The 72089-nt window shown below is 40.4% G+C and overlaps 2 protein-coding genes across 4 annotated transcripts; both read right to left on the reverse strand.

Moving 5' to 3' along the window:
* Window positions 1–920: 920 nt before the first annotated feature.
* lum (lumican) lies at window positions 921–4742 on the reverse strand. Its single transcript, XM_010887384.5, has 3 exons — window positions 4467–4742; window positions 2628–3526; window positions 921–2391 (listed from the first exon to the last, which is right to left on the reverse strand). The coding sequence occupies exons 2-3, from the start codon at window positions 3499–3501 to the stop codon at window positions 2237–2239; spliced, it is 1029 nt and encodes a 342-aa protein (XP_010885686.2). The 5' UTR covers window positions 3502–3526; window positions 4467–4742; the 3' UTR covers window positions 921–2236.
* A 13665-nt stretch (window positions 4743–18407) lies between these two features.
* Window positions 18408–55469, reverse strand: dcn (decorin). 3 transcript variants are annotated; one of them, XM_020042710.3, is made up of 9 exons: window positions 40611–40995; window positions 32791–32932; window positions 32332–32567; window positions 26414–26526; window positions 24134–24347; window positions 22923–23036; window positions 22262–22355; window positions 20382–20520; window positions 18408–20144 (listed from the first exon to the last, which is right to left on the reverse strand). In XM_020042710.3, exons 3-9 carry the CDS (start codon window positions 32546–32548, stop codon window positions 19944–19946), a joined length of 1092 nt encoding a protein of 363 aa, XP_019898269.1. In that variant the 5' UTR covers window positions 32549–32567; window positions 32791–32932; window positions 40611–40995; the 3' UTR covers window positions 18408–19943. The 3 variants fall into 3 exon arrangements, with proteins under 3 accessions (XP_019898269.1, XP_034146124.1, XP_010885685.1); XM_034290233.1 differs by lacking the exons at window positions 32791–32932; window positions 40611–40995 and adding an exon at window positions 55445–55469; XM_010887383.5 differs by lacking the exon at window positions 32791–32932 and having other exon boundaries at window positions 40611–40994.
* Between the last annotated feature and the right edge of the window lie 16620 nt (window positions 55470–72089).

Raw genomic sequence — 72089 nt, forward strand, 5'->3', positions numbered from 1 at the left:
GGACTGCATCTTTAACTAGGGATGACGTGTAGCAGATGTTTGTCGGCTGGATTCAAACGCAGGAGGTGTGTTTTTCTTAAGATTCTTTCATGTATTGTAGTCGAGGATTGCTGACCTCTCCAAACACGGAAACAGAGCATTGGGATTGTAGTTCACATGGTGCCCACATATTTACTAAGTCTGAGTATCATTTATCCCCACATCCCTTTGCTACGCCCACCAGACCATTCCAGGACACCATGCAACAGATCACAATCCTCCCCTTGATGTTAATGTGCAGAGAGACACAGCGTGACACTGGGAGAAGTCCAACTTCCTTCAGGAAAACTGTTGCCAGCCATTGTGTTACAGGCCCAAACAAAACATAAACCCTAAGAACAAGATTCTCTCAGGAAAGCTCCAGCAACAAAATCAACATGTACGAGTGAATGGTTGAGCTTGTGTGGTAAACCTCTCATTCTTCTTCCTCTTTGTCACTTCTCCCTTTCTTTTCTGAGTCAGCGGTTCAAACCCAGGTCTCAGACCTGACATAGAAGGAAGGAGATGGATCTAATTATGGCTATCATGGCCAAGCCAGAGACTAGTATGCTTCTTCTTCCAGTCTTGATTAATCCCACCCTGAACCTCCATGTCTTCCTCCATATCCAGACTCATCAAGCCCAAGCAATAAATTGTGATGAGATTGTAGAGATGAGACTCTAGGTGGTGTTGACATTTAGATAGATTTGTGTCACGTTACACTGGCTTTCTGAGCAGTCCTCCATATTATAAGAGTTTTCGAATTTTAGGCATTTTTCATTAAAGGACAGCATATGTTTCAGATTAAATTTTTTAATAACTTGAACAAATTTAAATGAATGTATCTCAGTTGTGTTTTGATAAATATTATACACTTAAATCAAACACTGACCATTCAAACATTGTAGTTTGGAAATTTTCCTTTATTCAAATGTTTTGTATGTCCTCACAGTAAATTCACCAGCGATTACTGAGTCAAAAGCCATATTAACACAAAATCAGGGTATAGGCTTACTCAGTTCAATTGCACTGCAGCCCACCAACATTGCCACAATATTAGAGCAAGATAAATTTAGCCTCACAACCAATTGTTGTCGATCTAATCAGGCTTTACGGGCATACATCAACATGGCAAACAATGCAACCATGAACGGACAACGACTTCGAATGCTAGCATTTACTATCATACAGAGTTACCATGAGATGCATGCAATTAATGCAAACTTTGAATAAAAAAACAAAAAACGTTGATCTGCAGCTGCATAATAAATCATTGTGACGCTCAATTTATTCAGCAGAGCTATTCAGCGTCCAGCTGTTTAATCATGTCAGTAAGGATTACACAAAAATACCTTTTTGCATGACATACAAGCTTTAATTTGGTTCCCAAAGTGTTCCACTGTTCAGTATTCTCCCAGTAGACATGATATAGAGTACACAACAGACCTTTCTTAGATTCTCGTTTTCCTTACCTGCAGGTCTTTTGCACAGCAATATGATTCTGGGAGTGTACTTACTAAATACAAGAAGCCTATAGAAATGTCATAACATACAAGACAAACATAAAATAGAGGAATGGGCAATGCATCTATATGCAAATCGTTTATTCCCATACTCCTCAATGTACTAAACCTCAAAACAACAACATGTGCCACTGCTTTGGAATGTTTGAAGTGTGTGAGCTGCTTTTATATCAAAGGCACCTTAATCAGACATCAACACCTACATTGTCTCTTTTGCACACAAAAATACATCAGTTGTTTTAAAAAAAAAAAGTACAGACATTTAGGGACAAGTACACACTTCAAGTGCTTTTAATGAGACCCTGTTATATAGTGTTGCTGATTATTTAATTTGCAGCAAATTTAGGTAAAACTATTGGTACAGGGTCAGCCATTTGCTATGGCCAAAACACCCTATGGCTGTCATTAGAAGAACATGATGCACTGCAATAAAATATCTCCAGGGTTCCTTACCTTGGTCAGTCTATTATTTAATTGTGTGTATTTACAGGAAGGACTAGCTGTGGTCTGATGGGTTTTTACACTGTGCTTGGGATTCACTATCCACACTACAACAACACTCAGAATGATTACAGTAGTTGGCTAGTGTAAATATCGAAACACAGCAGCATTGCGAGTAACGTGGTTGTGAGCAAAAAAGGTGGGACGCAAAGAGAGGGTTGTGCAGGAGAGCTTTGAGTTGAGGGGAGGGGTCCTTATTCAAAGACTATATCGGTGGCTTGGCGCAAGCAGTTGGCGCTGTCGCTTGGTAGGTCGGCATGTGTGATGTTGTTCCCATCCAGACGCAGGTGCTTCAGGCGAGAGTAGTTGAGGGGTCCAGAGAATTTGCAGATGCTACCCAAGTCAAACTCTGGAATGGGGGGGCATTGGGATGGGGTGGTTGGTCAGCTGACTCATACATGATTCAACATTTTCTACTGCTCTACTGTCTAACAGTGGCATAGGCAACACAGACCAGAGGATAATAGGAAATGTGTTCTTAAATATAAATAGTGCAGTAATAACAATAATAATTATTGCATGTCTGATTTAATCGAGAAAGGCTAGAGATAAAAGGCAAAGGGAAATACAAAGGAAATGACTCACTGTTGATCTGGTTGACCTGCAGATAGAGATGCTCCAGCTGTTCGTTGATTTCGGGGATGGACTTCAGCTTATTGTATGACAGATCCAGCTCCACCAGGTTGGTCACGTTGAACACGCCTGCTGAAATCCCAGCATCTGTCAGCTTGTTGTAGGCCAACCTCAAGTAAGCCAGTTTGGGCAGCTCTTTGAGGTCCCCGGCACTGATGCTGCTGATGTCGTTGTGATCGGCGTAGAAGGTCTCCAGCGAACTGGGCATGCCCGAAGGCAGCTTCTTCAGCTTGTTGTTGGTCACTTCTATAAACAACACCGAGTTGAGGCCCTTGAACACACCGTTAAGAGACTCAGAAGTCAACTTGTTGTGCTGGAGGTGAACGGAAGTCAAGTTCTTCATCCCGGACAGGCTCGCTTTATGGAACTTGGACAGTTGGTTGTTCGTCATCTTCAGCTCATCCAAGGACTTGGAAGGAGGGATTATGGCTTCGGTCAGGTTGTTGTGGCTAAAGAAGAACTTCTGGAGACCAGTGAGTTTGTCGATGGAGCCCTTGGCCACCTTGTCGCTGGTGATCTGGTTCTGGTCAAGTACCAGCCAACGGAGATCCTCCGTGACATTGTCAAATACGCCGGCCTTGATCTCCGTTATCAGGTTGTTTTGCAGATACAGGTACTTGATGCCCGATGGCACGATGGGCACAAACTTGAGCTTGCGGGAGTCACAGTACATGGCGGTGGGGAAGTTGATGGGACATTCACACTCCTGGGCGCAGTTTGGGCTGGATGCGCTCTGCTGGGCATATGGCTGGTAGTCATAGTCGTAGTACTGACCTACAGTCAGGCTGACCAGCAAGGCCAAGATTGGGACACGGAGGGGAAACATAGCTCTACTCAGGAGGGGAAGCCGACTGATGGAGGAAGGGAGAGGAGGATGGAGAGAAGGACAAAGCAAAATGAGACAGCAGTAGAAAAGGAGTAAACTTTCCATACGTTCTGTAAATAAATAGCCTTACATAGTATTAACCTGATTTGATATTTTGGTGTCAAAATGCAGAGAGCTAACTGTTTTAAGCCTTTCTCTTTTTAAACAGTTGAATGCTTGGCATTTTGATTGCTTAAATAACACAAAATGTTTAACAAAGTGTGAATCTCTCGCTCTGGAACTGGAATCGCTCATCTGAGGCTAATAGGATACACTTACAGAGACTAAAATATGTTGACAATGCTTCCTTGACCCAAACTATTTGTGATTCAGCCTGAATCACACATTTTGTAAAGTGAACTGCATTGTCTGTCTTGAATCAGACCCAGATCCATAAATTCTCAGAAATGACCACATGTTAATAGTTAATAAACCGTAAAGCACTGAATATTTACAGACAAAAATGTGTTTTGTTAACAATAATGACAAACAGTATGGCCATAACATATTGACTCATTCAACGCGTAATCAACAGAATGTATTATCATTTGTGTAATCGAAGGATAATACCACACTGAAAATGCAATCACAAAATAGCATTAGTTGCACACACTAATACTTTAGATGACAGTATTTCCACAGTACTGTGCATTAATTGTATAAACGTAGCCATGCACTGGTGCCATGTAGTAAATCCACATTGTCCAATACAATATGAATAGCATCAGATAACTTCAAAGTACCAACATTTTTACTGTCCTTTCCCTCGCTCAAGTTGCAAGTATTTCACTCTGTATCCAACGGACTTCGCCAGAACCCTAGCCTGGACTGGGTTAAGTTCATTAATCCCTGCAGGGAAAGTCCAAAGAACTAAGGAAAATTGAACAGGAACATCACAGGAAACAACAAGCGTTTAGTTCTCTTACCTTTCTCTCCTCTCTCTCTCTCTCCCTCTGTGTGTGGGAAGGTCAGCAGGTAAGAAGACTGTGGTACTGAAAAGCCAGATGTCTCTGGAGAGAGGGAGGAGAACAAGGGAGGGGAAGAGAGGGAGAGAAAAAGAGAGCAGGAGAAAATGGGAGGGGAAGCTGGTGTTTTTTTTTCAGACGTCTGTAGTCCCAGATTGAAAATAGGGAGCTACCCAAGTATGAGTCAGACAGGGAAATAAAATGAGTGTGTCACTAGTAGGTGTTTAGAATGGTGTAGAATGGAAGAATTATTTCCTTTGATCGACCAAGGCGCAGATGAAGCTTCAGAGTCCTGTGAGAGATTGATGGTAAGGCATTACAAAGGACTCACAGGACCATATATAGACTACCTGTAGTTCGTCCTCCCTCTCACTCCACCAAACAACCGCCTCCCTCATTTTCCTACTTTACCCTGCAAACAGACAATCTATTGTAAATCAACACAAACTGTACATAGTAATAGTTGCCAGTACACTATTTGCCTGTAAAAAGCTAGAACAACAGCTTTCTGGAGTGGTAAATACAATGTGGAAAAAAACCTATAGGAAAAAATATATCTGGCTTTAGCAAGAGCCAGCTGCAGACTATTATGTAGTAGCACTCAAGAAGTAAATAGAAACTTGGAAAAAATGACAATAGGTCTTGATTCTGTCTTGAAAGGAATGATGTGACAGCCTATGTATGTTGAATCCTTAATTGCCCCCTACCCCCTTAACCCTAGCCTAAATACACCTGAATTGTATAGATATAATGTAAAAGATAGTTTGATCTTCTCTGTAGAAAAGTTTCCATATTACTTCCACCTATCAGATTCTCTTACTACAGAACCCACACTTAATTGGTTTGACCAAAGTTTGAAATGCAAAATGTTACACAACATCAGAATGTAAAAAAAGTATGTTTTGGGAAAGGCTGGGCTTGAGAATAGAGGCTAAGGATTGGATAGTTACCAGGGTGGTGTACTGTAAACCAGTGTGAATTACTTGGCCAGATACATTGCTTAAATACATAATTTCCTTCAAAGATATCCTTGAAATCGTCTCAGTCTATTTCACTGAACCAAAAGCTGTTGCTCTCCAAATGAACTAGAAAGTCTGTAGCCACACATCAAATGGTGCATGTCCTGGTGAAGTCCTGGGGACGGAGACACAACCTCCTGACATCCAGGGCTACCAGGTTGGTAGACATCTGGTACTGTCAACAGAGGAAGAGGAGGTGAAGCTGACCAATGCGTCCCATATGGTCCTACTGTAAATCCCACAGCTGCCGTCAGACCTCCTCCCTCCTTTCAACTTCACACACTTCAAAGTGTGCTTCATCTCCTTTCGTATCTAACTCTTTGTCTGCCCACTGCATAGTGGCTACACATTTTGAGATAAAGGCCATTCTCAGAATTATAGCTTAAGCTACTGACGTAGACTGACCTAAGTAGTCTCTGTGATGGTTTCCCAAGGTGTCATTGTTAATGTTAAATTGTATTGTTGCTTCAGAGATGTCTGGATTTAATTGGACACAGTCCCATCTGTGCCTTCAATTGCATACCTTTCTGGCGGCCATCTTGGGTTGCAAAACCTTCATTTGATGGCTTGATTTGTGGTGGACCATTTGTGCACTTTTCCAAATGTTTACATGAGAATGTTGTGTAGTCTATTGCTACAAAAACCCTTGATTCATCTGAAAATGATCATTGTTTTTACTCTTGAAAACAACCATTGTGGCTTACTTTGAAGTTTATGGTAAAAAATAAAAGCCAAGTCATTTCAAAATGAGCATTCTTGCTAGTTACATCTAACTCCAGATTTGGCAAATGTTAGTAGCCTCTAATGTTTACACACTACACATCACTTAAGACATAAATCCATGTCCACTGGACAATCTCCTTCACCTCTCTGTCTCCTAGACAGTCTGCCTCTACCACCTCCTTTCTGTCTCCTGACCTAGACAGTCCCCTCCACCACCTCCTCTCTGTTTTGCTACTGTTCTTTTTGTAACCGGAGAGAGAGACCCCCAAAGAGTTGATTCTGTTAATGCTATTACCATGACTAATTATGGGTCAAGAATGTATCGCCTCTTAAGGCTTAGTAAACATTCATTAGATGAGCGTTGGTTTTCAGTGGTTAAATCTGTTACTCGTTTTCTTGCCCACTTTGATATTTTGGCGTCACACAGGCCAATTACCTTTAAAAAAGTTTTTTTTATCATATTTTGTTTGGCAAAACATTTAAAAAAGGATGGACAATATTCTGTCAAGAATCTTCAGACATCCGAGGAACTGAAATGATGATGTGTTGAATGGAGTCCTTGTGGGCTGATTCATCAAATCATCAACCCTTCTAATGTGTTGGTCTTGAAGATAACATAAACATTTTATTTCAATGCTGTAATTGCTGCGCTTTCCATGGAAAGACTCAGACACTTAAACTATTATTTGGTTTGTCTCTATAGGATAAACACATTGGATGCTAGACCCTTTTCAGAGAATTCTACCTTGTATACTTTTCAAGTATTTCTACCTAGAACCATAATCTTTTTTGAAAAAAGCTTTGCATAATAAAGTTTATAGGTAGAATCCTATCATGGTGCAAAGAACCCTTTTGGAATCATTTTTTTCCTAAGTTTAGAATTTGGAAAACAGATGTTCTGCCCGGTCACCTTATTTCCTCTGTTAGCTTTGATGACATCAACCACTGTGGTCTAACATCCCCTCATCCCACGTTTCTGAACAGAACCAATGATTTAAAAATGTTGGGTCTCTAAATGTTATTTTTCCCCCCATGTATTACCGTAACTTGTTTTTCACGGTCTGAGTGCCTAACGGATACCACTGGGAGGTTATGTCATCTATGGTCAAATGTGTTTCGGTACAAGAGTACAACCTTTATTTGCAGTTCCATTTTCTTTCCAAAACAGTAATTCTCAGTTCTTCCCAGTGAATTAAATGGAAGAATATGTCAAGCAATTGTGGTTAAATGAATGTAAACAATGGAAATATCCCTTATAAATATTTTATTTCTCAATAAAATCTATTTATATGCGTTGCGAGGCTGTTTCTAGACTGTGAAGTATGTTTTTTATACTGTTTGGTATTAAAACAGCTAATTGAGCTAATAAGCTAAATCACTCAATTAAAATCAATTAAGTATTTCTGTAGGTTTATTGATATCTAGCTGTGAGGAAGAGCACATGATTTCAATTAACCCTGAACAGGTACTGTATAATGTTACCTCAGTGCAACAATTATACGGTCAGAACCAAAATAACAAAGGTCCACAGAAATGTTCCAAATGTTGATTTTGCAATACAGATATACTTTAAAATAAATGTCTCAGCAGTGAATGATTCCTTACACTTTGTAGTGGTTCTTTTCTTAAACAATTACAGAAAGATTTGTGAACTCTCAGAGTTCACTTTAGAAACCAGAAAATAACAGACTTTGATTGCCTCATTCTGCTGCTGTTCATTCTGCTGCTCAACCGTGGTCAAAAGGTGCAGCAGCGCATTTACTTTTTGAGGAGGCCAAAGAAAGCCCACCTGTTCTCCAAGATCCTTATGAACAGGGCGCGCGGGATCATCAGGGACCCTTCTGTAAATTTCTTTTAATTTGAATAAATAACAATGAAATATGTGCCGACAAATTTCATAATATTAAATATAAAATTCATGATTCAACCAGGTCAAATAAGATTAAAATGAACATCCAAGTTGTAGTAGTAATGCATCTTATTAGTTTGTCATGTTAAAAGTATCCTAGTACTTTGAGATACAGCTCTTCCTGTCGAAGGAAGAAAAGAGAGTGCATGAGATGAACGCAATAAGGAAGACATTAGCCAGACTGAGCCAGTTAGCGAAACCAAATTATCAAACAAAACAGTGTTTTAAGCATTCTGTCTGCATAGGTAGACTGTGGGTTATTTTGCTGTTATTTAATAATTTGACCGAAAGTTAAAAGTGTGAATGTTTGAAGCCATGTGATATCACTTTAAACCGACAACTTATTTTCCTTTATTTTTTCCCACGTCACACCACATGGAATTATTATGGACTGCACAAAGTGGTCGCTAGCAAGACTTTGCACTTGTTGAAAATAAACTGATTATGGTTTACTGTATGTTGAATATAATTCACCATAGCTTTTCATTCTGTTGAACTGTGAATGTTGTATTTGATTTGGCCTTTTTTGTTTTATTTTCCATTTAGCCTATGGTGTGCCGAACTAGCAAATGGGTTTGATATTGCAAAAGCTTAGCTTCAGTTGCTCACTGGCGTAGCATGTTAACAGGAAAATGACAAAGATCTTAACTAGCCAAACTAAGTTGAAATAAGGATTTATGACTAACTGAGATTAAAATTAGAACTTAAACTGAGTTAACTCTAGATACTAGACACTAAATTACAAATTAAAGAGAACTTTTGAAACTATTGAAAACTATTCCTGAAACCAAATAGGTTGAATCAAACTGAAAATAAGGAAAATAGTACTTGTTTTTCTTAGTTTTTTGTTATCTCCATTCCAAAAGAAAGGTTGAAACTTGGATAGATTGCATTTAAATATAAAGATTGTCTATGTTATGTGAATTCTGTATGTGAACTGTGTTGAGGTACCATTTACTATTTTTTATTTTGCTTTTAAATCCTTCTATTCTTTTATATAAACAAGCTGGCGTTTAAACTTACTTTTTATCTATTATTTAGCAACAAACTGCTCCTCTGAACCTAGAGCCTGGTCCTAACTTATCTACAACCCATAGTAAGTGCTACACTTCACATCCATGACACAAACTATTTGCCCTCCTCCCATCAGGCAGGCGGTACAGGTCTCTTCGTTCTTGCACCAGCAGGCTCAGGAACAGATTCATTCCATCTACTGTAACTCTGCTGAACTCTGTGACCCAGAGAACTCTGTGAACTTTGTGACCCATCACTAACCGTACCCCCGCCTCCTAGAGACCTTGTTGCACTACACCCTTTGTACTACTCTGACACTGCAATTGCAAAGTCTGATAATGGAAGTTTTCAGTTGTTACAGGTACTTGTCTACATCAGGAACCTCACTGCTGCTATCCCTGCATTTCAGTTGCACATGCATCTTGCACATTCAATTTGCCTCGATTCCACATCTAGAATGCCATTTAGAATTGCCATTTGTACCCACACAACTATTATCCTACTTATAACATAAACTATAATTAATATTTGTACATTTTCTGCCCTACTCTATTTGCCTTAATTGAATATTTAGTATTGCAATTTGTTCTGCATTTGCCTTCATTGCACATCTATACATTCCACAGGAAATATACTCCAAGACAACCACTGCCTATTTACAAAAATATGAAGGGTGTACCCACTTTTGTGAGATACTGTGTATGTGTAATTATATATATATATATATATATATATATATATATATATTGTTCTGTCTCTTAGCATTTACCTCTGTGTTCTTAGCATACTTACCTTGTAAAATTACAGTAAAAGAAATGTGATCTCCTCCTCAAGCAAATTAGATTAGATTCAACATTATTGTCATTGAACAAGAACAAGTAAAGTACTACCAGGCAGTGGACATTTTCACTTAGGGGTGTACTCACTTTTGTTGCCAGCGGTTTAGACATTAATGGCTGTGTGTTGTGTTATTTTGAGGGGACAGCAAATGTACACTGTTATACAAGCTGTACACTCACTACAAAATGTAGCAAAGTTTCATTTCTTCAGTGTTTTCACATGAAAAGATATACTCAAATATTTACTTTTGTGAGATGCTGTGTGTTTTACATTCAGGGTTCAAGGATTAGACCCAACAACCTTTCATTTACTGCCCAACACTTTTGACCACTAGGCTACTCTGCCTAACAGTGGTGGTGAGAGGGAGGGTGCATAGTTCATACGTGTGTGTGTGTGTGTGTATGGGATGCTGCCCGATGCTTCCCCCAACAACATTACAATGTAAAGATCTCTTGCATTACGTTGTACATTCATACTTGAAAACACTACAGGCTCCGATGCCCTCCTCCTGGGCCCCTGCATGGTGTTACATGTACACCATGAACCAACATTAAAGGTTCAAAAAGGAAATCCACTTAATGTAAGACGGACCAAACTGGATGAGGCAACACGTAAGTGAGATCAAGATTAAGTTCACATGGTTGTCAATCAAGACAAAATTTGACCTTTGCTTTTCATGTTTTAAATTTCAGGGGTGAGATGAGCAGCCACAGTGGGCACCTGGGTAGGAATTAAGATGAACTATCCTTCTCGGGGATAGAGCACATTTTGTTTTTCTTACCAGCCTGGGATTTTAAATATACACACTTGCTGCCCTGTGTGCACACGCATGCATGCACACCTTCACATATTTTGTCAGTATATCCTTAGGCCTGGCATTCTTGGTTTTGAATAGATAAGCTCATTGTTCTGGGAACTATATTATACATACACAGATGTAGATGCCAGTGAGTTTAGGGCAGTTGACATGTTTTCAATCTCAATGAAGTCCCGTTTCCCCAAAGAAATGTACATGCATTCTTCTAATATGGAGATATAATTGTCCATTTAGACATAAAGTTTAAATATAAAGTTTAGCCTGATGTATGAATCCCAAAAACAACGGAACTATTTCTAGCTAACAATTGAAATGGTGCTTTACTGCTATTATACATAGAAATGTGTTGTTAAACACAAATGTACCTTTGCAAAACAGCAACATCTGGTTCTCAGTGTACTTTTACAATAATGGCACTCAGCTCACCCTTATAGAAGCTTGTTGGCATTATACAGCAAAAGAAATACATCCTTCAAGAATCAATTGATGTGTAAAATTGGACATAACAACTGCAAAACACAATTGATGACTGTCTCATTGCATATGGCGCCTGTGTTACCACAACCCACGAGGACATTATCAATCCCTTTGGTAACCACCTGTGCTTTGATATAATCCTGTGCCTACAAGATCAGCAGAAAATCTTCACACATCTACCCTCCTCACACCTCCATTAACTCTCAATCTTGGATGCCCAGTGTAAGTATGGCCAAGCAGTTCCATGTTGAACTGCCCTATATGGCAGTAAAATGCTGATAAATGCTGCCAGCGTTGACATCTGTGAAAGCCCTCGTGAATGTGTGTTTCAGTTTTTCCCCCAATAATTATTAGAGCCCAACAAATCGCAACCAGGTAGGAACATAGAAAACACTAAAACAGCAATCCCTTGCCAGATTGAGTTACGGACTGACTGCTGGTGCTTATCTGATGTCAAAATAGTCGAGCAGAGCAAGCTACTGGAGCCAGGGAGAAAGGGGCCTCAAGAGGTGAAAGGCCAGCTAGCAAGCCTCAATCCAATCCAGCTGTAGCTTGTTGCTGTAATGAAGGAAAACATGACCTAAAAATTTCAGGAATGTTGGGGGGGGGGGGGGAGAGATTCAGGAACGAGGGTGAGGAAAAAGCCATTGGAACAACCTGCCTGTGCGTGTAATGTTGGTCTACTGAAGTGTTATTCCTCCTCCTTGCTGTTTAATGAAACAACCAGCTTTGATTACTGCAAATGGTAACATCCCCTAATCCACTCATCTAAGTAATTTTGATCATGTGTTGGTGGAAACCTTTAAAGAAGATATCTAATTATGTAATTATAAAGGTATGTAGTATAGGAAAGCTATTGCAAATACTTGTCTGGAGAAACTTGCCTTGTAAAATGGAATTGAGTAAAGTCACAACAAATTTAAAAAGTATTGTGCAAAGATATAGCCTCACAATTCAGATTTGTTTTATTATGGAATGACAATATATTAGGCTATTTAGGCATCTGTAGCTCTTTGCAAAAAAAAGTTAGCTACACTTTCCAGCTCCTCTGTAAGTGAAGCTGGAATATGAACCAAAAGATTTAACAAATCTTGACAACATGATGTGCTAGCCTTGCTGTGAGGAACTTCTTACTCTAACAAAGATTGGAGAAGTACCAATAACACAAAATAGATACGTCGGAATGTCTATCTGAAGTAAGGGACAGATCAACCTTTGTAGTGAATGACTTGTTGGTAAAATTTCGGACGTTGTTGTTTGGTTGCTGGACAAAGGGGTGAAATGCGTGACTGTCACTCACAGTCTGGGACACGTGTTCACTCTAGTTTAGGATACCGAGTTACGTAATGGACACACACGGCCGGTTTCTCACGCAGCCACACGCATGTCCTAGGCTTCCCCTCACACGCTCATGATCGTACCTTGATATATTGGCACATCCCTCTCTCCCTCCCACATTTTTTTTTTTTTATCCTTGTGAGGACCAAACCAATTAACCACTATTGTAATCCTAAATTTAACCTCCATCACGTAACCTTGATGCCTATAGATTTAACCTAGCTCTAACAATAACTGGTAATGCCTAAATCTAAAATGAACCCCAAATTCCAATGTTCAAGTGTACATTTTCCCCTAAACCCAGAGGCACATTTATCATAAGGCAGAAGAGGCATTCTGGCCTCAATTATCAGCGGCCTTGTGAACTTGGAATAAATAATCAACATCAACAAAATCTTTATTTTATTCTCCAGTCAAGAACTGCGAATTCCTTGGCGTGAGCCTTTTACTGACCTAATCAACCTGCGACATTTTGGTTTTATTTTAACTGGTTTTCCTTTTAAACTGTAATTTATGCCACTATATAACATTCACTGAAAGTATTTAAATGTATTGTGTCCAATAAAAATATTTGATACACATATCAAACCTCCCTGTTTAACTGTTATACCAAATATTTTTGCGAGATTATGTAAATATTGTCCAACGATATTAATTGGCTTTCGCTGGACTGTTGTGTGAACGTCGAGTTCAAGCAAGTAGATCAAAAGACAAAATTAAAATGTTCACATTTAAGTACAAAATTGGTGCAAACGAAGTAAATAAATAAGCTAGGTAGAGAAAGGGAGCCGGAGGCAGCAAAAATGCCAAAATTAGACGTTGTTTCCAAAGCGTGGAAGAATTGAAGTCAATTAAATGAGTAAGTAAGCTACTTTGTTTTATGGTCGCCGCACCATTTCAAGGAAACTGATCAGTTATATGCGCTTGTGCTAGACCTGAGGTTCAACAATAGAAAAATGGATGTGCCATGAACACAGTATTCTATGCTGGTGTTAGTCTACTGTCATAAGACCTGCTGAGACATCCTGGTTACGTTAGAAAACTTTCAGATTTTAGCTTTTCTGTTGCTATTGTTGTGCCAGCTAAATTTCGCTCAATTGTGCTTTGCACCGTTAACACATACTGTTCAAGCTCCATGTGAGCGGCTGCTGTGTTTCTGCTTGGTGGTCCTGATTTTATGAAGGTTTTTATGGGTTTAACAATGTCCCGACCGCTTGCCATGCTGCTCAATATCATCAGTGTTCACTCAGAATGTCTGCTACTATAATGCTTGGTGCTTTTTTTTTTCTAATTATAATTTTTTTTTACCAACAAAGTAGCTTACGTTTCAGTTACATAAATGTTGTTGGATGGGATATGAGGTAGGCCTATCTGGTGTGGAAAATGGGTTAGGAGACAGTGGGAGCAGTGTTACAGTGTGGTCTATGTTCACTGGAGGCAACAGCTTATACTGCAGGGCCAATACAGGCCACAATGTTCACCATTTGTATAGGGGTATTTTAATGAAGGGAAGATCTTGACATTCTTATGATTTTAAATACTGATGTGAGTCATAGTCAAGGCCGGTTATTTAAATAATAGGACACTAGGAGTTGTGGTATATCGCCAATAGACCGTGATTAAGAGCTGTTTCTAACAGTGGATATAAAAAGTCTACACACCCCTGTGAAAATGCCAGGTTTTTGTGATGTAAAAGAGTGAGACAAAGATAAATCATGTCAGAACATTTTACACTTTTAATGTGACCTACAATGTGAACAGTTCAATTGAAAAACAAACTGAAATCTTTGAGGGGGAAAAATGAAAAATAAAAACCTTACAATAACTTGGTTGCATAAGTGTGCACACCCTCTTATAACTTGGGATGTGGCTGTGTTCAGAATTAACCAATCACATTCAAACTCATGTTAAATAGAAGTCATTACACACCTGCCATCATTTAAAGTGACTCTGATTAATCACAAATAAAGTTCAGCTGTTCTAGTAGGATTTTCCTATATTTGCTTATAGTTGCATCTCAGAGCAAAAACCATGGTCCGCAGAGAGCTTCCAAAGCATCAGAGGGATCTCATTGTTGAAAGATATCAGTCAGGAGAAGGGTACAAAATAATTTCCAAAGCAGTAGATATACCATGGGACACAGTGAAGACGGCCATCATCAAGTGGGGAAAATATGGCACAACAGAGACATTGCCAAGAACTGGACGCCCCTCCAAAATTGATGAAAACTGGTCAGGGAGGCTTCCAAGAGGCCTACAGTAATATTAAAGGAACTGCAGGAATTTCTGGCAAGTATTGGCTGTGAGCTACATGTGACAACAATCTCCCGTATTCTTCATATGAATGGGCTATGGGGTAGGGTGGCAAGATGGAAGCCTTTTCTTACAAAGAAAAACATTCAAGTCCTGCTGAAGTTTGCAAAAACAAACATCAAGAAAGTGTTATGGTCTGATGAAACCAAGGTTGAACCTTTTGGCCATAATTCCAAAAGGTATGTTTGGCGCAAAAACAACACTGCACATCACCCAAAAAACACCATACTCACAGTGAAGCATGAGGGTGGCAGCATCATGCTTTGGGGCTGTTTTTCTTTAGCTGGAACCGGGGCTTAGTCGGGGCTTAGTCAGGGTGGAGGGAATTATGAACAGTTCCAAATACCAGGCAATTTTGGCCCAAAACCTTCAGGCATCTGTTAGAAAGCTGAAGATGAAGAGGAAGTTCACCTTTCAGCCCGACAACGACCCAAAGCACACATCTAAATCCACAAAAGCATGGCTTCACCAGAAGAAGATTAACATTTTGGAATGGCCCAGCCAGAGCCCATACCTGAATCCAATTGAACATCTGTGGGGTGATCTGAAGAGGGCTGTGCAAAGGAGATGTCCTCACAATCTGACAGATTTGGAGCACTTTTGCAAAGAAGAGTGGGCAAATATTGCCACGTCAAGATGTGCCATGCTAATAGACTCCTACTCAAAAAGACTGAATGCTGTAATAAAATCAAAAGGTGCTAAAACAAAGTATTAGTTTAAGGCTGTGCACACTTATGCAGCCAGGTTATTGTGAGTTTTTTATTTTATTTTTTCCCCCCTAAATAATTTCAGTTTGTTTTTCAATTGAATTGTTCATGCTATAGGCAACATTAAAGGTGGAAAAAGTTCTGACATGATTTGTCTTTCTTTTACATCACAAACCTGGCATTTTAACAGGGGTGTTTAGACTTCTTATATCCACTGTATGTGCATGATGTAACCAAGATTGCCCGGATGCAATACTTAGCAGTAGTATTTCAGTATTTGTTTTAGACTGGTTACATACCTTTGGTAAGTAGTCTACTATACATTCAGTTAGGGTTTTGACTACTTGGTTAATAATTATGGGTCAATACTATCGTCTTATTTCTATTTAGGTGAATGACAGTCATCCTCCTCGACTGAGAAACAATGCTTATGTCTTTATGGTAAACGGAGGTTGCTAAACATACATTTCCTTGATATTAATGGTGTACTTTTTTGTTTCACATTGAATGGGTATTAAGGGGTGGGCTCAGACTGGAATCTGCCTCAGGCCTTCAAATCACTAAGTCCACCCCTGCCTATACATAAGGACTGAGCCAGAAATTCCCCTGATGTGACTGGCCCAAAAAGATTGTACACATCGAGCTGGATCTCCTAACCCTGACCCAGACATCTATGTTCTGTGGTTTTGGTCGGACCAGTCTTTTGGTTGTCTGCGTCCAGAACAAAAGCCCCGTGCTTTTCCAGCAAAAACCTTTTCACACGTACCTGTCAAATAAAGCTTCAAAATGCCCCCAAAATTGAACTGTACATTCCGTGATCCATAGCACTAAACCTCAAACTGCTCTATCTTTTATGCCTGAACCTAGCTCTAACACCTAATGGAAATTCCATTTTCCCAAGTGGGTACTTGCTAAAAAAATTCTTGAGGTTCTACTATCTTTGTGAGTACCGTATTTATGCCTAAACAATCTAGCCCTAAAGCCTAACCTGAACCGTTACCTGCCTAATCCTAACCCTAATTCCAACCCTAACCTCAAGTGTGTGCGCGCGTGTGCATGTGTCTGCATGCATGTGTGCATGCACGTGTGTGTGTGTGTGTGTGTGTGTGTTTGTTTGTTCATGGCATCGGGAGACTGAGATTGAGATTGGAGCTCTACTAATATGCACCACACAGGGGCGACAGAGAGGAGCAGAAGGAGACATTTGGCAAAGAGTATGAGGCAAGATGAGAGGGTTAAGAATATGCTCAATACGCTGCAATGCTCTTAAGCAGTCTTGAGTTAAGAGGTCCTAAGTTTAGTGTGTTGCCTGCTGGGACAACAGCACCCACTGTTCGGATGTAGGCTTGAGGATCTCTTCAGATCTCTACAGATCTACGCTGACTGTGTTTGTCATTCACTGGCCCCATCCCAAATCAACCTCTAAGACCTACACCCTGTGCCCTTGTGAAGATCTGAATGGGTTTGATTAGTGTAAGTAATATGGGGACCTGTTTTCAAATTGCTTACACTAGTTATAGTCATATAGGGGAAACCGCTAACTGAGTTAGAACTGGCTTATTTGGTACATACCTGTTGTCCTGGTGGTGGGACCAGCCTGAAAAATCCATTTGTAGTATTTGGTAATACTCTGTGGTACTTGCTAGGCCAGGCCCCCTGGTGATAGGACCAGCTATTGTCCTTGCAACCATACATTTCCATACCACTCAGTTGACACTGTATTTTGCAGTAGCACACATTATTCTATTGTTTAATGATTCTTTGCCTGTTGATGTGCTGGTACCAGAATAGGTGTAATGAACAGAATAGGTGTGGTTACTCAGATAAACTCTGCTGTAGGTTTATCAGTAATAGCCTGCATTGCTTCATCGGTTCAAGCTTGTGTCTGGACGTGGAATACATTTTTTTTTTAGAGAGAAATGTTGAATTTATTGCAGTAAAATTCTTGGTGGGTTCACTGGCCTCAAATCAAATCTCTGTCAGCAACATGATCATATGTTGAAGATGCGCCTTGATAACTCAGGCTAGTTAACCACAACCACAGAACATTTTACTTGATTGGTTATTTTAAATATGTAATATCAGATCCAGAAATTCAGAACATATCCACTTTGTGGTTTCTTGATTTTTAACAAATCTATTGCGGTCTGCATTTTGTTGATAAAATTATTCTGGAGCGTACCCATTCCAAGACTTGATTTTGTGTGGGTGCTGACTGGAAAAGTCATTTTGTCTTCCCCTTGAACCCCTTTGTAAACCCATCAACAGAGAGCTATTAAAGAACATTAAACTGGATCTGAAAAACAGCAGATAAAATCACTGCTTATCAATACACTGATGAATCTTGACTCCATGACCTACATAGCCTTGACATTTTCCTTAGTGGAGACACAGCTGTTGTTTTACAAAAAAAAAATCACATGGTAATGAAGCTTCCTTGTTGTGAGTGTGTTTGAACATTGGTCTAACAAGAAAGCAAAATAATTTCTCACTTGCCTTTTGTGTTGTCTCACCTGTTCCTTCTACCAACCTTTGTGCGGGGAAACTCAGTCCATCACTGCGAAGTTCACTAGTTAGACTGTTTCATATGACATCGCCGTTGAGAGGCAGGGCAAGTAACATTGTCTGAATACCAACCCTGGAGAGCCTATGAGGTCACAGGCGTCCTAATTGCATGACACTGATACACACAATATGGACAAACCAAGGGTTACGACCTCTGATGGTGACAACCCCAGGAGAATTCTGCTTTTTAATTTGGTGTTTTTATTTGGTTTGGGGCACCTTTGACGGAGCACCTGCTCGATAAAAAGAGGAACACTTTTATTTCTGATATATTAGGTCTGAACTGCTGTAAGTGCTTGCGCTTTTAAGCAATGAGAGTTTTTCTTTTTTTACACAGCATTTATATACAGCGTCTGTACACACAAACATTCACACTAACACGGGCATTGAGGGCGTCCCAGTCTGTCTGCGCCCTCCAATACTGTTCAGACTTTAAAAATGAAAGAAAAAAAAAAAAGGCAACTAAAAATATAAAAGAGTTACAAAACACGCATTAACATCGCATTCCAGAAACCAAAGCCTTGCTTCAAGTCAAAAGAAAAAAAGCATGCGTATAGATCTTTGTGAATGGCTTCTGTTTGGGAACATATATATTGTTTATTCTACAGATTTAAGAGCTATTTTCACCTTGGTTGTATGAGCTGATATTACAGAGGGCGGAATGGACTGTGACAAACAATATCTCTTAATCGTAAAAAAAAAAATCTTAACTCTACAAGACAATCTTGAATCTTAAAACTTCCATTTAAACTATTATTTTATAAAAACAAGAACGCTTAAAATCAACACTGAAGCAAGCATGAGACATGACAAATTTGACAGAATAAACACTTGATTTTTTTCTCTACTTCAATTGACTACAATATGAAAGAAAGAGTATGACATCATAACGGTACAATTTGAATGCTAGCTACCACACAGGTAATGTACCCCAGAAAATGGGTGTACACTAGCTGGTGTTAATGCCAATGGTTATTTAGACAAATTAACCCATAGCAGCCCGCTCTGCAGGTCAGCTTTCCTACTGTTATTGTCAAAGAGTGATGCACATAGTCTTGTGGCTCACATAAAGCCTACACTGATCAAATGTGTTACTTTTTTCTTTTGGGATTAATCGTGTTCATATTTTAAAGTGGTCGTAGTTCTTTTTTTTGTTGTTTTTTTTACCATTGAAAATCTTTTGTCGTCTTTCATAATGTTTCTTTCACACACAAAAAAACAACATTCCTGTAATGTTATCTGAAGGGAATGGACTCAAATCATTGTACAGATTTCCATTGAGCTGTACAGATAACTACCATTATATTTTGTTACTGAATGTCATGAGTGGATGGTTTATTTTGTATGAAAAGCCTGTTACAGAATAACGGCAGCGAATATTGCCTGTGATTGAATATGAACTGTACATGAACTGCAATGAATGTTATAATGATATGAGTTGTTTTTAGTCATTAGTAAGCCATATATAAAAGGATTGGACCTGAGTTTTGGAACTGTTCGTTGCTCATAAAGACATTCTGCACTAATAGTGTTAGAACTGTGATTAAAGTTCCCATATGGTCTTGTGACAATGACTTGTGTGTATTTGGTTATAACAGGAATAAAGTTGCAGATCAGTGTTGTGGGGTGGGTCTGTTGTTCACACACACATGCACACACACTCTTATCTCTCTCTCTCGCTCTCTCTTTCTCTCTGGGCAGGGGGAGTACTTTCTCTCTACTTCTTTCTGTAGTTGCCCAGCTGGATGGCAGAGCGGTCAAACACACAACGGAAGGTGATGGGCTGCACCTCCCAGTAGGGGACAGGGTTGGCGAACAGGCTGATGCCGGAGTACATGGCCTTCTTGGTGTTGTAGCCTGGTGGGCAGAAGTCCTCAGTGCCCACCACCCCTATCTTGTTGCTGTGGAGGTAGATCACCTGGGGAGGTGATATTTAGAAGGGACGCGTTAGGAAGTCGAATGTGTGGGAATGAACATTATAGGTGAAATGTTGAGAGAGGGCACAGTTCTTGCAGATTGGAATGTATAACGGAATTCACTTTCTGGAATGGCAGAGAAGCATGCCTATGTTAATCGGCTCATTTATAACTTGTCACATGACCATAATCACCATAACTCACATCCCCATTCTATTCAGCTGTGACAGGACACCCACCTGGATATACTTGTGCTCGGCCAGGCCTGGGGGAACGGTGGTCAGCGCATTGTTGTCCAGGTGAAGCTCTCTGAGGTTGGGCACCATGGCCAGGGAACCATTTTCCACCTGGCTGATCTCATTGTAACTCAGACCTAGCCTAAGAGACAAACCAGAATGGGAAGAAGGACATACTGTGTAAGGCAAAAGAGAAATAGACACACTGTATTAAAGAGACTGTAAAACAGCTACAGAAACATTAAAAAGTTAATTGGGAAAACATATCCAAACATCAAATAGGATGGGGAAAAACTACTTTTCAGCTGATTAAATACTGAATGTATACTAGGAAATGAGAATGAGACTTTGCTTGTGCAAGAGCCAAACTTTGACACAATAAAATACTTGCTAACAAAGGTAACTGTTAAAAGTTACTGCCCAAAGTAACTGTTATGCCTTCACAAATGAATGACTCCCGTTGAGAGAAGACAGAAAGAGAGAGAGAGAACAAGCAAGAAAGAGATTTTCTGGCCTAGTCACAGGGAGAGACAGGATTTGGGAGTTGGGTCTCTATGTCTGGCTGTCTTAGGTCTACTACTGATGAATGGCTCTTTCTCAAGCCTTGGCTACTGGCTACTATCCAGAATTAAAGCAGTGGGCTCCCATCGCACAGATTGTGCAACTCTGGATGACAGTTGAGTAAAGCATATCAGAGCTAAGAGAAATGGAGAAGGGGGAGAGAATGGAAGAAAGATGAAGGGAAAGTGAGAGAGAGATGAGTGAGAAAAAAACTGTACAGGGCAGACAGGGAGTTCTGGAAACCAAAACGACTGTGTGCTATTTCCTTTTTACTGCTTGTCACCTCACCACCTTGAATGGATATGTTGCTTTGTGCAATTAAAAAGCAGGTCCAGAAGCAGAACCTCATTTGAAATACTTGCTGAATGTTTATATTGCTGAATGTTTGCCCCGCTCTTCATTTTTGGTGTGTTTGTTTTGAAAAGATATTTAAAAAAGAAAATTACACTGCCAAGGTTGGCTAGATTACCCAATATCCCAAGACAAGATGATGTTTTCAAAATGAATGATCATGTGTAGTTGCTGCCAAGAATATTCACTCTATTCCCATATTTAAACAATAATTTCCCATTACTTAAAAAGTAAGAACCTTTTAGTTTCCTCATTTTTATTTAATGCATTTTATGAGATTGCTGAATGAATCTGTCTTACTGATTATTATTATAATTCAGAAAAGAAACATAAAAAGTATGGAGAAATTCCAGAAGGATTTAAGCTTGTTTAGACAGGTTTTTGCTGTGTCCAATCCGGCTTTTTTGTGCCACTTTCAACAGTGGGCCTATCTACCATTTAACCTTTCTTGGTTTTGTGCAGCAGATGGTTTGAGCTACAACTGTCAGGTCAGCTTTGAGATGTTTATTAGTTGTGCGTGGGGCTTTGTCAACTGTTCAAAACAACTTTCATTGATGTCTGAAGTTAAACATCTTCTTGCGGCCACATCGAAGGCAGTTGAACAGAATTCCATCAGCGCAAATGGAGCTCTTTTCTGCTACTTCTTGGCAATAATGTGGAAGGTGCTCATCGGAATTCCAAGGTCCCTGGAGATTATAGCTATAGGAACATCTGAATGTGAATATTATTTTGTTTCTGATAATAATAAATGCACCGTTATATTTCTCCACATGAGTAATTTTTAGGAATTATTGAAATTTAGAGCAAGTTTGGGAAAATACTTTGTTGCAACTGTACAAAATGTTGACATGCCCTAAAGAAAGAGTCAAAATGTGTAGCAGAAAGCACGCTTTTTGTCCTCAACAAGGGCATTCATGAAGTGTTTTCGGAGAAGTTTTGAACATTGTGTAGAAGTGCTGAAACATCATTACTTAGCCAGATTTTTGAGGCCCTTCAGGCTGTCTGCCTGCACCTTGGTGATCTTGTTGCCATCCAGATGGAGCTCAGAGAGGGAGGGTGGAAGACCTGGCAACAGAGACGACCACAACAAGCAACCGCAGTTAAGGCGCAAGGAAGTTTAACGGCTAATGACAAAAGGCAGTTTGTAACTCAGACGCAATACTCATTATTTAGTCACTAGACAGGGGAATTAATTTCAACATGGAGTCTATAACGTTGGCTCAGTCCTGTATAGCCAGTTAAGACGGGATCTGACATCTATAGACATATCCTGCCTCTCCTCTGGAGATATTGGAGGATCTTGTTCAAATTCAAGTGGTTGCCAGGTTCCCAGAACAGGCCAAAGGCAACATTTGTTTTTCCATGTGTTTCCAAGAGTAAAGCTCTTGAATACATTGTTGAGGTGTGATTGAGGTTATTGTGAGGCTGTTGTTATAACTAGAGATCCAGCCCCTGGATAAAAGACTTACTACCTTCTTTTCGGGAAAATACATTTTCTTTATTTGGATCCTTGAAGTAAAATTTTCTTTAAAATGGCTAGAAACTACGCGAAAGCCTCCTGCTCATATCTAACCAATTGTCTTAGATCTACGACTGGTTTAAGAGACTGATAGGGTGACTGGCAGGTAGTACCTTTGGGGATTTCTGTCAGGTTAGTGTCTGCAATGCGGATGTAGGAGACCTTCTTCAGGTCACCAAACGCTCCGGCCTCAATTCCTGCACTCTTCAGTGGGTTGGAACCTAGCTCTGTAGAGGGGTGAGAGAATGGGGGACAAAGTGAGAAGGGAAAGGCAGAGTCGGGTAGTACAAAAGAAGCCGGGGAAAGAAAGAACAAGTAAGAAATTAAAGGAGAAAGAAAGATAAAGAAGAAGAAGAAGAGTGGAAGGAAGAGATGAACCTACAGCGAGGAAGAGAGAAAGAGACTGGGAGAGAGAGAGATAGGAGAGAGAGACCGAGAAGTGACGAAGAAGAAAGATGGAACTGAAGAGAGACACAAGCCAGGGAGAGACCGATGGGAGAGTCAGGAAAAAGAATACACAGACAAGATTCAAATGTCCGGTTGCATTAGCCACATCCCATTCCTGGAAGCTCAACCTAAAAACATGCTCTGTGGCCGGTGGGGGTAATAATGTTCATGACTCCCTCCTTTAGTGACACTTGATTGGCTGATTGGTTATGTTGGGTATATAAGCTGTGCAGCAGTGTGTTTTAGGTTATCCTGCTCCAGTACATTCGCCACGCTGTAATGAGAGACTTCTTTTTCTGTTGATCTGGGGCTCCGCTAGGTAAGAGGTTTAGCAAGTAGAGGAACAAGGGCAGAGATGGATGGACAAAAAATTTGTGGAGGGATGCTAACTCTCTCTTTTCTCTCTCTCTCTCTCTCTCTCTCTCTCTCTCTTTCTCTCTCTCTCTCACAAACACACACACACACACACAAGAAATAAACTAAACTAGTCATGTCTTCTAGAATTTCTGTTCCAATTACGTGGGTTGGATTGTGTTCATTTGGCACCCAACAGAAGAAAACAACATGAAACTGAGAGGGACTACCTGGACTTGTCCAATAAGAAACACTCAGTTGTTAAACATCTTTTTAATTCCACTGTGTGCCCCCATGAACACAACCCTGGTCTAGATCATCATAGGATGTGTCTGTGCCAGACCTTGGTTCAAATACTCTTTAAAATAATTTCAAATACTGCATGCATACTTGATTGAGCCTGCCTGGTGCAATGGAACCAGTAGAAACATTTTAAACGAGTTGACCACCAGGCAGGCTAAAGCAAACTCTCATTGTATTTGAATGATTTCAGATCGTATTTAAACCCAGGCCTGGTCCATACCCATGACGATGACCTGGGCCATTCCCTCGAAGGAGGCCTTCTTAATCTTAGTGATGTGGTTCTCATGGATGCGCAGCTCCTGCAGGTTCTTGGGCATGTTTGAGGGCATTTCCTTGAGATGGTTCTTGGAGAGGTAGAGGCGCTGGAGCTTGCCCAGGGATATGAAGGCCTTTGGGTGTATGGTGGTGATCTGGTTGTTCACCAAGATCAGGGTCTGGGGAAGTGAGGGAAAAAAAAGTCACCATGTCTGTTAAATGTCTAACAATAAATATCAGAGGACGTTAAAGTTTCAGTGTGGGACTTGGAGAATTTATTTTATATAGAAAGTTATAATATTATTACAATATATCACTGTATTAGCATTGATGGGTAAATTGGTTTATTCTTCCCCCTGACTTTCTCCCCAATTTTGTGATATTAAATTCAGGATTAACTCCTAGTGGAGTTGATGTCGAGATGTGCCTCTTCCAAAGCACATCCAGTGCTGTTCTGGTTATTATCGCGATGCTTGCGACAACCAGGAAATCCTTATTGCGCCTTAAGGAATGCGCTCGCCAGCCTACGACCTTGACTGAGCTAACACATGGCCAAGCCGTTACTAGAAGTCTTCAGAGTGCGATGAGGCAAAGGAACTCGATTGGTTTACAAATCCCATCTGCAGGATTCTAATGGTAATGTTTATTTTAAGTGGATAGCTACAGGTTCCCATGGAGGTCTAGGACTGTGGTTTGTGTGCAAAGTAGTAGTATGGTAGAGGATGGTGTTGGTCTACTGATGATCTTGGATGAAGGCATGTCACGCCCTTAATAAACCACAACAAAAAATATGCTGTACCGTTTCTGTATGTGATGTGTCTGTTATGCTTTGTATGTTGTGTTTACATGACACAAACATTTTAAGGGCCTGTTTTGCAGACACAGATTAAGGCTAGTCTAGAACAAAAAAAACAACCGGCCCAATATCTACAAAAGGCAGCAAATGTTTCTCTGTAGACAGAAATTTAGTTTATGTGGGTAGGAACATTCAAACCCGTTTGACAAATTGTGGATATTTATTAAAGATCAGGCGGTACATGTGTAGAGAGGATAGACGATGGCCTTTAGGGTAATAGTTTTCACTGGTATCTCATTACTGTGGTTAAAAACAAACGATTAAAGGTGAATTGCTTCACTTTTCAGAGAACGGTTTGTTTTAGGATATTTGATCTGCATGTTAGAGTTTTGGAATTAGATCAAGTGATCAGCTCTCCAAAAAAGTTAATTATAAACACACACTAGCACACACACACAATCTCTGTCTCATCTCCAGAGATTACTCAAGTCCAGAGATTACTCTGATTTCCACCGCTTCACTTCAGCCAATCACCTTACGTGGATGATAAGCCTTTTAGGATGTTGTCCAGCAAAATACAAGGCTTCACATTCAGCTTTAGAATTTTCCCTTTAGCTCACCCCTCCCCAAGTATGTCATGTTTTTACACTCAATCTGAGCTATTCTTTGGAGGGATGTCAACATTGCTCCCTACCAAAATTCTTCATGATTAAGACCATATGTGGTGTTGAAAATCAATGTTATATTAAAAAAATTACATTGTGTGCTTCAAAAGTAAGGGCAAGGGGAATTTAAGGAAAAACTGCAACAAATTGGAAATATTGACTGTTAAGTTGAATTTACATGTTCAGTGTTTTAGTGTACATTGAATGTGTAATGTCCTTTTTGAGTGTGTACTGTACATATTGTACAGTAAACACTAAAACTTTTAAGTAGTATCGTCATAGTGATTTGTGGACATGGTGGGACAACAATGTGAACATCAGCAAAAGTGTAAGCTAAGGTTTAAGCATCAACTATTATGGTTCAGGGCTGATGTGTGCCGGGTTATCAGATTTATTGTAGCTGGTCATTTGACACTACATCAGGTATTTTCATTAGCTGATTCTTAAACTTAACTCGAAATATTTTCCAAGTTCACAAGTATGTGAAATTTTGTTTTCAGTAAAACTACTGAAATCACCAGAATTGAGTGTTTAGTGGAGTGGATGCATTTTGTGTTTAGAGTACATACTGAATGTTTAGTGTGAATGCTGAGCATTGGTGTACATACTGAGTGTTTAGTGTGAATGCTGAGCATTGGTGTACATACTGAGTTTTTGGCGTACACTACATCATGACTGTGGAGTGGAGAAACTGAGTATTTAGTGGAGTATAGATGTTGAGTGTTTAGATGTGAGGACATATTGAATGTTTAGCGGAGGGGATATTGAGTGAAACCGTTCTTACAAGGAGTCCCTTCAGAGCCTTGAAGTCATTCTCCTTGATCTCAGTGATCTTGTTGTTCTGCAGGTCCAGCAGAGTGGTGTCTCCAGCGAGCTCTTTTGGAACACTGTCTAGCCCTGTGGAGGAACAGGAAGGACACAAAGATGACGACTCCCATACAGTTAAACATAGGAATTAAGAGATCATGGGCTTCAAGGCTAGCCCATTTGAATCGACTTCCCTAGCTACATTTACTTGTTGAATAAAATTTTGTTAGGTCCGACACTGGCAGATGCATGCATGTGAATTAGGACATGATGATGAGTGTGTGCGCGTGTGTGTGCATGTGTTTTTGAATGTATGCATGACTGAATATGTTTTTGGTATGCTTAACAAACACTTTGATTCACATGCATCTCCCATAAGCTTTATTTTATTCACCTGGTGTGCCTTGCTCAAGGAAACAGATTGTGTTTCACCTTGATAGCTACGGGATTCGAGCAGTTAGCAGCTACTGAACCAATGTTTTAACCTTAAGACTATTTGATGCCCTGAATAATAATGAACACAACCTTAAAAGTAAACCCTAAAGAACCAAAATATGTCTTATAGAAACAGTCCAGACTTTGACCAGATGTTCCATGAGTAACCATTGAAACAATCTGTGGCACACTGTGTGGAAATAAATGGGCCTCGATATAATTTCCACCAATTTCCAGTGTCCACAAGACATACCTGGACACTGAGATAATGGCGTGCAGTTTGGATTGGAAAGTACTTTGCCTTTTTGGGCCCTTAGGCAAACAATGTCCCCTCGAAAAAGGGAAGGGTAACCGTTAACTTTAGGATAAAGCTAGGGTTAGGTTTTAGGGTTGGGACAAGCACCAACCCTGGTCAGAGTGTAGTCGGTTCTATTATGTGTGAGGATGGCCAGGGAAATTGTTGATTAAAAGCTCATTTAAAATATACAGTACCGACCCAAATATAGAGCACACTTCTGACAAAACAGAATTCCATTTTATCACATCTTGGTTTGCAGTGTTACAAACTAGAATATTAACAATGATGAAAGCAACATTTGCAGGGGAGGGTTCTTGAAATGTAACGTCCTATAAAAATATTGCGTCTGGGAGACGGTGGCCCATTTTAAAACATTTAGGCTAGTAAGACATCTGCTTGAACTGCAAAGAAGACACGGTAAGGACGGAGAAACTAAATGTATAGTTTTGGTTGTGTCATTACGGAGAATGCTCTTTGTTTGTGTATACTGATGATTGTCAGTGAGTATTTTATGGGTTTACCACCAAGGTACCACAAGTCATGTAAACAACTGAATGGTTAAGGGATAGGGCTCATATGGATGTTGTCTATTCTCAAGGGTGACGGTTACCTCTAGAGTAAACTGTGTGGTTATACAGCGCGTACATGGAATCTTGCAAGCTACACATATGTAGACACACTTATTCTTAAAAGCTTTGGGTACTCTCCGTTCTCTTAAACATTTTTTGCATCTCCGTTAACTATCAGTTTCTACAACCCTGACCAAATCCCACAACCCCCCCCCAGACAGATGTTGGAGTTGGGCTCAAACCAAACTCCACTTCACGCTCCTAACTCTACAGCTTCATCTTCGACTTGATATATTAATTCTCTCCCATGTTTCCCTTCACATCTACTTTATGCCTTTTTCTCATTGCTTTCTGTCATCTCTCTCCTACCATCCCAGTTATTCTTCTCTTTTGCTCTCTTTATCCTTTTCTTTCCCTCTCTCGGCATGAGGTGAACAACATGGCGCTTAGTCAGAGCTGACGCAGTTGGTGCCATAACAGTCTGGGGAGCATGCGTCTGTATCTGCTAGAGAAGTACAGGGCTGAGAAGAGGTCAGTCGCTGAGAGTGGTAGGGAAAATCCGGATAAGATGTTTAGTCTGAGATTTGGTTATGTAAGTTTGGAAAACAAAGAATATTAGAATCATGGCGATGTACCACAAGCCTTCGGACAATTGGCTTCCCGTCTGTTGTGTTTGTTTGCATCATTACTGCATGCACTACTTGTAAGCTTTCAGTGTCTCGTCTTGATTCTAAGCTTTGCATTTGGAGTCGGTAGCTAGTGTCTGACAACATGAGGACCAGAGAAGTTTCAGTGCAAGTCAAGGTAGCTCTCATGAGGCAGATAAACGTATAGTACATTGATCCGAGACATGGCAGATATATTAGGTGTGCCAAAATCAGCTGTAATAAGACAGTAATAAGACATTACTGGTGAGCTCAGCAATGGCGAACCGCTTGGCGGACCAGAAAGACCATTATAGTGAATACTTTCAATGTTGTGGGAAAAAAACGTTAGATGTCAAAACTACAAGAACTTCAGATGCTACTCCACACGATGCAAACCACTAGCCAGCCTTAAGCCAGGTTACAGTTTGTGCAAATTTAAATGAGCCTGTTTTTTTTATTTAAAGGACCTACGGACTGCTGAGTTGAAAACGAAACTTTACCAGTGTGATAGAACGAGGAAGGTGGGGAGGAAAAAAGACCGATAACTACCAATGATCGAAGTGAACCACCTCGTGGTGACCCTCAACCCACGGCCCAAAAAAGTGGAGAATCAGGGTAACACTTTTTGGGACACCTCAAATTATCTAATGCTGTGGTGATTGTCTACCAACTATCAATAACCTTTTAACTAACAGTCTTAACCTAATCTTGACTCTTACCATTACCCGTAATTTAAACCCAATCCTAGCAAGCAGTCGCTTGTCAACAGGTAGTTTGTTCATAGTCTGTTGAAAGTATTTCTATCTATTGAACATTTACAGATGGATATTGGGACAATCTGTAAATGCAACTGTGGATGCTTCTCAGTGACTAAAGATGGCTTTTGGATGGGTTTTTGAAGAATGCTTGGCAGTGATACTGTATATGAAACAACCCTATGTCGAATAAAGGTGTGATGATAGTTCCAACAGCATGATTTATTATGTATTTGTAAAGTGCTTTTCATTATCTGAATTTCAATCTGAATTCTGCAGGTTGTGCTGTCTTTTCACTAAACCTAATTTCCTACCCCAGGATGAAAAGGAAGCTGTATATTAAATGTAGACTTTTTCTGGTGAGTTTCTATACCAGAGGGTTCCCTACATTTCTACCATGGGGCTCCTTTTTTACAACCTCAATGTAATTATTGCTCTTTTCTTATACATATATATTTATTCCTAGACAGTCAAAACATTGAGGAAAAAAAATCCTTCCCAAGTCCAATTTATATCTCTAGGTTAGAACCCCTCTTATGGAGGGCTAACTGTCTGTCCTACAGCTTACAATATAGCGCCACAGTCAGCTACAAGTTTACAGAACAAAATCTTGGTCTAACTTTTCTTTTTTCTTCACATTTTCTTGTTGGTAACATGGTAACTTTAGAGAGCAGTCCAATCCATAGCCCTCGCCTTCTCTTTTTCCCAGGCATGTGTGTGTGCCAGTAGGTCTGGGAAACAGATGCAGGCTCCAGGCCAGAGGGGCCGTTGCCAGAGATGAAGATCCAGCTCTCGGGCTCTCTCTCCTGGGAGACGTTCTGTGCTAGCAGGCCCTGGTGATGTAATGGAAATGGCCTTTTCCTGGACATCACTCTCTCCATATGTCTGTCTGTCTAGCTGTGTTGGGTCAGTTCGCGTCTTTTAATGTTTTTTCTGATCTCCCACCTTTCTCTTTCCTTCTCTCTCGTTTAAATGCCTTCATCTTCCTTTACAACCTAGTCTTTCTATATATTTTTGTTTTCTTTGCTCTATGTGCAAATTCCTTTTCCTCTGTACCTCAGCTGCCATCTATTTCCAATTTGCTTCCCCTGCTCCCCTTGCTCCCCTTTTAAAACAACAGTAAAGCCAAAAAACTATCCAAACTCATAGATTTCAAATTGCAGTGTTATTCAAGTGGTGTAAGCCAGGGCCGGCTCGCCGGCTATTTCATACTATTGAGAACAAATAGTAGAATTACCAGCTGCCATTTAAAAATGGGGTTGTGAACGAGCAGTTTATTTCACTCAGTTAGCCGGGTCACTAATCATTATTAGATTGATAGTTAGCCTAGCCAGCTAACTTGTAATATAGTGTATAGTGTGGTATGTAGTTGAAGAAAACGTGCTTTAGGACAGTAACATGTTCTTTATGGCCGCCACTCTCGCCTAGGAGCCCCAAAAGGCTCAGGAGCAGATATAATCCTAACCATAACAGTTTAGAGAATCAAGTAAATCATTTTAATTGTGTGGAAAGCGAGCTAGGCTAATTTGTGGCAGACTTTGGAGAGTGGTGTGATCTGGGAAAAGAAAAAGCCTAGGAACATTGGACTTTTTAAAATGTAGGTTTTACCACTTGCCAATGAAATTTTTTTCTCTTGCTATTGTAATAATAAATCCAGTTAACTTGTTAAGAGGCGTGAACAATCATATCTATAATAGTCAGTATGTTAGCTATAGCTAATTTTGAAAAAATCCAAAAGCTTAATGAAAGGTATCTAGGTCGTAATTGCCAGATAGCCAAAGCGTTAAAGTTATTAGGTTGCTCACAAATGAATCATGCTGCACAAATGAATCTGTTCATAAAGCAGTGTTATTAGCTATGCCATGTGGTTATGTGGGTATGCAAATGGCTAGCTACTGTACAGAATGTGTTTGTAATGTTGCTTATTAAGTGTGTTTGTTTTTTATTTCTAGATGATTAAGGCATAGTGCTATCAGGGACAGAGCATATTGCAGAGATGGCAGACATTTGTTTATGGAAATGTGCCCTGTGTGTTAGAGGGAGAAATGGATTTTGGGTCTCATGCTCTGATCATTACAATGTAATATCATCAAGACTGTTTTAACCTTAAGAGTGGGCATTCCGTGGTGTTACAGGCAGGGATGGATTGTGAAGTGGACTCGCTAATCGTTTTAAAGTTCATACTAAGGTGTTTCAATGGCAAATCAAGTATGTTCCTATTTTGTATGAAACATACTATACATTGATTCTTAAATAATATAATATGTTGGGCAGACCACTGTGCTATTTGGAGATTGGTCCAAGCTAGTTACTGCTAACGTCAAGGAACGTAACATAACAGACATCATTTGGGCACTACATCTGTTAAATACAAAGCTAGCAAGCTTTGTTTAGAAATATTATCGACCACTTACCAGTTTTGAATCTAGTGCCTACTCCATATCGCTTGCCCGTCTCCCATGATCTTGAGGACATTTAAGCTACCATTTTCAATGTCCTCAACATCCCCACTTTTAGTCATTTATGTTCTCTTCACTGTCTATTCATTTAAGTGTACTACTTTTGCTAAAAAAGATGTAGTAAATTACAAATTAGCTAGTTGTTAGAACCCTAATGAAATATTCCTGTACTGTAAAACGGACAATAGTCCTCTGGTTTACCCCAGAACACAGTTGGTCTGCTGGGGACTTGGCCAGTTCACCTCTGGGGCCAGTCCCTGTCCGAGGAGAACACAAGGCTGAAGCCCTGATAGAAATGCAACCTTTGTGAGTTTCCAAAGCCGCGCCAACCTTTAATATCCATGTGTCTGAGAAAATCATTAGGGAAGTGATAAAAAACAAAATGCAGTCACAGCTAAATTAAAATATGTAACTGTTGTAGACGTGCGTAAAGTTTGCAGCTTCTGAGAGCAATTACAGTGGTTAATAAGCTGGGGCGTCGTTGTTTTAGATGAATTAACAAGCCAATAGATCAAACGCACGACACTTTGAACATCCCTCTGAGCTCTAGGAGATGGAAGAAACAGGTCTTTGGGAACAAGGAAGACGGACCTTGTAAACTACACGGATGCTTCATTGTGAAAAGAGTGATTCAAGAGTCAGTACTAGGCCAACAAATTGCTGTTGCCCCATTACATCACATGAAATCACAGTAATGCAAAAAATATATAATTTCTTCGAAGAGCAGCTCACCCAAGTCTGAGCACTGCGTCACACGGAGGTGGCACTGGCAGCGGAACGGGCACTTGGGTCCTTCGGGCACTGTAGGGGGCATAAAGACTTCAGGTTTATCTATCTCCAAACCAGAGCCTGGATCGTCCTCCATCATGAAGTCCATGAAGCCAGTCTGTTGAAAGGGCAGTGACCAGCATGCTGTGACCAGGAGCAGGGAGAGACAGGCAGACCTCATGGTGCCGCTATCCAGGAGCCTGTGGGTGTGTGAGGGGGGGGGGACAGGGGAGAGAGAGATCAGAGATTAGCGGGACAAGGTCAGGCTTAGAGTAACCCTGTCCCCAGGCTGTTTTTGCAAAGCCCCGTAAGCCCTGCGCAACTGTGAAGTTACTATGGAAAATATGTCTAATCGTCTGATTTCAAATTACCAAAATACAGCTGAGAGGCAAAAGATAAATTCAAGTAATTGGCCAACCTAACCTTTTGGGCGAGTTAAGGAGTGTGGGGTTTACAGGGTGAGAGGGCAAAATAGGGTAAAGGTGAGAGGTGTGCCAAGCATCTGGAGTCACTCAGGATTAGGAGAGGTCAGTAGATAGGTCAGTCTCTTTACCTAACAGTGCAGCTGGGGGTCAAATGTTAGAAAAGTTCAATGAAATGAGGGTCAAGTATATTATAACACAAAATAAGTCAACATTTCCAGAGTAAAAAATACAATATAAAATAAATACTGACAATATGTAACCTCGTATTAAAAATGAATAGCCTAATATTAGCCTATGTACAAGCTAATTTTGTGAAAAAGCAATACATTCTGACTGTATAACTATACAGGTAATTTGTAGATACTGTGTTCTTTTGGTTAATGTCTGTTCATTTCAATGTACTCAAAGATTATAGAAAACCAAGTGCACTATATACTCAGTGAAAGAACGCGTCTGCCAGTCTACTTCTCTGACCACCAAATCCCTGCTACTGTGGTCATCTATTTCTGTTCAACTTTGACCCACTGGAAACCTCTGGCTTGACCAACATTTTCAACCAGTAACTGGAAGATTGCTGGCTAGACTCCCCTGATACAGAAAATTTTAGCAAATGGTGATGATGCCCTTTTTTTTTTAAATAGCTTTTTGAAATAACTGAAAACTCGTGTTTGGGTGGAATACTCTTGGCCCATTGCATGATGTCACTAGGCTGATTTGATTATAATAAACCTGCTAGTAAGTAACAGGTGGGCATAAGACCATCCTATCAACCAATCAGGTTTGTATAAAATCGCACACCCACAGTGATGACAAAAATAAATCAAATATCTTCAGCACTGTTAGAGTGTCTGCTAAATGATTAGGTTGACAGTACTGTACCTCTTGCCATCTAGTTCAGGGTCAGTGTTATTGTTCGACTCATGATGTTGGTGGTCAAAGCACCACTAGTAAAAACTGTTCCCAGATCATTTGTAAAAGCAAGTAGAGCCACAGAGTCTCACCGTCCTTTCAATTACTTTTGGGACCAAAGAGAGAGGCGGGCCTGCTGGCCTTTTGTATGACAGGCAGATTACTGGGTTGGTGTGTGTGTGTGTGTGTGGGTGTATGTGCATGCATGTAGGTGCTTGCGTGTGTGAATGTGGGCACATGTCCGATTCTAAGGGTGGTGTCTGGTCAATGGGATCAGGGTCAGTGTTTACAGTAGGACTGCTCTTTCTGAACATACAGGGTAATTACAGGTCTAACCCACTTCAGTCATCCCTGACATATGTGCTACAGTACAGCAGTCAATGGGACCAAGTTTTCCAAGCACACTGTATCAGGTCTGGGACCAATTCCCTTTCCAATTTAGTTGAGTCAGGATGTGATTCCCTAATGGAATTTTAGATGGCTGGACAGATTCAAATAGAAATGTCTCAACCCTGTGGCCTCTTCCCAATTTAAAATATTTGGATGAAGAAAACAATTATTCCATAGGACTTAAAGGGGCATTTCACCAGAGCACAACAGCTTAATGTACTAATTACTAATGTCAGCAATGAGAGACTTTTCATAAAAACACTATTTCACCTCAACACAATCTTGTATTGGTCAGTTCATAAAATAACACAAATATGGCCTTCCTAACAATATAGTGATCAGAGAATACGATCGTAGAAGATGAAAAGATACTTACTTTAACATAATAACGTTGATCATGCCCATGTGGTGTTCTGTGTCTGGCTGTACTGATTAAAAATGCAGAAAAGTGCTCTTTCGAGTTTTGTGTGCTTGGTGCCAGTAATGCGCCCTTAAGTAACTATGACAGATCTCACTGTAAAACAGCGTGCTTGCGCTACGGCTTATACCATTTCAGTAGAAAACACAATGATAATTTCCTTGTGACAAGTGAATTCAAACTCTTTCACCGTTTGCCTTGCGGATTACATGTAGGCAACTATACTGTAAGTGCTGATGATTTGTACATGCTGAGTGGGCTGTACCTTTGGGGTTGCTTGGAAACAAACATTAACAAGTTTACCAGTAGAATTACGAATTCCCGACTTTCCACTAAATCTGGTTTTGTTCTATGAACGGCAACACTGTTCTACTGTATGTTCACACTAACTGGTTCAAACAAATGGTTAAACAAAATCACTTCCAAAAATGTCACCTTCATGAGTTAGCCTGTTAGTCTACCAGGATGATGATTGTGGTCTTTTTAGAACAAGGAAAAATTTTGGCACCTTAACCACACGTGTTAATATATCTGCTGAAAGGAACATTGCTGAAAGAGACACAATGGCTCTATGAATCAAGGCCAACCACAGCTACACACACTTTGTGAAATGAAACAAAACTTGAACAGTTATTTTTCACTTCTGATTCGCCCTACAATGCACTCTGTGACATACTTGTGTGTCTGGTCATTTATGCGTGAAACATATCTCTCTTCCCTACACATCTCGAAAGGTTGATACACACCACCTAGATTCCCCAGGCTGACGTGTCCCTTGAAGTAAATCATTCCGTGCTAAAGGCTGTGGTACTGTTTTCCATGTAAGATTTTGGCTCATCCTATTAAAACGTGCTGTGAGGAGTTGTGTTGAGATAATCAGTCCGAGACCAGCAGTACAGCCAAAGAACATGCATATCTTGGTGGAACTCTTATCTACATACTGTAATAAGACAATATGGAGGGGGGTCCTCAACCCTGACCGTTTTGTAAACCCACAGGCAGGAAATTAAGAAATGGGGCGAGTCGCAAGGGATCCTGTAGTGTTTGCATACATCCCTTGACCCTTAAGAACCGACCCTAATCTCCTCATTCTTGGATGTTAGTCACTGCTGGAAACATGCTGAGACACACACACACCAAATTCTTAAAATATCATCCTTCTGTGTGTACCATATTGACAATTGCAAGACATTAAAACATTGATAATTAAGACATTTCCCTCGTTAAACACACCTGTGAATGTCAGGTTACGCTTTGAGTGAACCAGTGCAGATGAACATTCATTCCACAGGAAGTCATACCCATTGAGCCTTCAGACACTGTTGTATCAGTAGTCTTCTTTCTTCTCCAAGATATCGGGGGGGTGGGGGGGGGGGGGGGTGCGACGACATAGAGGGCTACGAGCACGACACGTCGCAACATGACTTAGCTGATCATCTGTAAAACCACTTAAGCGTTCACACTTTCCCTCCTCTGTCTCCTCAACCTCCAGTCTTCAGACAAACTCTTGGCGCGGGCTGTGAGGTCTTAAAAGCTTCCTCTCTCACCATTCAATTGATGTTTAGTTTATTTGGAGCCTTGGATGAGTTCTCAGTGCAGAGTCACTTCAAACAGCTTGTTGATAACTGTATATGAAAGGCTTTTAGAAAGGCTAGGACTTGTTGGTCACCGCTTGGTGCCAATGACAAATCATTATTGCTTAAATATTCTAATAGCTACTTGTACAGTTTGCTACATACATGAAATATAAGCATTCATATTCTTATTTGGTTCTCATTTTATTGTGTTAATTATTTTCTTTCCTTCAAATAACAAATAGTATTTATTATTTTAAGTCGAGCTTGTCTCTTTGCATTTGCGTGTGATATAGAAATGGTTAGAGTTTTGGTAACCTTAGAGCATATGTATTTGCTTTCTTGTTCTGTATAGACATTAATGGGTGGTTTTACAGACAGATTAATCCTGGAATCAAGCAGTTGCACAATGCGAGCACACAATGTGTGACATGTGTCCATGGGTTTTTTCAAGTCTCTGGGCATCTGGACCACACACTGTTCTAGTTGACACTGCTGAAAGGAGGGAAACAGTTGTCAGAGAGCTAAGTGCTGGTCATTTTCTTGTGTATACTGCACAGTAAAAAATTGATCCAACATCATTGTGTAATGGATGGTTTAGGGAGTTTTATGGGCAACAGGGTTGTGCTCAATTCAAATGGAAGCCAGTCAATTCAGGAATGGTTTAAACTTGAAATCCAACTGTTGATTTGAATTGGATCTTCTGTTTATTACCCGAGTGCCTTCCATTTGACCTGCCCACATCTTTAACACTGTTGTTCACCAGTCCAGCTGAGTAGGTGCCATTGGCAGGTAATATATTGCCTTCCACTAATGTTTTGTGAACTCTCTCGCCACTGATGTTTCACTGATTTCCCCCATTCACAGGAAACTGTCTAACGTTCTAACGTGACTATCTTTCTGTCTGCTCACTACAGTAGTAAAGATAATTGGATTCAGCCAGTCCCAACCTATGAATTAAATGACCATTGAAGTGCCCTCATCTTGTCAAAATCTCTGATTACAACCATTACAGTGGTTGGTGACACCAGCAACAAACATGTGACTGGTGAGATGATTATCTCTGTCCAGGAGATTTTAATGGTCTGCTGTACAGATCCATATTAGGACAGCCTTACTTTAAACAGGACTAATATGGGCGCTATATACTAGGAGGGCTGTTACTAGCTGGAGGGTGAGCTATGAGCCAAGTCTTTAATGTTGATGATGGCTATTGTAAGACGTTTTATTTAGTCCCTTGATCAGTGGGTTTCCACAGCGTTGAGATCAGTGATTATTTTCCACTCTTCAAAGTGTGTATACTTATTAAAAAAAAAAAGTGTCTTCTGATTGTGTGTGTGCAAGCTTTTGACGTCCGGGGCGTGTTCAATAATTGAAAGGTGGAAAGGTCTCCATTTGTCTCACTCTCCTCCTCCCCCTCTTTTTCTCCTCCTCCCCCTCTTCTCTCCTCCTCCTCCTCTTCTCTCCTCCTTCTCCTCTGCATGTTCTGAGGCCTGTGTTGTGTCAGGGCAGGTCTGATCTTTCTGAGAAGGGTGGAGGTTGACACTTCCTTTTGTTGGAGGGGCCTTGTACTCTGTCATTGTCCCTCTCTCCCTCTCTCTCTCCCTCTCTCCCACTCCTTCATTTCCTCAAACACTTTGTCTAAAAATCTGGACACACTTTTGACAAGTCTCAGACAGGAAGCGGATTAGTCGACAATCTAACATCTCATACTCATCATTGTTCCTGTCACCCTTCTGTGTCTTTCCCAGATTGTTTTTCACCATGTGGACATTCAGCTGTATTTCATCGATTCAAATAGTACAGTGTGTTTTCCATTAAAAACCAATACGCATACCTTCCACATTCAGTTTCCCAACTATAGGACTTTTTGAGCCATGAGACGTAGGAAACCTTTACCTAAACACATGGTCTCACACGATATTCTAATAGTTCTCAATTTGACTGCGTTTTTCCTGAAGATATGTTCAGTGGGCCGTACCTACCGTTAGTCATCGATTTGCAAATCAGATTCCGTCTGTGGCCTTTGTTTACCCACCCCTGTCTGAGGTGGTCACAGTATTCCTGGACATTATTATTTCCCCTGAACCATTTCCAAGACAATGCAGACTCTCTCTGGACTACCACACTGATACATGTCTGTAATTCTCGCTTATGTTCGAGTCATATCCGAAACCACGTATCGTTGACCAACTCCTAGAACACAGAAGGCACTAATGCATCTGTGCTGTTTTGAATCATTGTATAGAAACACAGTGAACGGTTAAACTACATCAGATCTGTTCCAGGAGAACCTCAGGGCTGTATTGAACAGATGTGGACATCCGCTGTGCAGCCTAAACCACTCGGTTCCTCCTTTCCTTTTTTTTTTCTTGAACCCTGTGGTAATTAAATGTGCTTTTTGCATAGAGCACCACTAGAGAATACAACTTTCTATTACTCCAACAAGAGGAGAAAAAAAACTCCATCTTGCAGCTCATTGTTCTCTTACCCCAGACAGTAACAGTAAGTCCAGATGGAAAAATGGGCCCCTGGGTGCAAATTCAGATCTTGCCTCTCTCTCTTTCTCCTGATACAATAATTCAACTTGAACCAGGTTAACCTTCTGCACAAACAAGTCAAAATAAATCTACAGCTCTCACTAGGTGCATAACGTGTATAGGTTCAGGTTGTCAGGAGCGCCTCTTTTCACAAGGTGGTAAACAACTCCAGTCTATCTTTCAAACCATATCCCCTGCCTCCACTGCTGCTCAGTTTAGCACTGTCAAGAAAACTCCCTCTGCGTTGGATGATGTCAGGACAGCTTGGAGTTCTGCGGTGGCTTGCCGGGAAGCTATCACTCAAATATCAGTGTGAAAGACGAACCTGTATCATTACTGGATTAATAGGGCTTTGGGTTGCCAGGTACTTTTTTCCTTTTGGCTTCAAAGCAACTCCTTTTCCTTTTTATTGCCCCAGGTTTTGGGTCTGAATTGCTTCCATCATAACAAAGACGGCGCAAGGCATGCTGAAACGGTGCATTATGGTTGATGTGAAACAGAACTGAGGAACAACAAGGAAACTAACCAATTTCAGATGTGTCTATCCTGCCCCGGGTGTTTTCAATAACGCTGATAGGGAACAATAATGTCTTGAGTCAATGCAAATACATCTTTGCTGTTCTCGCTGGGAATGCTTGTGGGAAGTGCCAGAGGGAGAGCACTAAAGTGAGAGAGCAATGAATAAAAGTTACACAACTGAAGAAAACAACAGCACTTCAAGGCTTCAAGCACTCCAACCATCAAGGCCAGTGAATGACAAGAGGAAAAAAAAGCTGTATTTTTCTCTCTTATCCCCTGCCAACTCACCCGGAGACACGACCACGTTTAAAATGTATGTCAAATAATAAACTAACCCCACTGGACAGCTAGTTCAATGGGAGGGGAAACCACATGTACCAAACAACCCACAGGCCAACAAACCAACAAATTGACACAAGTGCCTCCAGGGGTTAAATAAATACTAAAACTTCAAGAAAAGGCATAAACCAAAAAAACAGGAAAGATAACATGGTGTCCTTTTTTGGAAATATATGGTAGATGTTTCTGATATGTTGCTGCAGGAGTGTTGCTGCATCAACTGTGGCACAACACCCCTCCCCTTTCCTCATCAGACTTGATCTCATGGTCTGCTATAGGGTTTCTCCCTAACCCAATCCTGCTGTGGGAAAAAGACCTGGCAATGCATCTAACTAGGCAATGCGCTCAGCTTTAAGGTAGCATGGGCACACAGGCACGCAATCATGCACACACATCAATCTAGGGTCAATTCTGAATTCAGTAGCAAATTGCACTTTTTGAATTTGAATTGGCCACATCCCACAGGAAGATGTATTTTAATTAATTTGTTTTAAAAGAGGGTTTATTCAGTTCAAGGGCTTATTTATTCTGCATATCCACATAGTAATTCTTATTTACACATAATGTGTGGTTACAGATTACCATGTATGAAGCATTTAGTTTTTAAGACTGTTTTGGAAATTAAACTCCACTCAATGTGTACGTGTCTGTGAAAAACGCACACGCACGTACACACGCACGTACACACGCACATACACACGCACATACACACTCATCCGTGAACAAATGCCACACACACACACGCCACACGCCCAACGCCACACATAAATGTATCATGATGGATGGGATGAATCTACCTCAATTCTAGTTAACCGTAAAGACAATAAAATTAAAATGGAAAAATTTATTTAAATAAATAACTGGGTCAGAGGATCCCTCCATAAAAAATCTAATATGGAATTAGGGGGGAAAGCATCAGCTTCACTGAAGCTACCAAGCCATTTGAAAACCTCATACCACAAGTAAAGCATTAACTCTCCAAACTACACTAAACAACTCTATGCATGTATGGGATCCCTATAAACCAATAACCCCAGTCCCTCTTAATCCCCAGGACCTAAAAATCCCTTCTTTTGAGGGTTTTCTCCCAAACATCCATAATCTGCATTCATGCATCACGTTACCCTACCTGGGCTCTTAAGAAGTGCGTGACAGACAGCGAGGGAGTTTGAGAGCGACGAGGTCAGATCCTCTTCCCAATATCCAGTTGGGGCTACAGACTGAAGCACCAGGAGATGTCGGCGCTGTGTGACGAGGGCCGAGCGATAATTGCAATGAAAGCGCGAGCAGCCAAGACCAAGCAGGTGTGCTCCGTCACGACCAAAGGGGAGGAGGAAAGGGCCAGCGGGAGAAAGAAAGGGAGGGAGGGGAAGAAGGAAGGAGGTGCTCTTAAGTTGAGACAATTGGTGGGGAGAATGTTCCCCAGCAAGAGAGAGTGCTCCAAAAACGGCTGTGGCGGAGAGAGAGGAAACGGGGAGGACGCGTTTTAAAATGAACAGTCAGAGAGTGAGAAAGGGAAAGGAGTGGAGGAAAGAAGAGAGTGAGGGAGGTAGGGAGGTAAATGGAGGGAGGGAGAGAGAAATAGAGATGGGGGGGAGAGGGAGAGAGAGAGAGAGGCTGACTTAAGACAATAAGCAGTTGCTAGGCTGGCAGGCACTCATTCCGAGTCATCTGGTAATGATATAGTCATTCAGAGCTCAGTCCAAAAATGCTGGGTACTCTCTCTTCCCCTTCTCTCTCGTCCCCTCTCTGTCATTTGGGGGAATTCAAACTTATTTTACTCAAAACGACTGCCTTTGTTGTAATCGTATACATGCATTTAGTCCATTACCCACCCCTTCCTCTCAGCCAACGTCTTATAGTTGTGATAATGTATACAGTAATGTCTTCCAGTATACAGTATCTTAAACAAGTGTAGAACAATACAGTATATCAACAGCTATTAGAGCTGCATTTCAGTTAGCTTAAACTTTCTGTAGTCTTTGTACTTTTCTCCTTAGTTTGTCATTTTAAAAGTAATAGTTTGACAATGGTGAAACATTTAGCAGTTTAATATATACACTACCGGTCAAAGGTTTGGGGCCACTGTGAAATGTCCTTGTTTTAGAAAGAAAAGCACATTTTTTTCCATTAAAATATGGTGTAGACATTGGTAATGTTGTAAATGACTATTTTAGCTGGAAATGGCTGATTCTTAATGGAATTTCTACATTGATGTACAGAGGCCCATTAAAAGCAACCATTAGTCCTGTGTTTCAATGCCACATTGTGTTTGCTAATTCCAGTTTATAATTGTAAAAGGCTACTTAATCATTCGAAAACCCTTTTGCAATTATGTTAGCACATCTGAAAGCTGTTGTGCTGTTTAAAGAAGCAATAAAACTGACCTTTAGACTAGTTGAGTATCTGGAGCATCAGCAATAAAGTCTCAAAATGGTCAGAAACAAAGAACTCTCTTCTGAAACTCTAGAAAGAGGAGTGGGAGGCCTGGTGCACAATTGAGCAAGAGGACAAATACAGTACTGTCTAGTTTCAAAAAGAGGCGCCTCACAGGTCCTCAACTGGCAGCTTCCTGAAATAGGACCCACTAAACACCAGTCTCAACGTCAACAGTGAAGAGGCAACTTCAGGATGGTGGCCTTCTAGGCAGGGTTGCAAAGAAAAAGCTGTATCTCAGACTGGCTGATAAAAAGAAAAGATTAAGAAGGGCAAAAGAAGACACACTGAAGGATTGGAGGATTGTAAAAAAGTGTTACGGAGAAACAAATCGAAATTTGAAGTGTTCGGATCACAAAGAAGAACATTTGTGAGACACAGACCAAATGAAAAGATGCTGGAGGAGTGCTTGATGCCATATGTCCGGCATGGTGGAGGCAATGTGATGGTCTGGGAGTACTTTGGTGGTGGTAAAGTGGGAAATTTGTATAGGGTATATGCGATCTTGAAGGAAGAAGGCTAACACTCCATTTTGCAACGCCATGCCATTCCCTGTGGACGTTGCTTGATTGGAGCCAAATCCTACAACAGGCCAATGACTCAAAGCACAGCTCCAAACTATACAACTATTTAGGGAAGAAGCAGTCAGCTTGTATGGAGTCAAAAGCACAGTCACCGGATCTCAACACTATTGATCTGTTGTGGGAGCAGCTTCACTGTATGGTATGTAAGAAGTGTCCATCAGATTTGTTTTTATGGAAATAAAGCACATTTTGGTGACCCCAAACTTTTGAATGGTAGTGTATAGCATGCACTTATCCCAAAACACCATTAAAAAATATTTAAATTCACAGTGAAATTTGCATTTACTGTTATTGTACATTCATTCTTTTAAGAAAACATCTACTGACCCCTCTGAAATTCTGAGTATCCGCATTCCAGTCATTCTGCACAACATGAATGCCTTATAAAGGTGGATATACAAGAGTCAGACAGACAGTAAAAAAACTAGCTTCGTGTTTTGTGTGTGTTTCCACCACAAACACAAAGCTATTTGCAACGACTTATGTTGATTACAAATAAGAAAAATGTTAAAGAAAAACCTGACGTTAGAGACCTGAACTTCACATTACTTTTTGTGGAATGATCCTCACAAGCTCGGGATCGACCAATGGGATACATGTAAATAATGATTTGAGGTGTCCACATGTACACACAGATGTTGATTACACACACACACACACACACACACACAAATACTATGGCATTGTATTATACAGTATTTTACGGAATTATTTTCCAGCTGTCTGCCACAGCTGCTAACATTGAGATCTATTCCTTTACCCAACACTCCCTAGGTTGAAGGTACTGCAAAGAGCTAATCTCACATGATGGGTTTTCATCAGTTATAATAGTCTTTACACAGAAATGTTTGCCATGTAATGGAAGTTCGGTAGTAGGATTGAGCGCTTGTGTCGAGGCGGGTGTGTAATCCGGTTATATCATAGTGTTTATTTCAGGAGAGACATTAATTAAACCCACAGCAGGATATGGTCATGGGGCCACACGCAGCACTGAGGTTTTTCAGGAGACTGAGTCACTGTTCACAACCTGCCACTACTCCCATCTGCACACCTGAGCTTGTTCAGTGGGAATCTATAGACAAAACTTATTTAGGTGGGGTTTACGCAGGCGTGCCAAATCTGATGACTTTCATTGATTATAGAGAAATGTGATGATCAAGTATTTGGACTTGAGTTGGGCTAGGAGCAGGCTGCATGTGTACAGCGTTAAAGCACGGCGTAAAACCTTATGGCACTGTAGACAGAATGCTGAAAGACACCTACATGATTGTGTTTTACAAACATTTCCAATAGAACACTGCATTTTCCTTGCAGCGTAGTGCGGTCGCTGCAGTGGATTAATTCAACATACATACACACAATTGTACGCGGAAATGGCTTTGTGGAAAGCCAGGTAAATTACATTGGCGCTCTGGTTACAGTGAAGGGTTAATGCTTTCCAAGGGTTGTCTTTGCAGCCCCGGACCATATGACTGGAAAATAGTTAAGATAGTGCCTGCTGGACCTCTTGTTGAGTATGGTCTTTGGAATAATGAGCATTTCTTTATCACAGACAGACCTCTCCCCATCTTTTCTGACCATTGAATCAGTAGGCTCAGATTAAGCTTGTTTGTGTCAACTGTGAGATTGCTTCAAATTGTTCTAACTTAATTATTTCTAGGTTGAACTCAGGTTATGGTCTGACTAATAAAATGCTCTTGACTTTTGAGAGATAATTATTTTATTTTTAGCCACCCATTATATGACTGACTGTGTTTCTTTGTATGTTTTTTTATGATTTCACTAGCTGTGGCCACTGACCTGCATAGCTGGCTGTCAACACTAGTTATTTCTAGGTCATTAGTAAAGATCACATAGGTCCAGGCCCACTCCATTAAAGAGGAGCATCTGTGTTGAGTTAGATAAGGAGCTTTCAATCCATCATATGACATAGTATGCGTAGGCAAAACATAACATCCTTTTTTCAAGAAACATTATGGTGAAGGATATACAACTGTGGTCATAAAGTAGATTTGCCATGATTTTATGATTGTCATCCACCATAATTCTAATTTTCAGCACCATCAGTGCTGATAGTGCGCTGTTCATCAATTCACACAGGAGTAAATGTCTGTTGTTTCTTCTAACAGTTTGCTTAGAACACCAGACTTAAATATTTGTTGTCTTTCTGCAGACGCTCTCATTCAAACCAACCAAACAACCCAGTAGTAGTAAGTACAACTTACTCAAAGAAGTAGCAATCCGCAATGTCAGTGCTTGAAGGAGCAGATCACAGAAGAAATGTATGCAATTGCAAGCAGTACTTCACGAAATTCAGCAGTGGGGGTGTAGACTTTGACACTTACAGTCTCACTCCATTTTCTGATAGTGTATGAGTGGGATGGCCAAGAATCCTGTGTTGGCAGAATCTAGGGTTGGGATGGTAGGGTTTGAGTACTGCCTATTGGTAGCGACTTGCGCTTCCCTCTGCTGCTCTCTAGGCAAACACCACAGTCTTGAAGCAGATGAAAGCTTCAACTGGAAACCAGTGGAGGCTTGTGCCATCCAACCGGAGGAGCAGGTGGATGGCCCAAGCAGGGAGCCCTACCAACAGTTAGCTGTTGCATTCCAGACGTGAGATAACAAGTGCTTGGATAAGATAATATGACACTTCCTGTGTGAGGTATGTTCATCCTCTACGAATGTTGTACAGCATGAACCTGCAGAAGCAAGTAAAGAAACCCAAGGAAGACTGACTCAAGTTGTCCAGGGGCTACGCAAGGCTAAAACTCAGATGAAACCCTACTTAATTTCACTCTTCCTCGATGGAAAATTATCACAGGTGTAGGGTCTGATTAGACCCTCAGTTAGCCCCTTTGAGTGAGGGTGCAACAATGCAGCCTTTGCTAGTACTATAAAATGCGGCCATAAAAATGTGTCATTAGGGGAAGAGAGAAATAGTTGAATGTCATCCACATAGCAAAGATAGAAGAGACAATGTGAGAATATGATTGAGCCAAGTCACTTGGTGTAGAGAGGAGAGGAGAGGGACTAAAATGTAGTCCTTGGCAACACCATTAGTGCTAAGAGCAGTCTGCCAAATAGGCTGCAATCCAAAGAATTTTACATCCAGCCTAAAATAAGGCGGAGATGAGGATCTGATAAACCGCTGGGACACAGAGGAGAACAGTCTTAGTTAAGTGAGCTGTCTGGAGGCATTACTGGTCAGCATTCAGGAGATTTTGAGAGGTAACAGAAAGGTTAGTGGGGAATGAGTTAATGAGAGAGCAGGAAGTTGGTTTATCAGTGTCACGCTCATAGAAGACTTCTTTTAGGACACCTGGAGGATGGTAGGTGATAACCATTTTACACTTAAATGTAGAATTGACATTAGCACCATCAATTAAAAGAGGACATAGGCAGGAGTGCAAGGGAGAAGAGACAAAATCTCACCATTGGAGAAATGGCTAGACCTGTGCCACCACCACAACAACCAGGGAATCTTGGAAAATTTGAGAATAGTCAGAGGAAGACTGTGCGGCTGGAGTGGCAGTATTTTCCTTGGCAATCCATGTCTCTGTCAAAGTCAAAAAGTAATCAACCATGCCTAAAACAATTGACGAAATCATGAGATTTTGTGGTGTAACGGAAGTGCAGAATTCCAAAGTCATCCAATTTGAATTCCATTTTCCTCCTCCCACCTGCGCTGAAATTGAACCTGACGAACATTTACAACCAACTAAACAAATTTACTAAGCATCTATTGTCATCACACAACAGTGAACATTAAAATTAATGATAATTTTACTTGCCCAATTGTCATTATACTGTTTATTTCAAATGTATTAAATCAAGAGTGGTTGAATTGAATTTAGGGAAAAGTGTGAAAGGGGAGGAGAGAGAGTCAGAAAGAAAAAAAGTAATGGTCCTTGGCAGTGTGGAGGTTTTGGACAAACGTTCGGGGTCTATAGTGCCACGAATACAAACACTGAGATCATACCTGGAGGTCCAGCAAAAAGGGGCCATGACAGGGATGTAGGGCCAAGTAGAGAGGGATGTAGGGCCAAGTAGAGAGGGATGTAGGGCCAAGTAGAGAGGGATGTAGGGCCAAGTAGAGAGGGATGTAGGGCCAAGTAGAGAGGGATGTAGGGCCAAGTAGAGAGGGATGTAGGGCCAAGTAGAGAGGGATGTAGGGCCAAGTAGAGAGGGATGTAGGGCCAAGTAGAGAGGGATGTAGGGCCAAGTAGAGAGGGATGTAGGGCCAAGTAGAGAGGGATGTAGGGCCAAGTAGAGAGGGATGTAGGGCCAAGTAGAGAGGGATGTAGGGGAAAAGGAGAATGAGATGACAAAATAGGGGAACTGGGTGGAAAGGTAAGGAAAAGGTGACAACATCCGGTTTGCAGGTACCATATATTTGCCTTTACTTTTTATAAACCACCTTTTTCCAGCGTTTTAGTTGTATCTTCATTCAACTTTTTCCATTCAGTATTTCCCACCTGGACCCTTTCGGGACATAAATTAACTTGCTCAACCTTGACCTTCCAAAGCTACAACCCCGTTTACAAAAAAGTTGGGGCGCTGCATGAAATGCAAATGAAAAAATAATGCAATGATGTTCAAATCATTTATAGTAGATGTTATTTGCACCCAGGTGTCTGTAGCCAACAATGATATTTGGGAAAATACATGCCCATTTTGAATTTGATGCCAGCATCTTTACCTCTGTGTTGCATCACCTCTTCTTTTAACAATACTCTGTAAGCATTTGGGAACTGAGGAGACCAATTGCTGTAATTTTCCCATTCTTGTATTCCCATTCTTGCGTGATATAGGATTTCAGCTGCTCAACAGTTTGGGGTCTGCTTTGTTGTATTTTTCGTTTCATAATATGCCAAATGTTTTCAATGGGGGATAGCTCTGGACTGCAGGCAGGCCAGTTTAGCACCCAGACTCTTTTACTATGGAGCCATGCTGTTGTAATACGTGCAGAATGTGGTTTGGCATTGTCTTGCTGAAATGAGCAAGGCTTTCCTAGAAAAGATGTTGTCTGGATGGCAGCATATGTTGCACCAAAACCTGTATATATTATTGAGCATTAATGGTGCCTTCACAGATGTGCAAGTCACCCATGCCATGTAATGCACCCCCATACCATAATGGAAGCTCCCTTAGAACAGGGAGCTGACAAGATGCCGGATGGTCCCTATCCTCTTTAGTCCTCTTTATCCACTTTAGTCCAGAGGATGGTGCCTATTCTCTTTAGTCCGTCCATGATTCCTGAATAGAATTTCAAATTTTGATTTGTCCTACCACAGGAGTTTTCCACTTCACCTCAGTCCATCTTAAATGAGCGCGTGCACAGAGAAGGTGGTGGCGGTTCTTGTTTATATATGGTTTCTTCTTGGCATGGTAGAGTTGTGACTTTCATTTGTGGAAGTTAAAACCATCCTCCACTTGGTTGTCTCTCTGGTGATGCTTCTGACCTGGATTAGGTTTTATAAACTCTGGACACAACCCAAATGCATTTACTAATTATTACAACTTGTACTCTTAAAATGTTCACCCAGCACAGCCAGAAGAGGACTGGTCACTCCTCCGAGCCTGTTTCCTCTCTAGGTTTATTCCTAAATTTCGGCCCCTCTTAGGGAGTTTTTCCTAGCTGTGCTTCAACATTGTTGTTGCATGCTCCTTGGGGTTTCATGCTGTGTATTTCTGTAAAAGCACTTTGTGACATCTGCTGATGTAAAAAGGGCTTTATAAATAAATTTGATGGATTGAAGAATGAATACAAGGTCAAACATGCCAATTCAATCTTTCTGTTGGGCATAAATTATGTAATTTTGACACTGTAAGTGTTAAATTCTGACACCTGCCTGCCCTGAAGAATCTAATGTAACTACATGCCCATGACACGCTTTACTATTAATCACTGGGTGTGATATAACTGTGATAAGTTGTTAATATCGCACAGGAAGCAAATCATTATGTCCACACTCAGCAGAATGTAGGCGAATGATGAATGTGAATTCTCTGTCTCCCAGATGGTATGGTTTTGGTAGTGACAATTCATTGATGACTCATTGACATTACTCTAATCCATTGCAGGTTTTCACAATAAAAGAGCCATTCCTGGGAATGGTTGTGGAAGCAAATCTTTGCATTCCAATGGAGCTGGTTTAGTGACCTATGACTTTTCATGGTCAACTACGTAAAAGTTGCGGTAAACTTAACAGGAAGGATGTTTCACTCAGAGCAATGTCTGATGTGGCTTAGTTTACACTGCCAGTAAAGTGTGGTAAAATGTTTATGATTGCATCTGGATGATATAAAGACAGCTGATTTGTAAGGGGCTTGACAAGGCAAGTTCTTCAAAAGGGTTTTTGGTTCCTTCGCTAGCTTTCTCAACTTCAGGTGACTGGCAGATTGTGATTGATTCAGTCGTATTTCTTATTAATCATTTGTTGATTGCTGCAAAAAAAAAATCTCGATCGGCAGCAATCGACATCAAGCATCTCTTTCATTATCACTTCTTCGACGGATTGGGGTAAATTATAGAAATCCCTACATAATAACAGGAGCAATGCAGAAGAGCTCTGGCAGACTCATTTTTAGTCCCTTGGAAACTCAGTGATGGGCTAAACAGACTTTACAAACCAATAATACAAGTGAGCCAGAAAACTATATTCTGCAAACCAATGGCAAGGGCTGTAACACCAATGATAGCCAATTGTCACAGTCATGAAAAAAAGGGACCAATCAAGTTCTGAGCCAAAGGTACTGTGGGAAGTGACCTTTTTTGGTCCAGATGGAGTGGCACTGTGCTGAACCGCATTCATATGCTAAACAGTCCGGAGGAATCCCGTCCCGTTGCATTTCATAGCTGACGTAAACCTCCTGAGTCGTCAGGGGTAAATACAAACACACACACTCAAACAAACAAAGGCCCAGGCAGTTTACTGTTGGCCTCAAACTGCATTTTTCATGGATGAGATGGCAAGAGTCCCTTATTCACAATCTTATAAACCATTATTGTGAAATAAAACTCACCAGCTGTAATTAGTGGCCTAGGGAAAATGAGGTTTTTGAAAACTATGCTGTTCCCATTAAAACATTGTATACACATGAATTCAGACCTGTGAATTTGACTCTGATATTGTTTCAAAGGTTAAAATGTTTGTCATTTAAATTAAGTTATTTCCTTATTGTATTGATAACAAAATAATAATGTGAGGATACGCTGTCATCATCTACAGACCATCTTAAATAAATATAATATAAATGTTCTTGTTTTCTTTACTTATATCAATACAGAACCATGGAATTGCATTAATATAGAATGCCAAGAAAGTTCCAATAATGTAATTAAGGGAAGATTTGCTTGCTATATTCCAAAGCAAAGTAGGCGTTATTTAGGTTTGTAGGCTTTTACATGATGTGCCTTTCAGGGAGAAAAGACTGGCACACTGCACAATCCCTCTCTCTTAACCCCCTGGTCTTACACAATGTAGAAACACACAAGCAACGAAAACATTTAGTCTGTAAAATGTTTTTTTCATAGGCAAAATCCACAGAAGATCCTTGAGTTAGTTTATAATGCCTCCACGTTTCACTGAAATCCAGACTCCTGACTAAACAATGCATGAGCTTTCTTGACATATTGGCAAAATCCACAAGTTATCTGTGCATATGTTATGTTGGTTGTTTCAATTGTCTGAATGTAGGATGTAGAGACATCCGTAACATCTCAATTAAATAAAGTAATCTATTTTCTTTCTCTCTGCACAGCACACACATCCAGGTTCCCTTTCCAAGACATGGGACATCTTAATGACAATATCAGACCACAAATATAACTTGAAAGATGGTAAAGAACTTCAATGTGTATCAACTTATCGCATTAGATCTGGTTTTCTTGTGTCAATGAGAGGTGTCCCGCAGGGGGCAATTCTGAGTTCTGTACTTTTAATTGTTTGCATTAACAACATTAACTTGTCTATAAACGGTATTGACCTAAAGTTCCTATTTAATGCAGGCAATACAGAGTATAGTGTTCATAAAAATAACTCTGATGATTTAAATAGTAACATGCATTTCGAATGCTACTTGTATGGATACTTTCCCTGCTTACAATTATCTTTGCATCTAGATACAAGATATATGTATTTCTCAAATTTCGGTGTGAATTCAGGGCTCGTCTTTAAGAGTCCTTAATGTCATTAAATAAGAATTGTATGAGTACACAGTAAATGTGTTGGGTGCACAATCGGCTGTTTAGTGAAGTCTGTTTTTAAATTTGCTGTGTTGAAACTGAGCAACTCTCAGCCAAACTGCCGTCTCTCTGTCTAGGGGCAGACAGCACTTCAATAACCAATTGGAATAGTTAAAATAGTGCATAATTTCGCCACATCGTCTGAAGGCCAAACTCTTAAACAAAAAGAGTTTTCAGACACGTAAACAATTTCCCTGTGTCTCATAATAAGATGTCTTGAACTTGCTTCATTTTTGCTAAACTTTTCATTAGTAACATGAGGGAGGAGAGGGGATGAATAAATCACTTGGAAACTGTGGATGTTCGTTTTGTTGTGATGATAGCAGGGGCAGATTAGAAATGTAGCCAGGACACTTCTGAAAATTGTTCTGGGATCTTTAGTAACCACAGACATTAAGGATACCAGTTTAATGTCCCATCTAAACAACTTTCAACTGGGTTGGTGGAGGTAGAAGTCATTTTCTGTGAACTGGAAAGACAATAGTGTGGTTTGGCAATGGACAGCGCAACATCCTGTGGGCTTTTGGGAACTAAGACCACGTGTGATAAATATTTGTTTGTGCTGTCTCTGCAGAACATCATGTTCTATGCATTCCTCTTTGCTATTGCTCCAGATGCTGTAGCTTTTAAAGGAAATTACACTGAAACCAATCCCAACTTAAAAAATGTTTGTCATTAGTTGTTGTTGCTTTTGCTTATGGATTTTTATGTTTTAGTATTGTTTCTAACTTCCATTTAATTTGAAATAGCTCTTTTTTGGTATTGGGACATTGACATTTTGTACTATTTGACATGTATACATTGGTTACACAATTCAAAAAAATCCAATCAGTTTTTAACACAGTTCACCTATTTCAGGTAACAAAGAGTTCTAGTCTTGAATGTTGTCTTTTAGTCTATGGACTTTGCTGTTGATCTTCTGTTAACATGAGGCCCAATGTGGTGTTAGTGAAAGTCAAGAAAGCATATCAGAAATATAACCAAATCCATTGGCTAAGTAGAAGGCTGCCATAGCAGAAGTTTTGAACGTTAGTAACAGAAAAAGTGATATATTTAAATGTGAGATTCATTAGATTAGATTAGATTAAACATTAGTGTCATCGAGCAGTACAAGTGCAGAGCAATGAAATGCAGTTAGCATCAAACCAGAAGTGCAAATAGAGGGCAGAAAATGTAGTATTTACAAGTAATAAGTATATGTATATTACAAGTGGAATGTATGTAGATGTGCAATGAAGGGAAATCAAGCCCTTATGGATGTAACCAGGCTGTATGGTTCTGTAAATTCCTAGTCAGCATTTTCTGGGTGGGGGGTTTAGGTGTTGCAGGTGGAATCCACCTAGGCTGCTCTAATCGTGACCAGGCTTGAAGTGCTAGCCAGGAGGGAGGTTATGAACACCAGTCACTCAAAATGAGTTTAAATGGAATGCAATGATTAAGCACGCCCAGAACCCCATGTATTACGCTTAGAATGTCGTCACATTTTTACACGTTCTTGCAATTAAGCTAGCAAACCGAAATTGGTAAGGCCACTGGATTTGTTAAATAACAACTAATTATAGTAGTTTTAGTAGCAATGTGCTCACCATGCCCACCTGAGGACCTCTCCTTTTCAGATATGCATTTCCTGTGTTTGAGGGATTCAAAATCACAAATCTAACTGGAGTGATTGCTTTCATATTACTTTTGTGTTTCTTTCCAACTCTTACTTGCCAGTTTTTAGCTGTCAACGTTACATCCTCAGAAACATTTGTATTGAGCTGTGAAACAGTCAATTGCTTACATGGCTGAAGTAAATGTGAAGTTGTTCCATTGCATGTATTACATTATCAAAAGCGTAAAAACTGATCATTAGATTCTCTTCATTGGAGTGGATTTTTTGTGTAATGGAAATATACAGTGGATATAAAAAGTCTACACACCCCTGTTAAAATGCCAGGTTTTTGTGAGAATGGACAAATCATGTCAGAACTTTTTCCACCTTTAATGTGACCTATAATGTGAACAATTCAATTGAAAAACAAACTGAAATCTCTGAGGGGGAAAAATAAAAAACTCACAATAACCTGGTTGCATAAGTGTGCACACCCTTGAACTAATACTTTGTTGAAGCACCTTTTGATTTTATTACAGCACTTCAGTTCTGGGTAGGAGTCTGTTAGCATGGCACATCTTGACGTGGCAGTGTCTATGTCTATGGATATTGCCACGTCAATATGGATTTTTAACAGGGGTGTGTAGACTTTTGATATCCACTGTACAGTAGAGTTGTTGAATTGTGCCAGACGCAGTAACATAAATATTCATTAATAAGGCAGATTAGTGCAGTTCATTTTAAAGCTATGACTTTTTGGGTGCATTCCTGTTTTCACTCCTTTACATTCATTTATTAATGACTATGTTAGCATTGAGACCAATGTGTCTTTTGCAAATTAGCTCTAAAGAAATTAAACAGTAATCGATGCCAAATGCAATCAAGTGGGGTGAAATGTCAGGTAGAGTGGTTGTGTCAAGGTCATTAAAGTTATGGAATCTGTTTTTCCATTTCACAATAATACCTCTTGAACTGACATGGATTTATATCAAGTCAAGTCTTTGCATTGTGTTTTGATGGAAATTCATGTTTTTGTTGTTCATTTGATGGGGTAAAAAATAGGGAAAATAAAAATGACCAATAAAGTCTATGGATTTTGATAGTAGTATCCACTAAACGTTATACAACGATTTCACAAAAGTGGAGCGAATAAAATCGCAAAGTAAAAGCCCTGATAAATTCAGTGCCGTTAAACTACACTTAGCAAATCATCATAGCAATGATTAATGTTACAAGATTAGCCAACCGTTTGTTTGGAAAAATACTCTGAATACTTACTGAACTGTTTTTACTACAGTGATTGCAGATTTATCATACTGTAAATAGGAAGGAAAGAAGAGTTCCCTGGTGGAGAAAAAAAATAGTCTGGCTGTGAAATTGTGATGTCTTTAGCAGACGTCAAGACACCCGGGTGTCGTTTGGTATGTCTGGGGTGGAACCTGTGCATGTGGAAGACATTAATATCCACCCCATCATGGCAGCAGCAGGAATCCTAAAGGGGAGGCTGTACTGGCAAGGTGCGTCATCCCTTTAAAGATAGTTAGAGATATAGTGAGGAGTGAATGTGTTGTTGACCGTGCATATGCGAAAGTGATGCATAGAGATATACAATGTGGAAGAGGCAATAGTTCATTTTCTTCTTTGGGGAATCTTCACAATGAGTCGGAGTCGGTGTTTGGAGAGATGATGTGATACACTTTTGACTAAGGAACAGCAGAAGCCGACTGGAGTAAGGCCTCATTGCCACTGAAGTCAATGAGTCGTAGTGAGGCCAGGACAGTTTCCTGTGAAGACCAACCCCAAATAACAATAAACAGATGGCCCCCCTACAAACAGTACATGCCCAATTATAGAACAGAAGGTTATTTCAAACTCACCAACACAAACCAAACAAAAAAACATATCCTAAAATATGAAATCGAACTGTTTAATTTTAAATCAAAAGATTTGAAAGCTATGCATTATAAAAATAAAAGTCAGTTGGGAACAGATCTTTGATGGAGAAATATCATGACATTGGGTCTGTGAGAGATAAATGTTCTGTATTTAAGGAAGTTCCATCTGTTACTGACACCTTTTCCTACAGAACAGCCTGAATTATTCAGGACATTAATTCCACCAGGTGTCGTGGTCATTCCACAGAGATGGGTCATTATTGGTCCATGTTTACACAGATTTGATGGCAGTACAATCTTGACGTGAAAAGCCCTCTCATCAAAAAGATGCTCTTAAAACCAAGCTGAGATATGTTGGACAAGGCTATGTTTTTCCGTCAATTGTCCTGTGTTTGCATGTTTGACAAGGATATACAGTATAGTGTGGCAAATACAGTGTAGCAATATACTTTAAAGTTCGGAGGTGAGCATAGTTTTATTAGGCTCTGTGGGACAGAAGAAAGAAACTGCTGAAGTAGCAGGATTGTTTGATTATGATTGTCCTGCTCTCTTTCTGACAAAGTAAATTTATGGAAAAGTGGTTGTCCATGGTTTATCATGTTTTTTTTATGCATGGAAGGGTGTTCCCATTATTATTATTTTAAGTATTCCAGGGTGATTACTTAAACTAATTGGATTACGTATATAACCTTTCTTGCTTGCATGGCTTCAAGTCTCCCCACAACATGATACTGTAGGATTGAGATCTGAGTTTGACTCATTTGCCACTGTTTTGGTGCACCTGGTTATATTTTTAGCAAGTATATGTGATTGTAAAGGTAGGGGTGAACTTGCATTATCTGTGTAAGGAAATAGCATTTCTGTCTATTTGATTAGCATAAATTATTTTAAAGTAATTTTTAGTGTGTGATTTGTTAAATTCTGTTGCCTTTATTAATGGATATGGTTAGTATTTCACTCATATAACCCTGAGTCCAAATATGAAGGGGTTGTACTAGTTTTGTTTTTACATTATTGTTTGCCCAACTGTATGTTTTTCACTAAAACCTAATGTAAATCACATTTTCCTGGTTTTACCATCTTCCAGTCCCCACATGGACACATACTGTACATGTAGATCACACACAACGACACACACACACACACCACCAACACCACTACTGACGCCGCACACACACACTTGGTGAAAGTCCTAATACAACTCACCCGTAAGACGCACAAGCCAGATGAAGAAACGCATCACACCGTCTAAGAAATGCACCAATCCAGTTGACTCTGGCTGGTCACCTGAGGAGGAGACAACAGAAACTAAGAAAAGCTATGGCCTCTTTGGTGGGAGGCTCTTACATAATGTTCTTCCCATCATTTATCATAGTGCAGAGATCTCACATAAATAATCCAGACTAGAACGTTGTTGGAGAGACAAGGACAATGTGTACGCACGAGTGCCAGAGCAAATGTTCTTAATGCAACAGCACATCCTCCCCCTATCACAACATCTCTCTTTGGAGAAGGACTGTGTGATGACGTGATGGACCTAGCAAAACAGGGAGACTGGAGTTTAGTCTTCAGCCCGTTTTCTACTTGTTTAACGTACATTTTTGCTGTAGAAAATCCCTAGTCTGCTACGTTTTCACTGACGCTCTGTCTCCGTGGCGATAGCTTTTCTGGTTCACTGAGGTTCTCAGCCTTGGCTGTCTTTCGTTTGTGCCACGAATCAGCATTCCGGGATATGCTTATTGCTACCAGACCTCTGTGATCCCTATTGATTTTATCACCGACTCAGCTGAGCTCTTTCTTCTTAGGTCTAAAATCCTGACTATCACTGTAAAACATCTTGAACCCAATTCCATTTTTCTATAGTAGTAAACATGCATTGACACAACATCCATCTATGTGCCAATTCTGTTTGAAACTGTACTTTGCTCGTGCAATGATATCCATCTATGTTGCTGTTCATTGTTTTTGTTGTTTTAAGAGAAATACCTCACGTGTCTACTCTGTAGTCCCCATTTTACTTAACACCTATCTTTGATGACCACCAAACTTTAATGGCTAACAGCAGAAACGATCCCTTCAAAGGGCACTTATAGTTAAGGAGTCAAGTAACCCACTAAGGATTATTAGAATGTGTCCTTTTTCTCTTGTTGAGGCGTGTCCATTGTGTGGGTTAAAAGGGATGAGTGAAAGCTGCTGTTCATTCCATCAGTAGTGAAAATATCCTGCTCATCCTGCTTCTCTTCAGCTTCTATTAGCGTAGCTGGGCTGTCAGGGGTAGGAATGAAATGGGTCAAGTATATCTTTTTTGTAACTTGTTGATCCATGTCCAGACAGCCCTGATTTATCCCAGTGTGCCTGGCAACTTACTTTGCCAGACAAAACACCTCCTTTTGTGTACGTTAGGACTGGGTACCAGACAGACAGACAGACAGCACTGAGGACTGTTTTTGTCTTACTAGTGTCCTGTTCCATCCACATCAATCATTGTGTCTGCCAATGGGACTTCTCCAAATTCCATTTTTATCCCCAGACAGTGTTTGCTTCTGGAGAAAGGTAGTCAATTACAGTGAGGTGCAGAACAATGTGAGACAGACAGTGCGGGAACATCAAATCAAAACACCCACTAGGGGAGTTAATTTCAAATTACCCTGTCTTAACCTTGTCACAGATTTCACAATGTGTAAGGTTAAGATAATGTTAGAGAGTTATTATTTAAACATGTAAAGTATTTATATTTCCTGTTATTATTTAATGTGACTGTCGAATTCTTCAACCATAACTTATAGCAAATTTAATTGGCCCTGCCCTTGTCTTGGAGTGAGACCGTGGTTTAGAAATTCAAGAATCCGCTTGATCTGGGCTGAATGTGAGATTCTAATCAAACTGTAGCACAATTCTTTGAGTCTTTGCTGCCGGAACCACCATAAGAACAATTATTGGAAGTGGGACACCTGTGACATGCAGAGGTTGCATGTTAGGGAAACCAGACCTCAGGAAGAAAGCCATCCATCCACAATGTGGACATTTGCAATACTGTTGCTTTACTGGAGAGATGGAGAGCAGTTATTAATGGTTGGAGAGCGAGGAAGCCACACACAGAAGAGAGGGAGAGACAGACAGACAGGGAGAGAGGGGGAGACCGAGAGAGTGAGAGCCAGAGAAACAGACAGAGAGAGAGCCAGAGAGACATATAGAGAGAGAGAAGTTGGGTTGGGCCAGGGAGTAGGCGTTGTTCACATCTGTTCAATCCAGACTCTTGATAATAGATCTGTGGTTAATGGCAGACTTACAGTACCTCTCATGGAACGATTCAGAGAAGGTTTAACCATTCACTGGGTTCTCATTTAATAGTCCAAAATGCCACGAACACTTCAAGGCCCTCTGCAGTCTCATCAGTGCAATCTGACTCTTAGTGAATAGATTTTGTTTCTCAGGAATAGTAGCATTGGTGTAAGGGAGACCAGTTCTTTCTCAATGAACAAATAGACCAACATCCCAGGTTTTGGACACTCCTGAAGGGTTGGAACTAAAATCATTTTCCAATTGCTGTTCAGAATCTAACCACTATTCCTTTTATTCTGTCCAGTGTATAGTACTAATGTTCTGAACGGGTTTGAAACTAACAGAAAACAGATTTTGTGATTTGAATTGCCCTATTGGCACCAAAACATCTAACTTGAGGTTATTCTGAAAAAGGTTTCCAGAGTAAGGACCATAAGAGACAAATGCTGTTTTACCTAACTCTGAATGAACCCTTGGTATCTCTTGGCCTAATTAATCTTAAGATCACGTTGATAACTGCTGATTTTCCAATTTATTTTTGGGTCTGGAAGTTTCTGCATTTAAGCCTTATATACAAAAATCTACCAATGCATGTCCCCTTTGAAAGCCAGAGAGTTTCAGCCAACTGTGTAAAATACACTGTAAAAATGAATTGTGTAAAATACACTGTGTACGAAGGTTTGATTGCATCTAGAGATTTGAGTACTAAAGCATGCGTATATAGCACATGACCATAATCTAGGACTGACTTCAACATGGCTTGTACAATATCCATTCTATACTGAGAAAACTTTATGAAACATTCTGAATCTCTTGCTTCTTCACCAACTCTGTAATGTGTGTTTGGAAAGAGAGGTATCCGTCTAACCAAATCCCAAAGGAATTTCTATGAGGAAAACATTGTATAACACAATTGTCATGGGTAATAATAATGAAATAATCTAAATGTATATATTTCGTTTACTGGCATTTAGCAACAACTTATTAACAGTCTGAAATAGCTACAACTACTTATTATATAGTTGTTAGAAATCAGACTGTTAGTGAGCAAATCCTTGAGCAAGAGACAGGGCAGCAGCATACAGTACTGCCAACACTGAAATTAGAGAGTTACGATTACAATATTAAATTCAACCCTATCCGTTACAATTGCCTTGATAATATCACTAGGGGAGAATACAGGCATGTGTCCAAAGCTATGCCCAAAAAGACTAAATCCTGCTGGAATTATCAACTTTATCAGAAGCCACTGACAGGTCAGTAAAAACAGATACAAAATTAAATCTTTCATCCAATCCCTTGGCAATAACATTTACAACCGATGTTGCAGTAATAGTCATGTGCCCTGGTCTAAATCCAGATTGATAGTGATTCAGAATGTAGTTAAATTTTCTTGAGCTAGGCAAGAAAATGTAGAGATGGGATAATAGTTATGAAGGTCACTAGTATCACCACTTTTATATATTGGCAGTACAAGGTCGGTTTCTTAAAAATATACATTGGAGCTTCAGTATTAACCAACAGACCTGGACAAGACCGTTGGCCCCTGTTGCTTGCTTCATGGTAACAGCTAGCAAAGCATTTAGGATGCTTTTACAGTGAATGTAGTTAGTAGAAAAACCTTGATTATTAGCATTTGAGGGGCCCTGAACAAATGGGGTGTAAATGAAAAATAGCGAGCCTGCTGCAATAACGTGGTGATTGAATGTGGCGTCCACCATTGCATTTTCATAAGAAATGGGCTAAGAGTCCACAAGACATTAACGTGGTTGAGCTGTTCTTTTTTTTCTTTATCCTGATTCCCCATACAATCAGATGTGTCCATTATTGAGGTATTGTGATATTGCTTTTTGAAGTTGCTTCATTCATACTCGTTTCTCAGTTGTTTAACAGTCTGCTTACACTTTGTTGATGTGGAGAGAGCAGAAGAGAGGGGTGAACATCAATGAATCTTGGCTGGGCATCAATGAATTTTAATGTGTTTAGGATAGCCGCAGGTCTGCTGTATCATTATTTAATTCATCAATGAATTCTTCTCATCTCAAAGGGGAATTTCACCATACCTCACCTTCTTAATTTAATAATTACTAATTAAATAATCTCCCCAACACAATCTAGAAAGAGCAAATTGAAATTCCTCTGTAAGTGCCTGTTTGTAAAATACCACAGGTTCCAGCATTAACAATTAACGTTAGCCTACTCCGGTTCATACATGTAAACATCTTGCATGAAACAAAACATGACTACATGCATTTTACTACATCTCCTTTACCCTTCAATCACTAATCTGACATTAAAGTGTACTGTTTACCATGCAAATCCCATTCCCTTTCTTCTTCTGGGCAATTGTATGAAACAAATCTCACTGACCTGTGAAACATGATACGGCCAGCTAAAGGTCCCCCTGAGACCCAGTTACTCAAGACTTTACTTCTGGGTTGACCAAGATTCCATTTAGTTCAACATGAACTAATCAACACCCAGAACCCAGTTTGATAGCGTTTTTTGGGGGGCTTGTAGTGGAGAACCTTTTTCTGATTTGCTCTAAAATGTTTTTTTCAGTTTTTTGTTTTTTTGGAACCAGCATTTAATTTTTTTTCTAATCCCAAGCTCTGTTGTCCGGCCCAGATGTCTCTCTGTGTTACAAAATAGTCTTAACCAGAGACGCAGGCAGGCCAGGAGAACTAGTATGTTTCTTTTGGACCCATCCTAGTTTACAGACAGCTCTAATTCCTGCTACACATTTCACATCTTCATAACTATGACCTTTTGGAGTCATAACAAGGGTTTGGCCACCATTTACAAACAGAGGATTGGAAACATAACCAACCATTACTCAACAGACATATTGTCAGTGTGTATCCATCACTTCTGACATGACATCAGAACTCCTTATAGTACTCTTATAGTACTCTTATAGTACTCTTATAGTACTCTTATAGTACTCTTATAGTACTCTTATCAGTACTCTTATCAGAATCTTACCAATGCCCCACTGACACCCATTGTTTTGAATAATTGGTGCTGTTTATTTCAATAATTTGTTGCCATATTATTCAGGTTGCAAGTCGTCCTACTAGCAGGTTTATAGATGTGAGTCCCCTCTGATTCACTTCAAGAAAGATGTCATGCTGCAGTTTTAGTAGCTGGGGTACCAGTCTTAATAATTTCACCCCTTTGATGTCTGTATCATTATGCCAAACAGTATTGATAATCATAATTGGAGTGGCATGTTTTAGGTAATTGAATAGACTGGTTTGCAGACAAAGGTTTTACAACCTCATACTGTATTATTATGAAACTGATGGTTAGAAGCAGACTGCTTTGAAAATAAATAACTGTCAAAGCAATCCATTTCTTGTGTGTGGAAATAACAGTTTAGAGAAAATGAGACTGCTGGTCAGTGTGTTACAGACATGCTAGTTGGTGCACTCGCTCTGGTCCAAGGCATTATGTTTACCACTGTTCCATGTATCTAGTAGCTGGTACACTACCTAGTTAGTACAACACAGCACTGGAAAATGCACTGGTTATCACAGAATTATTATTATTTTATTAGCGATAGAAACCAAATAACTGTCATCCTATATGTCATTAACAATGTAGCTCTGTTTGTTGGTTCCCTCAGAGCCTAGCTTATGTAAGCTTTAGCGGCTAACTGCACTGATGTGAGCTCCTGCTCAGGGACCTTTGCAGTTTTAACACAGAAAGAACTGGAGGGTTAAAGAGCAGTAATATTTCAGAGCACATCTTGGTTTTATTGGAACTCTTAAGAAAACAGGAAGGCAACAGCAATCAGTGAAACAGAGACGCACAGAGATGGAGGAGCTCCAGTACATGTGCATAAGGGGAAGGGCTGTGAAGAAGGTTTAAAAGACATACGTGCGTCAAAGCAGAAAGGCGAGTGAGAGGGACCCACAAATCTAAATCAAGTAAAGCTGGCAAGCAAGACCGATTATTTTGAACAAGGAGAGAGGAATACCGTCCCTCAACCCTATTTTAATCTAAGTCAGAGTTTGTGGAGGAAAGACAGCATTGCAGCCCGAGGACTGAGGCTGACACAGGAACAGGGAGACCTGGCTAGCACGCACCGCCCAGCTGCTGCCGCGTTGGCCTCCGCGCGCTCTTCCAGCGCTACGTCGAGGGGAGGCCGGTAAGCCTCAACGTAGAATTAGAGTCCCTGGAGTAAATCTGGTTATTATTCCAGAATGTACTTTCAGAAATGTACTTCATTCAGTCACGGTAACTGAGGGGGCGCAAAAGACAACCCCCCCCCCCCCCCCCCCCACCATTCTCATCCAGTGAAATAATATTTCTACTGGATCGTGTCCAGGAGCACAGTGCATGCCGATCACAAACACACTCAGAGAGAGGTGACGCGTCCCGTGTGAGGCAACGCTGCCGGGTGGCTGAGACAGAACACAGCTGGAGGCCTGGTGTTCTGTGAACTTTCAGGGACCACAGGGAAGGTCATTGACCAATCAACTAGCGCAACATATTTTCCTAGAATCTCCTGGTTTTTTTTTGTTCCCCATTGTGGCTGTCGTGTATAAACCTGGAAGGCAGATTGATGCTGAAGTGCCATTTCTCGACTCCCAGTGGTGAAACTTTGTTGACTAAAATCACATTTGACAACTGAGTGATTTCTTGATTGCATGCAGTTCTGTAAGATATTAAGCAAGGCTACGTTTCTCCTTAGCAAGTGTTCAGAGTTAAAACTTGGCAACAGAGAACTGTATCTCAGTTCCTGAGCGAAGCTGCTCAGTGATTAAATGCCATTCCACAACCTAGTATTTTAGCTTACAATTTTGCCTTGAATACTCATCCCAAGTGATTTACAGAAGGCTGTTGGCTGTTAGGTGGTATATGTTTACTTATTACTGTGGTGATGGAGAGATGCTTTTCGCAGCAGCATGGCTCCCTGACCTTTTCAACTTGTCGCTGGCTTAGCAGGGAATCTAAGCGGGAGGCTTCTTTATTTATTGAGACATCTGCTTTGGGTCTCTCTCCTGCTTTTTGGCAATTCGCAAGGTCTCTGTTAATCTATCGAGGAACCATGGTAACTGGACATCCTAAATGCCTGTTCTGACTGCAGCCGTGGGTTGGTGGAGAGGCAGAACGAGGGCATTATGAGCTGGGTCAGAGCATTGTTAATTCATGTCAATGTCACCGCGTTTGGGAACTTTACATGGATTTACAGCCTTTAACATCTGAGTGGAGCTGGTTAGGAGAGAGAAAAGACGGACCCTACAAGGTTATAAAGTGTAAGTACAACCCCGTTTCTAAAAAAGTTGGGACTCTGTGTGAAATGTTATGAAAAATAGGATGCAGTGTTGAGCAAATCATCGAAAGCCTGTATTCAATAGAAAATAGTACCGAGATCACATACTGTATCAAATGTTGAAACTGAAAATGTTTATTGTTTCTTGGCAAATCCATGATCACTTTGAATTCGATGCCGGCAACACGTTGCAAAAAAGCTGAGACAGAAGTGCCAAAAGTCTGAAAATGTTGTGTAATGCTAAAATCAATAAACCTGGTGGAATATCACATAACTAATTAGGTCAATTGGCAATAGGTCAGTAACATGATTGGGCGTTAAAAGATCATTCCAGAGAGGATGAGTCTGTCAGAAGTGAGGATTTGGAGGGGATCACCACTCTGTGAAAGACTGTATGGGCAAATAGTGCCGCAATTCAAGAATAACATATCACAGCGTAGAATTGCAAAGAGTTTGTGGGGATCTCATCATCTATGGTACATAATATAATTAAAAGATTAAGAGACTCTGGAGAAATCTCTGTATGCAAGGGACAAGGCCTAAAACCACTACTGGATAGCTGTGATCTTCAGGCCCTAAGACGGCACAGCATTAAAAACAGACACGGTTTTGTAGTGGAATCACTGCATGAGCTCAGGAACACTTCCCGGAAACCATTGTCTGTGAACACAGTATGTCGCTGCATCCACAAATGCAAGTTAAAACTCTCCCATGCAATTTTAGATGGACTGAGGCGATTATTTTTGGGATTCATTGATACCGCATCCTCTGGACTAAAGAGGAGGGACCACCTGGCTTGTGATCAGCGTACAGTTCAAAAGCCAGCATCCATGATGGTATGGGGGTGCAATAGTGCACATGGCATGGGTGACTTGCACATCTGTGAAGGCACCATTAATGCTGAACAATATATACAGGTTTTGGAGCAACGAATGCTGCCATCCAGACAATGTCTTTTTCGGGGAAGGCCTTGCTTATTTCAGCAGGACAATGCCAAACCACATTCTGATCGTATCACAACAGCATGGCACTGTTGTAAAAGAGTCTGGGTGCTAAACTGGCCTGCCTGCAGTCCAGACCTGTCACCCACTGAAAACATTTGCTGCATTATGAAATGACAAATGCAGCAAAGGTGACCCCAAACTGTTGAGCAGCTGAAATCCTATATCAAGCAAGAATGGGAAATCATTTCACTTTCTGAACTACAGCAATTGGTCTCCTCAGTTCCCAAAAACAATAACATTTCTTAGTTTCAACATTTGATGTTTTCTTTGTACTATTTTCACATCATTGTGTTCTGTTTTTATTAGCATTTTACGTAGTGTCCCAACTTTTCTGGAAACAGTGTTGTACATCGAAGACTTCTAGTGGCTCCCTAGATCAGTGTTTTTCAACCCTGCTCCTGGAGGACCTGGAGGACACCACCCTGCATGGTTTAGATTTCTCCCTGCCCTCACATACATGATGTTAGTGATGGCCAAACGAGGCTTCATTAGCGTTATTTTAGCAACAGGATATTATGCAGGCAGCATTCAGATTTTCTTTATCACAATAAAAGCCATCATTGAAATTTATACAGCAATATAGTTAACAATAATGTCTGTAAAAAAGAACAGACACTAACAATATTAGAATGAACATTAAACAAAAAATGTACAGGCTATATTGATAACTATATTGCCTTATATATTTCAATGATGGCTTATATTTAGAAAAAGAAAATCTGAGTTAGCGCTGCTAGCATAATCTCCTTCCCGCTAGAAGAATAGTAATGAAGCCTCATATGGGCATCACTACATGATGTAGCTCATCAAGGGGCTTGATAATGAGCTGATCATTTGAAACAGGTGTGACGGAGCAGGGAGAGATCTAAAACATGCTGGGTGGGGGGGGGGGGGGGCTTCAGGACCAGGGTTGACAAACACTGATCCAGATGATGCATTAGCAAACCCAATAGAATAGCGAACAAATTCAGTCTGTCCCCTATACAAATGTAAAAAAGAGAAGTGTGCAGTCTTGGGGGATGAGGAAAGTTATGTAGTACTGAAATTAATAACACTTCATTTTAAGGTGTCCTTGTTACACTATCATGTATTGTAACCATAATAATAAATTGCAACACTGTGATAACAGCGTAAGTGTAGGTAATTTGAGTTTTTAATTAGTGAGGCGTACCATGACTGTTATAATTTTCCTAGTTTCGAACAGTCAGCAAGCAACTGTTAGCCAGCTGAAAACCAACATCCTCATTAAGGCAACAAAATTCACAGGCTGGTCTTTTTACATGTTGCAAACCAGTTCACTGGAGTGGTAAGTTTTCTTTTGTTTGGCGTCACTTGGTAATGAGTAGTCAGTAAGTATACAGTCATTTCTCATAGGTTCCTATAAAATGGGTAACTGTTATAGAAATGTGTTGAACTGATGTAGTAGTGACTTCTACAGATGCATAGGGGAGTAGAGCATTGCTGGTTTAGTATTGGGCTGATTAGAAATGTACGAAACCTGTATTCTGCCAAGTAGAAAGAATGCAAGATATGTTAATGGTGTAGTTATTAGGAGGAGAATAAGACATGAGTGGACAATTCAAGTCAAGTGGTATTTGTAAAATGCAGAAATGCAACCTGCATTTGGGTGAAACCTTGGGTGGAGAGCAAAACTGATGAGAGGAATAAACCAAACTTGTTTAGACCAGATTAATATGTATCATGAAATGTCATTTATTTTGTGAGATGCTGTCACACCTTCTTACCTATACAAAAAGGAGGTTTTTCTGAACTGTTCTTTAGACAGACTCTCACTGATCTTGTGTTAGTGTCTTTCTATCTCTATTTGCACATTTTATATAATAACCTGCCTTAAAAGAGTTATAATCTGTGAATTGCCATCACAGTAACGTACTAAGTACCCTCACAGATACACTCCCTTTTAACATTGTAGACATTTATATTTTAGTCATTTAGCCGACACTCTCATACAAAGCGACAGGAGCAATATTTGAATGTCCTAAATACTGTGTCATCCCTAGTACTAACATTGTATGTAGGAAGGTATGACATGTTCTATGTGTCAATCTAATGAGCCACTTGGATGAAATGTGTCAGGCTGATGTAATGGGTAATGTAAGGACATTTTTCATTACATATAAGTACCCCTCAACATGTATTTGACTTCCATTTGAACTACTCAAATCCTGTTTGAAACTAATTACAGACAGTGCAGTCTATGGCATACTAATGGGTTTATCGTCATACTTGGATGGAGTGGCGATTGAGGTCTTGAAAATGGACAAGGTAAAAAAATAAAAATAATCTGGAGTGACAGCCATGTGGCAGACCCCAGTAAGTGAGGTTGACCTATGTCTGATCAACTTTTGTGGACTCGCCAAAGTTGAACAACATGTTAAACATTTCAGGGGCAACTGCTACCAGCAACATAAACTGGAGATTTTGAAGATTATTCATTCACATGTGGGTCATTAGAGTGTAGTTAGCCTTCAACACCCAGTATATTTGTACCCGATCAATTACAACTTTGTAATAGTCGTTACTGAATTGGATTCATCTTAGAAGAAACAAAAAACTAAATAGGTGAATGTAATGGTAAGTTACCCATTTGTAACAAGCATGGTAACATGCATTTGCTGTTATATCTGTGTAATTTCCAACAGTGCCATGTTTTTGTTGTAACTACAATACTTGTTACAGTGTAATTAAAGTGTAATAACGACTCTTTGAAATTCAGTGGCACCATGGTATTCTGGCATTGAGTCACCTTTCTAACTGCCAGATTCTCCATGAAAGTTTGCAGTCCCACACCACAAACTGAGCAGGTTTTTTTTTCTTCTCCCGAGCACATCTGAAACTACCCAGCCTGCTGTGTGTGTATACATACAGTACGCACACATCTCTTATCTCCGTCCAGACTTGTCCTCTCCTTTCTCTTGAAAACCACATATCACCTCGTCAATCCCTCTATCCCTCACCAGTTGTTTAACACTGCTCCTACTAGTGCTGTGTGTGTGAGAGAGACTGTGTGATCGGGGTCACGGTTGGAGTCATGGGTTTCAGATGGCCCCAAACAATCTTAACCAATCTTCAAACACTCTTCACCCCCCTTCATTGCTATGGCTTCAGTCAGATCCCACAGCATGTTTATGAGACTGAAATGACAGTATGAAGGCAGAACAGGGTTTTGAGCTGGAGCCCCGAAATGGAAGACAACCTACTGAAACCAGCATGGACTACCTGAAATCGTTTGAAAACTGTTTGCCCTAATGAATGACGTTTCATAGCAGCCTTTCTAACAAGCAATAACCGTGACTGAAGTGATGGAATGAAAGGTCTAAGGGACGTCACAGCAACCCACTAAAAGCGGTCTTAGAGAACGCCCTAATGCGCTTAATGACTCAATTGGCTCGTTGGTCCGTGTTTCTGTTAATTAACATTCAAAGCAGACACCAGTAAAAGTGGGAGCGGAAATGACTGACTAGTGCTTAGGTAACGTCTGCTCTGAGTGGAAAACCTCATGTTCTAGACCAGTACTCATCCCCAGTGACCAGTTTTAATGATCCATCTCTCCCTCCGCCCTTTCTTACTCCTTCCCACCCTCCAAACCCCCTTCTCTGTATTTCTCCCTCTCTCCATTTTCTCATCCCAAAAATGTCCATTGAGCGGGAAACGGGTTAGACTCGTGCCAACCCGTCTAGACCTTGATTAGGGTTTCCTGGTTGAGATTCCATGGCAACAGCAAGACAGGAAGAAGAGGAAGTGTGTAAATGTGCTTCCTGGGGTGGTCTGGTATGAGTGGGCTTAATATATGGGTTGGATTGGAATATACAGGGAACAAAATGGAGCAGACATACACAGTTTATGTTACAAGGAAAACAACATGCAAAGCCATGTAAGGCCGATTAACCACCAATTACCATCATATTCTTGGTATATTTGTTATAGAATTTTTTTTTTGATTTCTCTCCATGGCAAAAGGTTTTCCTGTGGATAGATGATACTGCACATAAAAGGAAAAGTTGGAATGTCTGTAAAGTCTGTCTGAGGTTTCGACTTGTTTTCATTCATATTTCAGTTGCCATCTGATGTCCTAAGGCAGTTGCAGGCACATTTTCACTGGTGTAAGCGCAGAGACAGGGATTCACAGGAAGTACTAAAACTTTAGAATTGACCTTTGACTCCTTTAGCTCTATCAGGAGACCCACTCATTTGACTTCTTCCCACAGGTTGCGGCATAGAAACAGTGCATTTCATCTCACACAACTTAATGTTGTTTAGATCAGTTTGTCAAGTAAAGAGTCATTACCATTCCTATTCAAAATAAACATTCCCCCTTAAATATAGTGTTTTGGTGATTGCCATTCCTTCAGACCCATCGTTGTGAGATAAGTCCAGTGTCTGCATGTGGGAATTCTGTCGACTCTGTTATTGCTGGCTTTTATTTTACGATGCCGAACACATGTAGACAAGCCCACACACCAATGTGCTAACAAGATGGAGAAATGTGGGATCTTTTGTGACTGACTTATTTTTTTTATTGCAGTTTACAGCATCGACAGTGTAACCACCACAACGTTACCTCTTATGATTGAAGACTTCAGACAGAGACACTTGAAGAGAGAGAGGAAAATTCGCCAAGTGATACAAGAATCTCCCATTCAATATATGTCAAGGGGCGGGACAAACGTCTATGGCCAAGGGAAAACACAAAGGGGTTAGGGTTGGATATGAAGGTTACGTTGTTATGTTTTGATTTTAATGTTAAAAGCTATTTAACATTACATTTAAGGTATTTTAGTAACGCTAATTGTTTAAATTTAGGGAACATATTAAGGTAAGGTTTTGCCTGATTTTGTCCAGTGGTTCTGTAGTTTTCAGGAGTTCCCAGTAGACACGTTCAGAGACAAATCATGTTTTAAAAAGATCTTCTAATCCCACACCACTGGTCAACTGAACTATAAAACTAACTTCTCATCCGTTGATTCACACTGCCAACCTTTTCCCCACTTCTGAGACTAAAAGCAGCTTAGGGATATCAGTTTATATGACAAACGATTGTTTGATACCCCCATAATAAAATGTACCAAAAGTAATGACAGAAGAATTTAAGGAATTTATTTAGAAGAGGAGGACATAATTGGTATTATGGGCAATGTCCTGTTAGCACCTTCATGTACACCCAGAGAGGTGACTGAATACACATTGATCTGGTGGAATCATTCATGGATCTATAGGCTACTATAGCATGTGTGTGCTGTATTGCTACAGTAGGCTGTTAGCTTGTGTCTTCTGCTAGCTTGTGTATTTCCAGTAGGCTGTTAGCATGTGTGTCTCGCTAGGCTGCTAGCATGTGTGTCCCGCTAGGCTGCTAGCATGTGTGTCCCGCTAGGCTGCTAGCATGTGTGTCCCGCTAGGCTGCTAGCATGTGTGTCCCGCTAGGCTGCTAGCATGTGTGTCCCGCTAGGCTGCTAGCATGTGTGTCCCGCTAGGCTGCTAGCATGTGTGTCCCGCTAGGCTGCTAGCATGGGTGTTCCGCTAGGCTGCTAGCTTGTGTGTTCCGCTAGACTGCTAGCATGGGTGTTCCGCTAGGCTCCTAGCATGGGTGTTCCGCTAGGCTCCTAGCATGGGTGTTCCGCTAGGCTGCTAGCATGGGTGTTCCGCTAGGCAGCTAGCATGGGTGTCCTGCTTGGCTGCTAGCATGTGTGTCCCGCTAGGCTGCTAGCATGTGTGTCCCGCTAGGCTGCTAGCTTGTGTGTTCCGCTAGGCTGCTAGCATGTGTGTTCCACTAGGCTGCTAGCTTGTGTGTGCTGCTATCTTGTGTGTATCACTAGGCCGCTAGCTTGTGTGTACTGCTTGGCTGCTATGCCTGCGTGTTCTGCTAGTCTACTCTGTGACTAGAAAGTGGAGAGATAAATTGCCTTTTCCAAAAGAACAATGCTGGCCCCCTTGTGGAGTCCCTGCAGAAAGGTGTGTGTGTGTGTTTTTGTGGGAGTGTGTGTGTCTGTGCCGACAAGGGTAGGCAGACACCTTGAAGGATGAAGATGTATTTGTCTGTGCATGTTGTTTTTTTCACCTATATGTGAGTATGTATATGAGTTGTCAGCACAGCACACAGCCAGAGTGGGAACGATGGCTAGCAACAAACATTGTGTGTGCAGAGGTCCGTCTGGCTCCCATGGTCTCAGTTCATCCCCTCCTCTCACTCTCTCACTCACTCACTCACTCCTGCTCGTGCTGTCTCTCTCGCTCGCTCTCTTTTTGCTCTCTCTCTCTCTCTCTCTCTCTCTCTCTTTCTCTCTCTCTTGCTCGCTCTCTCTCTCTCTCTCTTGCTCGCTCTCTCTCTCTCTCTCTTTCTCTCTCTTTTCTTTCTCTCTGCTGACTCAAGCGCCATCTTCCTCTTGCAAATGCAATAGCAGCCTTTGCAAATGCACACATGAAACTTTTATTTTAGTCCAGTATCTGTTTTTGCCTGTCTGTGTCTACATGTGTGTGTCTGTGTGGAATCTACTTTCAGTAGATTATGGTCAGTATTTGAAATTTGACCAGGTAACTAAAATGTCTTTAGTATATGACTTAACTGGCCAATAGGGGCATTGAAGAGCACAATTATATGAAAACACACTAGCATTTTTCTTGGGCATTGTGTACTGAGAGGGTGGATGGGCTGTTAAGATGCTCAGTTTGACTTCAAATGTTGTTAGATAGAATCATGTTTATAGTTGAATGTTTTTTTCCCTCCAAATTATAATCCTTACCATAACCATAACCATTAACAATATATAACACAATACATAACCTTAACACCTAACCCTAATCCCTGTGCAGATGCCATGCTAAACCTTCCATTCCTTCACATTTAGATGCTTGATTTCATTTCACAAATAGATGTTTACCTCCTGCTGGACAAATTTGATATGATAGTGTGACCAATTTGCTATATGAGTGTGTGTGTGTGTGTGTGTGTGCATGTGCGTGGCGGAGGAACCACCAATTATCCAATTACACACTATAAGAGAGGCGAGCCACTAAACACACCAGAGGTCAATCAAAATCATGAATGTGTGCTTCAAGTAAGCACATTCTCTAATAGTTTATACTTTGCTATCATAGATCAGTGTTCAGTGAGCGCGTTATTTGTTTTACTGTGGGGATTTCAAAAGTACATTTAATATGATATCATACAATAAAACTTCCTTCATTCCTTCATTGACAGGAGAATCGTTCTCTCTCTGTCTGTCCCATTGTATTACTCCAAGGGTGTGGTTTAATATCCTGTTTCTCTGTTCCCCCACTCTGTCCTCCTTCATGCAATCCTCTCTTTGTTCCGCTCAATCACTGTTTAGCCTTTCTGTGGTTTTCTGAGTCTCTTTTCTGACATCAGAGTTCTTTATTCTCTATAACACACGTACAATGTTATTGTAGTCTTCCATGGATCATACAGATATTCACTAGCAGACAGCAACCTGTTACATTTAGTCATGGTGAGATAAGTCTGTTTCCCTTCGGCTAGGTCGTTTCACGTGAGCGGAGTGGAACTAGACACACACTGAATCTACATGACCAACACTATGTTTTCTAACAGAGTAATCATGAACTTTAGTATTTGCCTGAACAGTAGAGGTCTTTCATGTTCAATTGTTAGTGAACCTTTTTGACTCTGTGATGCTGCCATGTATAATCAAATGATCTACAATGAGACAAACTGAGTGATTTAAAATGTCAAACTTCATATTTCCCAGTTTTTAACCTCCTTTATCAACTTCCTCTGTCACCAAATTTCTAAAAACAATTCTTTCATGAACTCCCACTAAGGCAATTTATCTAAGATAACTACATTATATTAAGATGAAATCCAAGATGAAATCTGAACCGCAAGGAAGCAAGATAATAGTACAAGGCTTCACACACTGGGTTTAAAGTCAAACCCACATTAAAGCCTTTCTAGCTCCGTCCATCTCTGGCTCAGTCAGAGTTTTGGTTTTGGACAGAGGAACAAAGACCCGCCGCTGCTTTCTTTGTTGTGTCTGACAGAAAGAGAATGTCTGACGGAGGCTATCCTTTACCATCTGACAGACATATATATATATATATATATATATATGGGGGTTTGTATAAAGATGGACAGATTGACAAACAGGCACACATACTGATGTAAAGAGGGACATGTGGACAAGTGGAAAGTCCAATTAACAGGCAGATATACACACATACTGCTGGAAGGACCGACAAACAAACACATCCAGACAAATGGACATATGAACAAACTCACCCAGTTAACCTG

Source organism: Esox lucius, chromosome 23 (assembly GCF_011004845.1).
Source record: "Esox lucius isolate fEsoLuc1 chromosome 23, fEsoLuc1.pri, whole genome shotgun sequence".
Taxonomy (NCBI): Eukaryota; Metazoa; Chordata; class Actinopteri; order Esociformes; family Esocidae; genus Esox; species Esox lucius.

What these genes read in the sequence shown, in the direction of transcription:
- dcn (XM_034290233.1), bottom strand. Translation starts at nt 32,548, where the DNA reads ATGAGGTCTGCCTGTCTCTCCCTGCTCCTGGTCACAGCATGCTGGTCA. An exon ending in AGGCTCTGAAGGGACTCCTT is followed by an intron (nt 24,348 to 26,413) that starts GTAAGAACGGTT and finishes TCACTTCCCCAG; the next exon opens with ACCCTGATCTTGGTGAACAA. An exon ending in CCGAGCACAAGTATATCCAG is followed by an intron (nt 20,145 to 20,381) that starts GTGGGTGTCCTG and finishes TCACCTCCCCAG; the next exon opens with GTGATCTACCTCCACAGCAA.
- lum (XM_010887384.5), bottom strand. Translation starts at nt 3,501, where the DNA reads ATGTTTCCCCTCCGTGTCCCAATCTTGGCCTTGCTGGTCAGCCTGACT. An exon ending in GCAGGTCAACCAGATCAACA is followed by an intron (nt 2,392 to 2,627) that starts GTGAGTCATTTC and finishes CCCCCATTCCAG; the next exon opens with AGTTTGACTTGGGTAGCATC.